The 72,089-nt window shown below is 38.5% G+C and overlaps 2 long non-coding RNA genes and 1 pseudogene across 2 annotated transcripts; 1 reads left to right on the top strand and 2 right to left on the bottom strand.

Annotated features, from left to right (window-relative positions):
* Nucleotides 1–5,699: 5,699 nt before the first annotated feature.
* LOC134485921 (uncharacterized) lies at nt 5,700–48,625 on the bottom strand. The gene is made up of 4 exons (XR_015674827.1): nt 48,468–48,625; nt 7,941–9,199; nt 6,813–7,034; nt 5,700–6,250 (listed from the first exon to the last, which is right to left on the bottom strand). It is a non-coding gene; the product is annotated as an uncharacterized LOC134485921 (long non-coding RNA).
* LOC120100832 (uncharacterized) lies at nt 45,004–57,336 on the top strand. The gene is made up of 4 exons (XR_015674828.1): nt 45,004–45,124; nt 48,167–48,667; nt 49,562–50,629; nt 57,016–57,336. It is a non-coding gene; the product is annotated as an uncharacterized LOC120100832 (long non-coding RNA).
* On the bottom strand, nt 48,792–48,914 carry LOC120101133 (U4 spliceosomal RNA; annotated as a pseudogene).
* Nucleotides 57,337–72,089: the final 14,753 nt, after the last annotated feature.

Genomic DNA, 72,089 nt, shown 5'->3' on the forward strand with positions numbered 1-72,089 from the left:
GTTGTGACCTTGACAACTCTCATAATAAGAAAACATCTAATTGGGACTGATTTATATTTCAGAAGTTTAGTCCATTATTACCATCAAAGGAACCATGGTGGCATTAAGGTAGACACAGTGCTGGAGAGGTAGCTGAGAGTTCCATATCTAAATTGGCAGGCACCATGAAGAGTGTGAGACACTGTGCTTGGCTTGAGCATTCGAGACTTCAAAGCTCACCCCCAGTGACATACTTCCTCCAACAAAGTCACCACTCCAACAAGGCCACATCTCCTAATAGTGATGCTCCCTGTGGGTCTATGGGGGCCATTTTTATCTAAACCACAACAGATACAAAGTTGGGTAAGTATAGAAGGGAGGTGAATCTGGACTATGTTTGGAAAGAGGAAGGTAAATATAATCAAAACACATCATATGGAATTTAAAAAACCTAATACAATACATCAATATATTAAAATTAATTGATATAATTGTGTCTAGTCTAGAGAATAACATTTTGTAGCCCTCCACCAGACATTCTACAATTCTTATACATTTATGGACACTGCTTCAACAAGCTTCAGCAGCAATCAATGTACTGTTTAGGACTAGGTCCAAAACCACTGCTTGTTCTCTTCCCGTGGACAGCCTCTTCCCATGTCTCTGCATTCACTGTAGTTCTTGGTAGGGAAAGGCTTCTCTGATTGAGACTGGGAGGATCCTTTACATAGTGCATATACTGTAACTCAGGAAAATGTGAGTCTCAAAATGGAATGGAATTTTAAATAATAATTTAGAGCTACTAATGACCATGTTCGCAGATCCCACAGAATCCCCCTCTTCGGTAGCATGATGAACAATATGAAACGTTCCAGAGCCCAAGTGTTATAATGAGTTCCAGGTTTCTGCAGCTCTGCGTAAACAATACCAGGGAATCTTTCATTGTCCTCTATTCTCGTGGTAAGGCATACCAAAAGAAAAGAATTTTATCTAGAAGTAAGCCAAGAGGCATGCTTTCTAAGACCTCTCCACTTCCCCAAATGATTTTTTTGGGATAATAAAAGTAGAGAAGAACAATTTTAAAAGAAAGTTTTGAAAGAAAAATTTAACTAACCATATTCCTGTGGGATGGGGCACAAGGAGTGTTTCTTAGATTATAGTCCCAGTGTTAGAAAAACATTCAGAAAGCAGAAATTTTAAAGGAATGTGGACAGGCATGTTTACCCTTCTCCCATTAGACAACAGAACCTATTGCTATCTGTTCCTACCTAATTTCTCTAGGTGTGGAGTCTGAGAAGAGGATCTGGAAGCACTTATTTCTGTTTTGACCTAAGATTTGAACGTCTGGTGATGTCTATGTCCACATTATGTTTAAATTATGACAGCTCGCCTTCTGAAACTCTACTCGACTTTGCTGCTACAGAGAATCACTTTTCAAATGTCTAAGGATCTAGAAACATGCTCTAATTTCTCTGTTTCCATCTGATGCCTGATGCTTCACTGGCATCTCTTCTCCAACCTTATGTGCAGTAACCTGTGTGATGATATTTCTTTTGCACTGCTAAGACAGGGGTAACTTAGGCAGAATGGACTTACTGTGATCACTATACTCTAAGGAACCAGAAGTCCTGTCAGATTTCCAAAACTCTGGAAGGGTGTTTTATCTCTTATGACTCAGCTTCTGCTATTCACAGTTGTAGCAAAACCCACATCTTGGAATCTGTGATATTTAATGTTACATTCTCACTGCCATCTGAAATCAGTTTGAAGAGCTAATAAAGGAACTCAATTCTGACTAATTTCTTGTAAGACTTGTCACTCCAGAAAAAATAGTATTTTAGAAGTTCTTACTAATCTGTAGAATATTTTCAAAAACTAACTGGGATATTAATGGTTACTTGTGTCCAACAGCATTTTACCTGATGGAAGTAAATTATTATAACTTTAAGTAGCCTATTACTAATTTCTAGGGTTTTGTTCCCTAAAGGTTATCATTATTAGTATTTACATTGAGAGTACACTTTAAGGCAGATTTCAAGGCACTAATGCATAGAAGGAAATGGTTCCTTTGATATCTACTAAGAATAGTTTGAATCATTTGATCTTCCAGCAAAGCCACCTTCAATACTCTGTAATGGATGGTTCATGGAATAATTTTTGCCACTAGCTCTGCAGATCACCTATGATGAAGTCTTCCTCACACACAAAATCTATTCATCTAACTTAGTTATATCTTCTGTATCCAACTCATATGGTATAAATATGCCATGTTACACATCACCTCATAAAGTTTATTGCAGCTTTGGACCAATGGGACCATAGTCTGTGAGACTATGAATAGACCAGTCTGTTTTGATAATTTGCTTTGTCATTAACAAGTAATATAGGAGGTTCTCCATTATTACCATCAGAAAAAGCATCTGGTATATCTGAACTTGTCTGAAAGCTGGGAGAGCACATCACTTGCTTGCCTGGTAAATGAAGCCCAAGTGTTTCAGCAGCACCATGTTGACGTGGACAGTCGGTTTGCATTGGCTACTTCTGTCATAGTGATATCTATTAAGTTTGAAAAAAATTAGAATGACAAGAAGTCATTTCTGTACCTTATAATATCATAATAGCAAAATGTTTCAACTATGGAGAAGGTCACTTATCAAATTTCTTGATTCTCTTCGTTGGTAAATCCAATGGAAACAAATGACCCATGAAAATGATGTTCAAGTGTTGTTCTGAAATCTGAAGAGAACTAAGTTGGATGTCTTAAAATGCATCCAATGCAGGGCTGTGTGTGTCCCCTCTGGATCTCATTGGATTTGGCTTTTCCCCAGAAGTATCCACCAGAGACAACTTTTAAAATTGTCAGTTGGGATTGAAGAGAGGTGAGTTTAATGGGAGAATGAGAGTACCATTGCTAGGAACTTTTTATTCTAAAGCACGGGATTATAAGAATGCTAGTGGGTTTGGATTCTTAAGACCAAATTTGTTCATTCCTTGAGGAAAAGAGAAGTAAGTATGGTCAAGTTTTACATAATCCTAAATATTGCTCGATTTAGTATCTAGCCTCTTAGAAAACTCTTTCCTTGATGATGTTTTTGTTATTTTTGTTTGTCTGACTGTTTTGTTTAAACCAAGATAACCACAGTGCTATATCAAGAGCAGTACAATTTGGCTGCTGCCGAGCACATTTGCCTGCCTTCTGAAATGTTATGCAGATACTAAGGTTTAGTCCAACTCTGTTTTACAAACAGAAGTCTTGACCCTGATTCCTAAGGTCATGTCATATTCAAATCAGACACAAAACAATATCACCAGTTTTCAGAGAGAATAACAATAGTTGTGCATCCCCATAGTTTCAACATTGTTAAAGAGATAAATTTTAGTGATAAATTATCTAATGAGAGGTATGGAATTAATGAAATAAGAATGCCACTAAAACTGGCCATTAGAACTACTAACCCTTCCCATGTTTACAACCCAAATATTTAATTTTTGATTCTGTGTTGTCACTTAAAAAATCAACTACTTTTCTTTTTAAGCTCTTTCCAATAGATAGATAAGAGAGCTGTGGAGAACACATTATTTCAGGTCTTCATAAAATCCTCAGGTGAGCATTCACTCTGTGTGATGAGATTATTCCAACTCTGTGATCCTTGAAGTTCACTCTACCTCTCCTAGTTAGTCATTTGTTCCTATTTCCTTTCTCTTGACTTTCTTTTTTTTTCCTTTGGTTCTTTTTTTTTTTTTTTTCGGAGCTGGGGACCGAACCCAGGGCCTTGCGCTTCCTAGGCAAGCGCTCTACCACTGAGCTAAATCCCCAACCCCTCTCTTGACTTTCTAATTGCTCACCAACATTGCGGAATATTTAGGTTGAGGGAATGTGTATCCAGAAACTACTGCTCAGCAACCGTTAGTGTTCTGCCAGCAGTTCTGAATCATTCTAAGGAAGGGTTGGGATTAATATTGCTTGCTAAATTTTCTGTATTCAAGTCAAATTAAAGATTGTATGATTCTTATTTTCTTCTTCCACAAACCAGTCTTCTAAATTGAATCTTATGGTTCTATATCTAAATCCAATATAATTCTCTGTATATCTTAATTCGAGATATTTAAAAAGAAAACCTACAGAAAAGCATAGAGTATTCTCCTATTTTTGTTTTGTTTTACTTTTGTATTGATTGTTAACACTTAAGTTTCAGCTCTGTGAGCATATGTATACATTAGTATTTTGTGTCACAATTCAAAACTACTATCAAAGAATATCATTGCATTAATGTTTAAAACTTTAGCAAAATAATGTTTTTCATTCATTCAGGCATACGTATTAATTTATATTAGTTTCTTTTCCTATATATAAGAAAATATTCTAAAATAATAAAGCAACTCAAGGGAGAAAGGGTTTGTTTTGGCTCACAGTTCAGTCCATCATAGCTGTGAATTCAGTGTGGCAGGAGCCAGAAGCAGCTGGTCACATTGCACACTCAATGAGAAGCAGAGCAATACACATCCTCTATTTTGAAGCTGATCACTCTACATTGAGAGAGTGAGTCTCTCTCCAGCCAAAATGTATTCTCCCATATCAGTTAAGGTAATGATAATCCCCCCAGAGGCATGGCAGAGGGTCATCTCCAAGGTGATTCTGAGTTCTGTCAACTTCATAATTAACAATCACCACGTTTAACATGTTAGGAATGTAAATAGTGTGAATGATATTTGTTTTGGAAGAGTTTCCATTCACCTAAGTGAATGTGCTATATACACCAGGAAGTATATGCCTTGCCTGAATTCTGGAGAGCAGAGTGCAGAAAACTCCCAAGGAAGTCAAAAATAACCATGACTCCACATTCCTGGGATTCTTGTTACACACTTCAGTTTTCTGGTATGAAGTCAGCATGCTGAACTTTAATAACAAAATTTTCACGTATTATTCTCATGGGTGTTGTCTTCTCTTTTCTAAATTAATGTGATTATTGACAAACAATTGATAAACAAATTTCCATTTGGTTAAATGGAAAAATAAAAGTTGCGGTATTTTTATAAAGAAATTCTTAGGCTTATACTGAGAAGAACTGAAGCAATTTAGAGAAAGAATTTCCCTAAATACAAACTTCTCCCTTTGCCCCAGATTTAAATTTGGTCATTGTGAACCACTCCACTTCATATATATATGAAATTTTATACTGATATACATTGATGCTCAAATTATAAATGAGTCAAAAATATTAGAACAATATAGCAGATATTAGACTATTAGTCTTTTGGTCTTTTGTTTTCTTCCTGCCCAAAATGCAGGGTACATATGATATAATGTGTACCTTAAAGCATAATAGGGAAGAATTTTAAATGTGAGTATTAAAATACTTGCACACTTGTTACACATAGCAAAATTTGAATCCCAGTTATTCTGAAAAAGTAAAGAACAGATCATCATTCTGCAAGCAGACCTGAAGCCACTGCTTTTACGGGAGTCTTTTCTTTCTTTTTTTCTTAATTGGATAGTTCATGTATTTACATTTCAAATGTTATCCATTTTTCCGATTTCCCCTCTGAAAATCCCCTCTCCCATCCTCTCTCCTCTGGCCTCTTTAAGGATGTTCCCCCTCCCACACACACCTTCCCACCTCAAAATCCTGGCATTCCCCTACACTAGGGTATCCAGCTTTGGCAGGACCAAGGGCTTCCAAGGGCCTCCTATTGCTGCCAGACAATGCCATCCTCTGCTACATATGCAGCTGGCCCCATGGGTCCCTCCGTGTGTACTCTTTGGTTGGTGGTTTAGTTCTTGGGAGTTCTGGGGGGTCTGGTTGGTTGATATTGTTGTTTGTGTCTTCCTATGGGGTTGTAAACCCCTTCAGCTCCTTTCTTGAAAAGTCCATACATATCTCTCAAATGTGTGTATGCTGTGCTCTGTCTTCTTAGCAAACACTTGTGGAGCAAGTGGCTCATTCCTTCCACAGATCTGTTTAATGGTTGACATTATTCTTCATTTTAGAGTCTGTAGGATTTGCTATAGATTCTGGTGTCACTGAAGTATTTCAAAGAGTGAGAGCTCCAGTAAACAGTTAGATACGTTCCCGACCTGAGTGCTCACACTTTTCTGTTGACTGGAGCTTCTTTTCTGTGTTCTGCTCCAGGGAAGCTGTTTGAGCAACATAGTGCCTGTGACCAAATCGGTCCATAGGCCCTGGGAAGCTGCTTGTTTCATTTCTGAGGAATCATAGGACAGCCCAAGCTTCTGAAGTTTGTGCCCTTATTAGGACTTTGACTGAATGACCTGAAGGGAAAAAAACACTCCATTTTATTTTATTTAAGTTTCTGAAAGGACTTGAAATTGCATTTCAGTGTTAAGCTAGCTGGAAATATGAAGTAGCAATAATAGGAGGGGGATAATGACTAATGACTGGATGGTAAAAAAACAGATTAATGATAATAATAGGAAGAAGAACTATAACCGTTTCCCCGTTAAAAAATAAAGTAAAACTCCAGCTGACTGTTGCTTCTTATTTTCTAAGAAGGTTCTCCTTAATGAATATTTCGTTGCGATAAAAAACTATAAAACTTTATATGATCTACACAAGCTAGTTGAAAATATCCATACATCATCTTGAGAATATTTTTCATGAAAATTATGTATCACTTTCAAACCTAACATTCTATCTTAATTCTTACATCTTCTCTGGCATATGACATATTACTAAACTATTCAGGCCAAGAGATAGCAATGGTTAGTAAGTATCGAACAAGTCACTTTCAGACTTATTTCAAACATTAATTAACACATATGACTCCTTAAATAACAATATAGAGCACACAGTGTGTGAAATATTTTTTGTTACCATCTTAGAGAATAAAAATCAAAACACAAATCCAATAGATGAAGATGTTTGTTAAAAAGTAGTTAGCAGGCAGTTGGAGATAGAGCTCAGGGGTTTAAAAGAACTAGTTCCTCTTGCAGACGCAGATTCAGTTCCCAGCAACCACACAGTAGTCAGCAACCGTCTGCAATTCCACTTTCAGGAGATGCAACAGAAATTTTTTTTTTAAAAGTGAACAGGTTCCTAAGGAATAATAATAAAATAAGATAATCAAAATTAATAGAACTAGATAGCAGTAGCTAGAGACAGAGGCATAGTTCTGTTTTTGTCTGCCAGGTTTTATGTTTTGCACACACACAGTGGAGATCATAGTTGCAAATGTTCAAGATTCTTAGAGTTGTCAAAAGTTCCTGCCCATACATATACAGCCATCCAATTAGACAAGATGGATGAAGCAAAGAAGTGCAGGCCGACAGGAGCTGGATGTAGATCTCTACTGAAAGACACAGCCAGAATACAGCAAATACAGAGGCGAATGCCAGCAGCAAACCACTGAACTGAGAATAGGACCCCCGTTGAAGGAATCAGAGAAAGAACTGGAAGAGCTTGAAGGGGCTCGAGACCCCATATGAACAACAATGCCAAGCAACCAGAGCTTCCAGGGACTAAGCCACTACCTAAAGACTATACATGGACTGACCCTGGACTCTGACCTCATAGGTAGCAATGAATATCCTAGTAAGAGCACCAGTGGAAGGGGAAGCCCTGGGTCCTGCTAAGACTGAACCCCCAGTGAACTAGACTGTTGGGGGGAGGGTGGTAATGGGGGGAGGATGGGGAGGGGAACACTCATAAAGAAGGGGAGGGGGAGGGATTAGGGGGATGTTTGCCCGGAAACCGGGAAAGGGAATAACACTCGAAATGTATATAAGAAATACTCAAGTTAAAAAAAAAAGTTCCTGCCAATTTGTGAAAGTTCCTGTTTCGAACATTTCTCAAACTCTATCTCTTTCCGGTTAGCCAGCCCTTCTCCACCCACGTGGCTACAGACCAATTCCCAGTGTGCTTTGTCCTAAACCTGTTTTCGGTAAAGTTTGAGAATTCACAGTAGGGAACAACTTCGTGATATCGTTCAGCATTCCCAAATACCTGATGAAAATCCAGCGAGAGAACGGATCGTCTCGACTTGAGAGACCTCTACTTGCTTAGTGCTGGGCTTGGCACATCTGCGACTTCTCTCAGTCCATGTAACAGTGTATAGCATGGATTCTCAGCTCCATATTAGAGTAAGCAAACAAATATGGAAATGTGAAATTATTTGAAAAGAATGAAATACAAAAAAGGACTCTGGCATTGAACCCAAATCCGAGAAACAGAGTAACACTTTTCACTTCACTCTGTGTATCACATAGTTTTCTGTTGGACACTTTCAGCTATAAAATAGAGTATGTGAATCAAGTAGGTGGACTGGTATAAATCCAGGAGTGTTCAAAAGATAAATCAGTACTCTCGAGTTTAGAGAAAAACATACAAGTAAATCTTTCCTGGAAAAAAAATAAAATGCTTCATCACCCTGTTTCCAAATAGGCAAACCGCTCTATTTCTCTAGGGGGATTCTATCGGCAATCTCTAACAAGCTAAAATAGATTTCAGATTCTGCCATCAGAGTCCCCAGTTCCCTTCAATGTAATTTGAAGAACATGCCTATTTGAGTGATAGTTGACTGCATTTTGTAATTGTTTTAAAATAGTCTAATAGTTTTAAAATTATCTCGCCAAAAGTCATTCTTCTTGAATTTCTAAGAAAAATCGAATGATATCTTTGAATTAAGCTATAGACTACTCTTTTGAACATAAAGAAGCCTACATAATATCTTTTACTACAGAACAACTGAGTCAATAAATAGTCGATAGTGTTGGCAGCATATAGAATGCCTGCTACTTTGGGGAAAATGGCAGAATTTCCATAGGGCCAGGCTGATCCTCCAACACATTCATTCACCAAAGAATTATGAATTCTACTTTGCTAAGTATGGAAATTAGTAACTATCTCAATAGTATGTTCATGAAACAGTTATTAAAGCTATTCTATCTCTTCGTGTTTGCTTACTTTCACTTTTTTAAAATAGTTAAATGACCTGAAAAAATGTTGCAAATAAAGCACCTAGCATCAAATATAGTATCTGTTGGCAGATGGACACTAACACTATTACCACATAAGTTTCCGCTGAAAAGACAGCCACTGACATCTTCACAACAGTGATATAAATCCCATTCATAATACTATTACAATGTTAAAAACACTGGCAAATAAAATACCATTTGGTAAGTAACTAAGATCATTTCATGTAAGGGCTGGGTACTTAGCTCAGTGAAAGAAGCATGAGGTCCTGGGTTCAGTCGTTAACTCTGGGGAAAAAAAGAAAGAGGAAGGAAGTAAACAAAAGAGTAAGAAGAAAGTATATGAAAGCTCTTCAGCCTCTTTTATGAAAGTATAGATAAAATATGAATTATGTCATATTATCCTGACCCATTATTAGATAGCAAAATATTTTTGAGGTTGTATTAGAGACACTGAAGAGAAAATGAAAACTCAAGCCATATTGGAGAATCACTTGCTAATGCGTTTTCAGGCAGCTAGAACATTAAGTTGAAGATCTAAAACTCTGCATTTTTTTAATGAAAGTCGTTAAGACACATCTGCCTCTATGAATTCATCATTAATTGGTTATTAAATATAGCATTGATTTGACAACAAATTCTTTAAATGATACAAAGATCAAATTAGTCAAAAAGAATCTAACTAGGCACACATTTCAATCTATTTATTAAATATCATAACTAAAAGGCAACAAACATAAACAGAAAATATTTGTCAATTATATAGTATATTAGGTTAATATCCAGAAGTTTAGAAGAACTTCTATAACTCAACAACAACAAAACCCCCACAAATCTTGTAGAACAAAGGTGCAAATATATATTTAAAAAGAATTATGCATATGTACAGTAAGTATTTAAGTAGATGTCCAAGGTCTTTAGGAAAGCGTCAATCCAAAACACAGTGTGCTAATATACCCACTATGAACAAAACATAACAGTTACTACTTTTTGCAAGAATTTCCAGAAATTGCTAACTTAATTCATTGCTGGTGGGTAGGGAAGAGTATATAAGGCATGAGGGTTCACTGAAGAAACCATTTGGCAACTCCTGATAAAACTAAACACAGGACTGCCATATGTCCTGGCAATTGTAAGAAAACTGAAAACTAGAACTGATCTAAGACATATATAGTGCTCAGAACAATGTCACTTACAGGCTAACACAGGGGAACATCCCATGTCTCTCAACAGGAGAGTGAACAAATAGTTTTACCAATGCATAGGAATATATAGTGTATGTGTGTATATATGTGTGTATATGTGGGTATGTTATACATAATTTATGTATATTTGTATTTATTACATATATAATGGAACATTATTTATTCATAAAAGAGTTAAGTTTGATACATGCGTTGAAAGAATCTTGAAAACATATGCTAGCTGAAAGAGCATGAAAAGATATACACTCTGTGATTTGATTTATATGAAATGTATATAGTAAGCTAATTGACATAAACATAACATAAATTACAGCCCGCATGAGGTAGCAGAGAGCAGACTGAAGACATCATTCAATTAACATAAACTTTGTATTTGAAGTAATCAAAACTTTTTGAAACCTGGGCGTGCTGACCCTTACATGACAGTGAGAATGTAATACCAATAAATGCAGTCTTTAAAAAATGCTCAAGTGGGGTTGAGGGTGTATCTTAGAGGTAGAGGCTGCAAGGAATGCCAAAGCCTGGGGCTTTGCCACTCGTATTGTACAAACTACGAAACTAGAATAGAAAAATTATCTTACAAAGAAAACATATTATAATGAAATTGTCATAAAAATCTCTTAAAAATCTCTACAGGTAATATTTTTGAAAGTTCAAACAACTTAGAATTATAAAGTAAGAGAATATTTGGAAAAGATATATCTAGTTAGAGAGATAAAATTTTTAAATCAAGGAAAAAGGGGTCATCAATATGAGAGTGGACAGAGGCTTAGAAAGATTGGAGAGAAGAGACGAGGGGGACTAGAGTTAGAAATGGGAACAGGAAGAATGGTGTGGTTTACTATTATTTTAAAATATATATAGATACATTTTTTTAAAAAAATCTTTTAAAGTAACTGAAAAGATTAAGTACCTATTAAGTAATAACCACTGATATGAAAAAATTCAGGACACAGCACTAGATATAACACTTACAAAAAGTAAGTATATAAAAAGTATGTGCAGCATTATTTATCATTAGGAAAGCAAAATTTTAAATGACAATGAAGTATCATTGCACACTTATTAGAATAATAAAATCTATTCTCACTGAAAATATCAGAAGCTTGAAAGCACCAGGAACAATAGGTCATTGCTGATGGCTGGGTATGTACACATGTTTTGCTTGCTTTGAACCACACTTCTATATTTAAATGCAGAACTAAACGCAAGTTTACCACAAGACCCAGAATTTCTACCTTAAGATATTTATCCAAATGAGATAATAACTCCCCCTGTATTCATTATTTTCTTGTCAGTGTGATGAAATGTGTGACATAAATTGCAAAATAACTCATTTTGATCGTAGTTTCAGGAGAATTCCAGGGCATCATAATGATGCCAAAGCTAGCATGGTAGTTTCCTTGGTATAAATAAGAGCTAATACCTCCCATACTGTAGCAGTAACCAGAGAGCTGATGAAGCTTAGTCTTTTGCCTTCTAAGGCCCAACCTGTCAATCTACTTCTACTGGATGAAACTATATACTAAAGTTTCCAAAATCCTCGAAACAGCACAATAAGTCTATTTGAACATCTCATATTTAGACATTATCATTCCATGTCCAGACCCCAAAAGCTCATAGCCATCTCTTAGTGAAAATTTCATTAGTCTAACTGAATAGTAGAATAGTATTATAGTCTTAGGTATCTCGTCATTGTTCAAAAGTCCAGAGTTTTATGAGACTCGAGTTAAGTTCTTAACTGTGATCTACTATCAGTTCTTAATGACCAGGTACTATCACCACCTCTGGTGGTAGAGGTGAAGAAGGAGAGAGGATTAAGAGGAAGAGATATTTTCAATACATAACATCACGGACTAAATATTCCAAATAAAGCAGTAAGACAGTGCCCTTGTTCCTTTTTGAGGCCATGGGCAGAGGATTGGCCCTTGTCTGCACTTCTAACATCATTCTGCTTCAGTCCCCTATATGTAAATGCCCTATAAAACTCTTCTTACAGGATTTTATAGCACTTCTATGTGACAACTCAAAAAAAAATCCAAAATTCTCTCACAAATTAACTCTAAAGGCCTAAGAAATATTAAAAGTACTATGTTTTGTATTAGTTATTTTTGTCATTGCTATGATAAAATTCCTTAAAAAACTTTTAAGAGATGATTTATTTTAGCTCATGAATTCAGAGGGATTTCAGCCTGTCATAGAGGAGGAGGCATCGTGGTACAGCATGAAACAGCTGCTTCTCATATCACTGGTGGATGAAGAAGCTGAGTGAGGATAGACAGTAACATGCCAAGACCAAAACTAACAGTCCTACCTGTATCATCCAGGCCCTACTTCTTAACAATTCCATAGACACCCCAAATAATATCAGCAGGGATCCAAATACATGAACTTATTTTGCACATTTCATATTCAAATCATAATGTGTAACCTCACATTCGCTGGCATATGAAAGTTTAGTGCAGACGTCACTCAATAACAACTCAGTCCGGTCAGGTGGTGACTGCATAAACAAAATTGCCATATCATACAGTAAATAATATTCAAGAGCAGTAAAAATTGAGCTATCGACCCAAGAAAAGATATACATGAAATTTAAAACACATATTAGTAATAGAAAAATCTAAAGAGACTATGTATTATTCTCAATCACAAGAAAGTGTGAAAATGGACAAAACCATAAGACAGATTAATGCTTATCAGGAGTTCAGTCAATGTTAGGGGTAGAATGGTAGAATTAGGTAATATATGAGAGATATTTTAGGGTTTCTGAAACTATTCTTGAATTATACAGCAGTGGTATATGTAAGATGTAATCATTTGTCAAAGTTCATAAGATTTTATAGCAAAAAGAATAAACTGAATTACATCCAAAGTTAAAAAACATAATTTGTAGGGTTCCAATAATGTAAAATCTGACAAAACAGGAAAATTTGACATTCAATTGTGAAACAATCCCACTGAAGTTAATAGGCAAAAATGTGCTAATCTATGTAATTTTGGAGATCAGTAAAATCTGTAGGGTTAAGGGAGAAGTAAACTGTATATAGTCACTATGCTGTAGTGGGTAAGGTCATTTTCACACAGATTAACCTTGACAGGCCACTGAACACTCCATGTAATTACTGAAGACACATTTATGGCAAATGGAATCAGGCATCCTCTGGTAGGTGAAACACTCAAATAACCAAGGGAGGAGGTTAGAACAAACCATATGGTAGTGGATTTGAGTTGGAGTCATCAAATTGAACTCATATTTGATTGTAGATTTTTACAATATATATGTACATACATATGTACATGTATTTCAATATACATATAGTATACAATGCACATATATTTCAGTATCTATAACAAGATATATATATATATATATATCTTTGTGAATGTTTTAGTATTCACACATGTATCAAATGTCATCTCATAAAGTCAAGTAGAAAGACAACCAGAGTACAGTTCTTAATATCTAAGACTTTTAAAATGGTACAAAATGTGCCAACTTTCCTTGGAGAATTTGTTGAGTCTAAGAATGGAGCACAAACAAATAATACTATAGTTATATAAATAAATGTTTTTATAAAGAAGTGGGGAAGATCTTAGAAATTTCTAAGGGGAAGAACTTCAAATGATCTTTGTAGATAATTTATCTTAAGGAAGAAGAATGTATTCTCTCTGCTTTAATACATACTCTACCTTGAGTCTGTTCCAAAAGAATATCATAAGGGAGGAAACATGAAGAAGAAGGGCTGATATCATGGAATGGAAACAGGTCAGCCCTAAAGTCCATTGTCAAAGCCTAGTATCAAGAACAAGTCATACTGGTACTAACAGTGTATGTGCCTTAAATGTGTATGAGAATGGCTTTCGACTCAGTAATGTTCCTCCTGAAAATCACCATCACATGTACCATGGCTAGCAGTGTGCAGGACTGTCAATATCATCTAGTACACAGAAAATCTGTGTTCCTGAAAATCATGGGCACCTGTGGAATCACAACACATGCAATATGTATTCCAAATGGGTCCCAGATCAAAGAAAAATTATTAAGAGTATAGCTGTAAGAAGTAAACATGAGTTATTTTTTCCTAAAAAAATGTTAGAAACCATGTATTTGGTAAAATATCTGTGCCTAAAATACACAAAGAATCTTTGAATTCAACAGCAGCACAGAGAGTTGCTGAATTTGGAAATAGAGTGCAGAGAACTTTACTACCTCTACAGTAATTTGGTGAGTATAAAATTCTACTAGAATAGATGGTTTTAATTATTCCTATAATTTTTTTAAATTTATTTAGTCATTTTTAATTGTTTTCTTCTCAAGATTATAATACTGCATAATTTCAAACTTTCCTTTTCTCCTTTCAAACTTTTATATACATCCCTTTCTTTTTCTGTGTCAAATTCATGTCTTGTTTTCATTAATTGTTGCAAGTGTTGGTTTATTGAACATTTCTGCATGTACGTTTATAAAAAAAAATTGGTCTGTAATTCTGTTTGTTGAGTCTTTATGTATTTAGCTATAAACCAATCAAATGCAAAAAGAAAAACTTGAGATCAATGGATAATATGTTGATTGACGTAATACTTATCTCAACAAATGAAACAAAAGGCTAGTTACACTTAATAAGAACTTAATTGACAGTCCTTACTGTGGTAAATACACCATACATTTGGGTCTTATAATTTCACAACTGAATAGGACATCAGTATTGGTAATTAACAGATCTATTTATTATGATTCCCCTTAGAATGGCAGTTGCTAACATTTGATTACATTATTAAGCATCAATTGAAATATCTGTCCAGGAGGAGGGAAGAAATGGCCATACAGAAGCCAAATGAAATATGGAGGAAACAGTCTCATAGCAAGCTTCCTGTTCCTCTGACCCTTAAACCCTTCCCACCACCTCTTCCACAATGATCCCCGAGCCCCTAGTGCACGGAGTGCTTTATATGTGTGTTACTTGATACTGGGGATCACATAATCTCTTGTTCTCTGCACTGTAATTAGTTATGAATTTAACGACCTGTTTTTTATCCTGAGATGATACACACAGGTAATATTGTACAGGATGAGCAAATTGTACTTATGAGTGTGGGGGAGGGGCGTGGGTGTTTGTAACAACAATTAGAGAAAAGTAGGACATGCATTTGAGAGAGAGCAAGGGAAATGCAAGGGACGTGAGGAAGGGAAAAATGAAATGGGGGAGGGTGATGTAATTATAAGATAAATTCAAACATGTACACACACACACACACACACACACACACACAACTTTAAAATTGCCAGATGTCTTCTGTGTTGTATTCAATTTGAACTTTTATAGAACGCTTACAAATTGAAGCTTTTCTAAAAGAGATCAACAAGGGTGGTGAAGAACTTGAACTTAAGAGGAAAAACGGGAATTGTTTTAAATTTCTCTCCACTTAATCTGATATTGGTTGTAGAGTTGCTTTACATTTCCTTTATTGTGTTTCGGTATGTCTGCTGTATCCATGATCTCTCCAGGACTTTCATCATGAAGGGGTGTTGTCAAAGGCCTTTTCTGCATCTACTGACATAATCATGTGATTTTGTTTTCTTTCAGTTTGTTTATGTGGTGGGTAACATTTATTGATGGACATATAATGAACCATCTCTGGATCTCGGGGACAAAAGCTACTTGATCATGGTAAAAATGTGTGCTTTCTGATGTGTTCTTGGATTCAGGTCATAAGTATTATTCTATTAAGTATTTTTGCAAGTATGTTTATAAGGAAAATTAGTCTGTAATTCTTTTTCTTTTTGAGTCTTTATGTGGTTTGAGTATAGGCAAAGTTGGTCTCATAAAATGAACTGCACAAAGTTTCTTCTGTTGTTGTTTTGTGAAATAATTTAAGGAGTGCTGGAATTAACTCTTCATCTCTTGTCATTAGGCAAGTCTTCCAATGAAGTGACTGGATTTCATTTTACTGAATTATTGGCCAAGTGGGTCCCATGGAAATTCCAAAACAATACAGGCCGTTGCTAAAACAAAGGGTTGCTCCCCACAAACTGACAGCATGGCCCTTTGTCAATGAAAACACCCACAAAACTCATTGAAGATGGGTAATTGAGCTGGTGCCTGCATGTGAATTCCTCACTCCTATGTTTTACTCTTTTTGGTGTAGGAAGGTACTCTCTAGGCTGCTAATACCAACCCTGTCACCAAACCTCTGATTTGTTCTACCTGCAAAATATGACTGGGCAATGGTAGCACAGAACGTTTTGCAATAGCTCACCAATGTTTGGTATAACTTGAGGTCCACTCCACAAAAGAAACCCATATCTAAAACTGCTAAGTTAAGCAATAACCATAGACTATATAGACCATAGACCAAGGGTAAAAACAAAGACAACTGGTCAAAACAAAACAAGGAAAGCATTCCTAAAGATGCTCTTCTATACTCATATATTAGCACCTTATTCAGTCATCATCAGAGAGGCTTTCTTCTGTAACATATGGAAAAAGATATGTCTACCACAGTCAGACATTATTTAGAGTCTAAATCAGAGGTCTCCATCACATCCATCCACTCAGAGCTCAGAGAATCCTGCCTAAGAGGAGGTGGAAAGTTTTTGAGAGTCAGAGGGGATAGAGGACGCCAGGAGAACAAAGCCCTCTGAATCAACTAAGCAAATCATATATGAACTCACAGACAAGCATCAAGGACAGAACCTATATGGGTTTATACCAGGTACACTGTCCATATATTATAGCTTTTAACTTAGTATTTTTATGGCACTCCTGACTGTGAGAACAGAATGAGTGGGCCTCTAACTCTTGTGCCTGCTTTTGGAACTCCTGCAACTCCCTCCTGTTGGGTTGCCTGTCAAACTTTCACATGACAGTTTTTACTTCGCTGTATGTAATATTTTGTCATATCTGGTTCTTGTCTCTTAGAAGCTTGATATTTTCTAATGAGAGAAATAAATGGAGTGGATCCAAAGGGGGAAAGGATGGTATGGAAGAGCTAGAGAGACTAGAGGAAAGGGAAACGATAATGAAGATTATATTGCATGAGAAAAATCTATTTTCAATAAAAGTTAAAAATATGAAACACAGGTCAGAAATAAGAGGTACAAGAATAAGACTACTTTTCAGCTTGTTTGTAGCAATATCCTTGGGTCTACATTGAATAAAATAATAAAATTGGGCAAAAGAGAATCAGCAAAGATACAAACACTAGGAAGATCTCACTTATGTTTGAAATCCATGACAGGTTCCCATAGAACTGACAAGCGTTGAGTCAAGGCAGGGTGAGTTGGTGGTGAACAAACTAGAGGAGCGGTTGAAGAATGAAGATGAATTCACTAACTCCTAGCTCTCTTCGCTAAGTCACGTGACAGCAAGTGTATTGTGTAGCCACATCACTGACTTGTGTGATGATCAACAGTGGCAGTAAACATGTTAAGTGCTTCACCTATACCCACATGATAAGGATTAAGGAAAAGGATAATGAAAGCTACATGGCATCAGAAAAACACACAATACCAGATAATTAACTGCAATTTTGCATTTTTAGTACTAGTCAAGTTATTTTTAAAATTTCAGTGCAATAAAAGAAGGAGCTGTGTTTAGTTAGGTATGTATTCATTATCAGCAAGCCCATAAAATCAAAAAATAAAAGTTCACTTACTGGTCAGACTTTCAATATTTTCCTCTGAGGTCTCAGAAAACTCTGAGATTCAGAATCCTATTATTTTGGTTTTTTGATCTCTCCAATGTATCAACCTTGCTTTTTCTTAAATTCACAGTTTCTTTTCTTTTCATTGTTGTAACAAATACACACATGCACATATATATTATTGAGAAAATTTTTCATACAATATATTCTGATTATGGTTTCCTTTCCCATAAGTCCTCACACATTCTTCCTGCCTCCTCCATAACCACACAACTCCACAACTCTTTCTCTTTCCTTCCTTCCTTCTATTATCTTTCTTTCTTCCTTCCTTCCTTCCTTTCTTGCTTTCTTTCTTCCTTTTCCCCTCTCTCTCTCTCACTCTCTCACTCTTTCTTTCTTTCTTTCTCTTTCTTTCTTTCTGTTCTTTCTTTCTTTCCTTTCTCTTTGCTTGCCTGTCTGCCTGCCTGCCTGCCTGCCTGCTTTCTTCCTTCCTTCCTTTCTTTCTTTCTTTCTTTCTTTCTTTCTTTCTTTCTTTCTTTCTTCCTTTCTGTCTGTCTGTCTGTCTGTCTGTCTTTCTCCTTCCTTCCTTCCTTCCTTCTTTCCTACCTGTCTTTCTTTCAAAAGCAATCATGCAAGCAAACAAAAGAATAAAGAACAACCTCCTAGTGGAGTGATAATGACACCAACCCACCCACAAAACTTCGACTGAAAATTTGTCTTGTCTAAAAGAAATGCATGGACAAAGATAGAGTAGACCTAAAAGAATGGGCCACCAATACCTGGCCCAACTTGAAACCCATCCCACGGTCAAGCACCAATCCCTGACATTATCAATTATTCCCTGCTATGCTTGCTGACAGGAGTCTAGCATAACCGTTCTTTGAGAGGCTCAATCCAACAGCTGACTGAAACAGATTGAAATACCCACAGCCAAACACTGGACAGAGGTTGGAGACTCTTATGAAAGAGTTGTGAAAAGTATTAAAGGTCCGGAAAGGGATGGGAATGTACAGAAGGTTGAATGGAATCAGCTAAACTGAACTGCTGGGAGCTCTCAGAGCCTGAGCTACCAAATAACCAACAACATAACTCACATAAGCTGGAACGAAGACCCCAGCATACATAGTAGCTGTCAATGTACAGCTCAATGTCCATGTAGGCCACCAACAACTAGAGTGGAGGCTAGCCCTAAAGCTGTAGCCTGACTGTGATATCTCTTCCCCAATAGGGCTCCCTGTCTAGCCTCACAGAAATCCTCCATCCATGCCCCTCCCCCTTCTCCTCTGAGAGGATTTCCCCTCAGGTTATCTTATCTCCCTGTGCCAGAATAGACAGATCTTCTCCCGTTGAGGCCCAGAAGGAGGGGCAGCATTTGGGATAAATGAACATAAATGAATTAATGAATTAACGAATGAATAGAAAAGAAAAGGAAAAATCACTCTCACATACATACACACAGAGAGACAGAGACAGAGAAACAGAGAACCAAACAAAACCCGTAATCTGAAACCATAATATAACTGCAAAAGACCAGTAAGACCAGAAACGCCCAAACAAAGCGATATGAGTTAAAAGTCTACAAACATCCCACTGAGCTTCAGTGTCATAGTTTCAGAAAGTTTTGAAAAGAAAGGGAATTGAAGAAAATGCCTCAGCCCAAGTATCTTGTCATAATATTCCCGCCACCTTTATTAACAAGATCTATGCAAATATCCATTCTTTATGAAAATGATAATCCTTGATTCTGCCCTACAAATCTGACAGCATCGTATCATGAAATCTAGCACCTAAGATTTCTGAAAACTGAGGTGAAGCTTTCCAGTCCCCATCCATCTATGATATTGTTTCTCATTTGTGAGATCATGTCTAAATCTCATTATCTTTCTCCATCTCTGTTTATCTAGACTGTGTTTTAAGGTTCAATCTGTCTGCTCATCCAGAAAGCTTTATGCAATTATTCAAACAATCTGCCTGTGCATTTCTCATCCAGGACAAAGGACATTATTTGACTACGTGTTTCTGTTTCTAAAAAAAGATCTGTCTCATGTGATGTGCTAACCCAGCTTACACCTGGCTACAGTCTGCCTCTTAAACAGCAGGGACTCAACCTACAGCTACTAAAGCAAAGCTTGAAATTTTAGGAGAATCTAACCACTCTGCCTCTGAAATTACGTGACCCTAGATGAAAGGATAATGAGATTTCTCACTGATTCTCTGTCCCATGGTTCACTGCAGGCTGATTATTATGCAATTTTCACTTTGTAGTTAGCAGCGATAAAAATTGAACATTTGTAGGTACATGCACATGAAGTAGGATTCTGGCAGAGTGATTGTCAGGTTGCCTGTGCAGACTTATGTATTAAGTCCTCTGACAGGCAGATCTAATACACCCTTCTTCATAATGAGAAAAGTCTTCAATTTCTACATTCACTTCCATTTTATTCTTTCTCTCTTTGAAATTTGTATTGCAGAATCATTTTAATATATTTGTCTCTTTTTCTGGCTTGTGAAATTACTCATCCCTGGAATGTGTAAGTGAGTAGTGTCCTATTACACCAGGGGATTAGAGGCTTTATGAATCATTCCAGATGATAAAAACGTGTTTATGTAAGAAGCTGGATGTTTGTATAAAAGGGGTACAAAGAATTTTTAACAACCCTGGTTCTTGGTTTAAGAAGTCTTATCAAATTCCATACAAAAGAGGCTGCAGATGCATAGGGTAGGCAACATTTAAATGTAAAAAAAATGACCTGGGAATTCAGCATAAATTTATATTGGTTTCTCTTCTTCTGAGAAACCTAATACTTAAATTCATTTGAAGGGAAAGTCTTTAAATCTCATATGACATTTCTTTAAAATTGGATGTTAACTATTTTAATCATAGGAGCATATATGGTCAGAGTTATGTATAAATTGAGAGAAAAGCTCTTAGGATGACTTTTCTTTCCAATGAATAGTGGAGGGAAATCTTAAAGTCTGGTGGGTGTCTGCATTCTCCTTCAAATCATATGCACTTTCATTAACATGTTCTGAAGCTTAAAGTTTATAAGGAGTAAACTACCATATTTGTATTTGTGTATGTGTGTGATCTTCATGATTTCCTTAAAAACCAGCCTATTCTATTACGACTCCTTTGGAATACCAGTGTCTCTTTGTCATACCAGAAAACATTGTTCTTTTAGAAGAAATTCCTAGGGTCTGAGAGAGAAGAGGTAGTACTGCGGAGCTGGGAGGCTGGTAGGATTGTTCAGTGAGTAAAGCATGAAGACTTGAGTCTGTATCTCTAGCACCTATGTAGAAATATGACCTCACGGTTTGTACCTGCAAGCACAGTCCAAGGGAGACACAAATAGGAAGACCTCTGAGATTTGTCTAGCCAGCCAGTCTAGCTGAATCAGTGAGTTCCAGGAGCAATTGCTGAAGACATTCTGTGTTGACCTCTATCTTCTATATTTATGTGGTCCATATGAACAGAGGCAGAGGAGGATAGAGAGGAAGAGGAAAAGGGAAAGGAAGGAGGAGGAGGAAGAGGAGTAAGAGGAGGAGTGAGGGAGGGGGAGAGAGAGTGACCATGAGAGTGAGAGTGTGGAGGAATATTTCTGATGCTTTGATTTAATCAAGAATCTTCAAGTACTGAGCCAGGAGGTTCTTGTCCCAACTGGTTTTTAATCAATCAATAAAGATGCCAGTGGCTAATGGCTGGGCAGAAAGAGGTGGGACTTCCAGGTTCCTTCAGGCTAGGAGAGAGGAAAGAAGTGAGATACTTCAGGGAGAGAGATGAAACAGACTCAGAGCTACAGGGGAGATCTTCCAAAATGTAGGCAGAAAGGGAAAGTAGAACATGAAAGCATAGCCCAAAAGCGTCTTGGGCAGCAAGACCAATGGCTTCACAGAAGTTAATTGGGCAACTAAGCTGAGGTAAAACTTTTTGAGCTAGGAGTAAGGTAACTGGGCAACTAAACCGAGGGCAGTTTTGGAGGGGTTGAGCAAGGAGTAAAGGTAAGGCCATGCTAGCCATGGGAGGCTTAGAAGAACATAGCTATTGACCAAGTAATGCAGATTAAAAGTGTGTGTGTGTGTGTGTGTGTGTGTGTGTGTGTGTGTGTGTGTGTGTGTGTTTCATCCACAGATCCAAGATAGCTCCTGGGTGGGCATGAATGTGCAACCAGCCAGGAGCACAAAGCAGGACAGTCAAAAGCCTCTCAGGAAAGGACAGGGAGAGATACACACACATACATTTACATACAAAAAGAAATAGTTAACAGTGGGATGAGTGCTGGGCTGATGAATTGTGTGCTTGGGGTGAGAAATTGTCTTTTTGATAATCTTGCATTTTCTAGCATGATTATTTTCAGAAACCTGTGCTCATAAAAAGATATGAGATAAAGATACACATAGATAGAAATGGAAATTAAACACAACTTGTTACAATTTGATATAGCACATTTCTATGTATACATGTTTTGCTAATTTGACATCCATTTTCTCCTTACCCTGCAACAGCTATCTGGTTTCCTTCTAATCAACCATTTTACCCATAGTACAGGTTCTGAAATTGAGGCAAGTTTCCACAGTGCATAGTTAAAATTTTGAGTAGGAAGACCACACTATCCAAACATCAAATTTCAGTCCCTAACCACAATAGATAGGTGATAATATGTACCAGCTAGAACAACTAATTTTCCTTAGATGTACTAATGAACTTTTAGAGAATAAATAGAATTTTTTCTGGTGTCATGAATTGGTTAAATCTAATTTGTAGCCATTTCTCCATCAGATGGTTGGTCCTACTTCATTATACTTATAGTTACAGTGGTGGTAATGCTATAATAATACAGAATCTTCCTTGATTGGTGAAAGCATCTCCCAAGCTTTCCGAAATGCTTCTGCTAACTGAATCCAGAAGCGATCTTAAGGGGATGGGGAAGACTCCTTTAATTGTGTCCTCTTCTGCTGTAATAATACAGAATCTTCCTTGATTGGTGAAAACATCTCCCAAGCTTTCCGAAATGCTTCTGCTAACTGAATCCAGAAGCGATCTTAAGGGGATGGGGAAGACTCCTTTAATTGTGTCCTCTTCTGGTTCTAAGTTATCCAGCTACCCAATTCACAAGAGGACTTTGACTCAAGACAACACCTTCTTATCTCTCACTATGGTTCTACAGAGTCATAAGGGCAGAGAGCAGACCTCCCTGAGAAGGATAATTTCTGGGCATTTGATCCCTCTTCTTCTTAGCCCAAGGAAAAGAAAAGAACGAATAAATTCCCCATGAAACTAATACCATTCTGTGGTAATTTGGGTCATAAATTACTCCAAATAAATTAATATTATCCAGAATGACACAACCACACAGGACTTAAACTTCTCCTGATAGTACCCAAAGAAATATAGCCCATGAACAGCTTTAAAATTTGCTCAATGCATCTGTTGAACAGTATCTCAGTGTTATCAAGTGACCTGTCTTTGCGGGTCAGATCTTACATTCCAGCATCAGGGGCCCACTAGTCAATATGGTAATAATTCACTTTTCTCAAACATGTTTTATGACACATAGGTCTAACTTCAGAGTGCCCTCTAGGCATATTTGCATTAAAATAAAATTGTCCATTTATCTTGGATTTTTCTATGAAGAAGAAATAGGTTAATTTAAGAAATAAACTTTTGGGGGCTGGGGATTTAGCTCAGTGGTAGAGCGCTTACCTAGGAAGCGCAAGGCCCTGGGTTCGGTCCCCAGCTCCAAAAAAAAAAAAAAAAAAAGAAATAAACTTTTGCTTTGAATATGAAAAATATACTTAGCATCATGGGAATATTAAACTAACCTGCTAAAAGAGAAACTGAACTTATAGATATATACATTTAGTGTAGATTTTGTTGTTTAAGCTTTGGATATTCAAATTTAAAAAAAATAATTTTTATTTATTGGCTTTGTTTTGGTAATGGACAAGTATCCTGGATTTTCAGTCATGTACAATTGCTCTGACAATTTCCTGAAATTTTCTAATGTGTTTCTTCACATCTCTGGAAAAATAGGTTTTAAAAAAACACATAGCAGGTACCTAGAGAGATTCTATTTACATGTATGGTTTACATTCCTAATAGTATATTTTTGTTCCACAATCTTCAAATTGAAATGATTGTTTAATGGGCCAGCTATTTGGTGTAGCAGATAAAGAATCTGACTGCAAAGGCCTTGGTGAGCATAGTTTAGTTCTTAGAACCCATGGTGGAAGAAAAGAAGCAACCCCAATAGTTGTTCTCTGGCACATCCATGCATCCACTGTCACCACCACCACCAAGGAAGGAAAGAAGAATGTATAGCATTTGGGGTTGATGCATCTGATAAACAGAATGTGATATGAAGGTAAGTAACTGTGTTCTTAGTTTATTGTTATGTTTTGATTTTTGTTATTTTTCTTTGGCTTTTGTTTGTTTATTTATTCATTTATTTATTGACCAACTTAGTATAAGCTGGAGTCATCTGAGAAGAGGGAACCTGAACTGAGAGACAAAATGCCCACATCAGCTTGGCATGCAGAAAAGTGTATTTGGCAGTTTCTTTATTGATGATTGATGGGGGAAAGACCCAGCTCACGGTCTTCGGAGCCATTTTTGGATGGCGATTCTTTGGTGGATAAAAAACCAGGCAGGGCTGACACTGGAGTGAAGACCACTATGCAGCATTCTTCCATGATCTGTTTCAGTGCCTACCTCCATGTTCCTGCCTTGGGTTCCTGCATTGAGTTCTTGCCTTGGTTTCCCTCAGTAGCCATTGATCCAGGTTATGTAAGCTATTTCCTCCCTAAATTGTTCCTAGTGGTAGTGTTTAACACAATAGAAAGCAAACTAAGACAATAGCTATTCTCTTAAATTCACAAGTGGTGTGGTCAATTATCAAACAGTTATTTCAGTTAATTCTCAGCAATCTCTGGAGAGAAAATACTCTTTAAGGAATAAGTATAAGCATGCTTAAACAAATCAACAACTTTTGCAGAGAAATGAAGTTACGTGGCTTTGTGGTATGAAACTGCTGACATCTACGAGTCTCTCACGATCAGTTTCTTAGCAGTTAATAGTTGTAGAGCTCATGGTTTATTTCCTTTGGCTACATTGAAACATGCTATATTTTCAACCTAATTTAGTTTTCTTATGAGCTTACCTGAGAAGAGACTCATTCTTCAATTTCCACACACTAGAAATAATCTCTTGAACATTACTAGTCAAAGATGGACTAATCATCTCAGCTTTCTAATCAGTTGCTATCCAATATGGAAAATGAAAAAGATTATGCAGTGAGTACAGAAACTCTTTGGGTTTGGACAAGCCACTCTTCCCCACTGATGCCCTAACTGAATACCTGTGGGGCATTGTAATACTCTATACCTTAGGTTAATTCTTAGGCACAAGAAGGGAAGCCAGACAAGAATCAGAAATCTCCATGCATCATCATTTAGCACCCAGGCTGCTGTCTCAGCAATAAGGCTAGAAGAAGGGAATGTGGGAGGAGCACTGGCCTCCTGGAATCATTAGCTTATTTTCCATTTTATTTTTTTGCCTTTCTAAATACATGACCTCATAAGCTTAGCTATAATAGACCTAAAGTAACCATCTGCTGAAGGAAGATTGGAATTTATGACAGAAGGAAACCATTTATTACAGTTGGAATGAAGAAAGGAAGGATATATTCCATTTGTGATATGCAAATAGGATAAAGCACCAAGAAAACTGCCTTATAATCCAGGATATGGTCTTGAAAAATGGTCTGCTAATCTTCCCTCATCTGACTTCCTCAGCCCTTTGCATTTTAATAAAGAAGCCTAAATTATCAGAACTAGCATTTTCTTCCAGTGTATAGAGAAAATATCCTCAATCTATTAAGGTTTGCAAAGAGGTCAGAGTTATAAAAGAGGGTGGGACAAAGGAGATGGTGGAAGAGCAGTGTCTTGATAAGTTTTTGTAACCTTGATACAGGGTAATGTTATCTAGGGGAGAAAAAAAAACCTTAATTAAAAAATATGCCTCCGTTGGACTGCCTACAAGAAAGCCTATAGAACATATATTTTCCCCCTTTTCTTTATTGTCAGCTATGTAATATCAATATGTGAATTTCATATATTTTTATATTTCTTAAATTACAATTTTTCCAAAATTTTTATACAGTTTTGTTTAAAACAGAATTCTATCACTTACCATTTTCCCTTTTCTCCTGCTAACCCTGTTTGCCTGTCCATCCCCTTACATGTTCTATTCTCAAATTTATAGCATCTATTTCTTTGATTATTATTTTTAGATATATATGTGTGTGTATGTAAATGATCATACAAATATAATTTAGTCTGTTCTTCTTGTTTGTGTGTACATGCTTACAAGGCTGACCACATTGTATTAAATAATGAGTAAGGGACTTGTCCTTGAGAAAGGCATTTTCTTTAAGAATGACTGATGTGGGAAGTCCCAGCACACTTTGGCCATTGCCACCGCTGTGCAGGTGGTCTATAAGATAGCATGCTGAGCAAGCCTCAAGGAGCAAACCAGGAAGCACTGCTCCTCTGTGATCTTTACTGTTTCCTGCCTCCAGATTCCTGCTTGAGTTCTTGCCTTAGCTTCATTCAATAATGGCCTGAGGATTAAAATAGGGAACAAGTTCTGCCCTTGTGGGTCTATAAATGCAAGAAATCACCAAATAAAAATATCTCAAAGACTTAATTATGCTTGAAGACTTGAAGGAAATTCATTATATTCACATGAATACTTCAAAAGTACATGTAATACTTCAAAATTATTACAAGGAAATTACATACTAAAAGCACAGAACTTCAGATTGTAGTCCTGAGTCATCCCATAATTTCTTGAGCCATACTGCGACTACATGCAGGGCCTAACTTCCTCTTCCTTATAGAGATGCTGACAGTTAGATTTGCATAGGCATCTTTGAATCCCAAGATAGATCATGTGTAAAGGGAAAGTTGATCTAGAGTAGTATCTACAGCTTCCAATGAGTGAGTTCAGAATGTGTTCAAGATGACATGACATGTAGGTTTTTGGCAGTAAATTTAGGAGGCAAGCAGAGTTCTTGAATGCTCAGATGTGAATTACTATTAAATAAGCTAAGATGTATCGATTAAGTTTGGGAATAAGTGAGATCAGAAAATTATAGTAACAAAAATATAAATGATGCTGTTGTTTGGGGGCTAATATATATGGTGTGTGTGTGTGTGTGTGTGTGTGTGTGTGTGTGTGTGTGTGTGTGTGCTCTAATGTATGTTTCAGTCATAACATTAAGACCTTCATTGTAATCTCATAATGGTTAGCTTAAGCAATGTCTAAATACTTCTTGAGGCCACAATATCCTATTTTCAGCAACAGACTTGATATGTTTATGATTATACTTCACTCTATCTGCCTCTCTGGGTTAGAAATTAAGGAACTGCCATGGGCTGCTTAAGACTTATAGACTACATTGACTTGGAAGTGAAGCTGAGGAAGGAAGGGTGTTTGTAGCTGCTGCTGCAGTGGGCTAATTCAGAACAATTCTCTCTCTCTATGCCACATATGACCGAGTTCGGTATGGGTACTCTTTCTCATTTAGCAAAATCACCTTGTGATTGCTACAAGGCCAAGAGCTGCCTTTGAAATTACCATGATTTGCAATTGATGAGGAACTATCTCAATTATCAGCACCCAACTGATTATAGTTAATGGTGGAAAGAATTCTCTGAGACATTCAAGACATCTGCTCTGGATGTTTCTTCTTGTCCACAGTGATGTGTTAGATGCTCACGGTGGGAAGAACACATCATACATTTTAGTGACATCTGTTTCATGTTAGGGTTAATTGCATTCCATTCATGTTCTTCTCCTCTCCAAAATAAATATCTATTAGGAGATTAGGAGGTAAAAAAATCTGATGTGAATGCTTTATAAAGAGAGTAATATTCAGTCAATGTGAAGCTTTATGAAATATTTCATTATACTATGATCCAACCTTGTCAACTATCCCTCATAGCACTATTAAGAGGATTGGCAGTTAGAACTTCCAAGACACTGTGTTTAGAAATCTCCAGTCATTATCTTTATTAAGCACAGTAATTATATGGTGTCACCTCTGTAATTGATCAGATTTGAATGAAGAAAGGAATACCAAGAAGTAAGACCTAGAGAGAGTTCCTGCTCAGACTAGCCTACATAGCTAGACAGCAGAGTCCACGTTGTACAGAGTTGGAGTGGGTTTTAAAATGTCATAGTGACCAAAGCATCACATAGCTGCTGACAGTGTCATGTGGTGAGCCCCACCAGAGATATTTTCATTACTAGAAACCAACAAGAAACGTCACTAAACTGGCTAGTCTGCTTGTCAATACTTCATAGGGCTTATGGCTGAGTTTTGCTGTAGTAGCCCCAGGGGCTTGGACTCGCTAATGCCTTTGATATTCCCTAGGGAAGTTGTTTCTATCTGCCTGATGTTTCTAGTTGCTATGAGGATTCAGGGACCTTACCTATATTGCAAATATCTGGAAAATAATTTCCTGATGTATGGAGTCAAACATTTCTCCAGAAATGGAAAACAAATGTCCTAGTAGAAAAGAGGCGGCAGCATTCGTTTAAGAATTCATTTAAGTGTAGTGCTGCAGTAAATGCTAAGAGGTCAGCAGACACTTCTTGTCCTGCTGTAGTCTTGGCTGTCCTTGCCTGATTGTTGAAGTTTGACTCCTCCCTTCACTCCAAATGCAGCCTGGGAAGCTGCTGTTTGTCTTGGAGGAACCCTGGGTTCCCTGCAATAATTTGGGCTACCGCAAGTACAGCGGCCATGCAGGCTCTACCGTTATAAGTTGGAGCAACTCCTGCCAGGCACTGCCATAATAAAGTGAGACAACAATGGAGATGGCTTTAAATCACTGGTCTGATTAATTCAGTCTTTCTCGAAATCCACTGTAAGAAATACTAGAAAACATTAGCATATTTCAATGAAATACTGTTTGTGAAGTCAGATGACAAAGTAGACATTTCCTCTTTTATTAAACTCATAGTTATTAAAGAGCCCCCAAGATGGCGCATGATCAGAAATATTTAGAGAATGGCTTGAAATGAGACCCACATGGTTAGTTGTTTTGGTATCTTGAAGAACATACGCCCATATTTGTCTTGAACAGGAATTCAAATGTTATGATATTCTATGGCAATAGAAAGTGACTTAAAGCTCAAGGACATATTCAATGCAGTTCCTTCCTCAGATGAATTAAATCAATCTACTACATCTGAAGGTCCAGTGACCAGAACTTCTCCCTTTGTGGATAGGGCCTTAGTTTGGCCCAGGTAGGTAGACTTGTCTTCTGATGATATGGTTGGCATTGCCTTTTGCACTCTAGCCAGAGATTTGTTATCTTTCTGGTGATTTCCACCGTCTCCTCACCCTCCACCCTCCACCTTGTGCAAATTCAGTGGATCTATCCACAATGACACGCATACCCCTTCCCAATTTTCTTCTGGAAAAAATAAAACCAGCAAGCTAATGCATCCGATTGCTTATTTCCTTCTGTAGTAAAACCAGGAAAGTTAGAGCGTACAAAAATATGAGTCCGTTTTTAGAAATAATTCTACAACATAAGCAAAATCTGAAATAATATTTAAAGGTCTGTGAAGTAACTTTAATAGATGAATTAAAGCAGCCTCTTCCACCTATTGGGATGAGGAAAAAGAAGTATTAATAAATTCATGAATATCTAGACCACGAACCCCTGCTACATCATTACATGAGCCATTAATAAAAATAAGTATTTGTCTGTGGAGTTGAAGAAGGTTGGGAATTTTTTTGTGATCACAAATTTAGTTTGTATTAAAAAAAACCCACAGCTGGATAAAGATTTCCTATTCCAATATAATAATCAGCAAATTAAAATTTTAAATCCATGGAATTCTGTAACACTCCTAAAATTAAATGTTAGTTAAGGATAATATAATACAGCAAGAATCATTCATATAATTGCTACTTCATGTCCTCCCCTGACTTACTAATTGAACAAGAAAAGTTAGGTACACAAATAGTATTTTATATCGTGTATTGTATAAATAGATCCATTCCAAAGGTTTATCCTTATGTGCTATGTAATACCTATAGGAAACAATTTTGTGAAGAAAATAATAGGTTATTAGGAAAAGATGCACTTGATATACAAATGTCTCTTTTAGTCTGGATTCAAAGTGCTGTAGTTCTATTCTTGCCTTTGATGATAATATTCAAGGACTGTCTGATGTCACCTTTCCTTATAGAGTTTTAAGCAGATTGACTAGTGCATAATTGGTATAAATGAATTTCTTTCCAGGTTATGGAGTAGATTGCCTAGGTTATAAAGTTAGCTTTTCATAGGCCCTCCTATGTCTTCATCAGAAAATGGAGAGGATTCAGTATTAGAGTGATTGTCAGAATCCATGACCTTTGCTTCAGAGTCATTCTCAGGAGATAGAAGATGCGTATCTAAAGGAGGCTCCAGTAAGAAAGCTGAGGCAACCATTGCTAGCTAGCATAGTTCTCAGTGGTACTGTTTTTACTGTTGATTTCACCTAAACAGAGAAAACCCCTTTCTTCACCTCTTTTATCGGTTTCAAGGTTTGATCATACAGTTAATATTCTTTCAAAAAATTAGCCATCTCTTTATCATGATTAATGACCTCCTTATCTCCCTTAAGTGTTTTGAAAATAGTCCAAATAAATGCCCCACTGACCCAAAATGGAACAGGAGTCTTGGAATCCTTACACCTAGGTATATGTCTTTTCAATCAGGATCTTTCCCCTTATTATTTTTGCCTTTTCAATGTTCTTTTTGACTCAACCCAATACTTCATCTACTCTTCTGCAAACCAGAGATTAAACATTCTTTTAGAAATAATACTCAAGCTGAACACAATGCAAAGGTTTCCCTCGTTTCTGCTCCATTATTACCACTCACCTTGTTCTCTGAGGGTTCCAACTCTTTTATCTCGTAGGGGACTTCAAGTCCCTGTTTAGGAATCACTTGTTTACCACACTAGTTGTGAACCTGAGAGAGCAGAGCCTAAAAACAAGGTGGACTAAAGTTGCAATAGCCAACTTTATTCAGAGCATCAGACAATTTATACTCTGAGAGTTGAGAATTACTGGAGTAAAGTATACAATCAGAAGTACAAGCCACATAGGACAAAAATATATGTTTTTCCACAGAACCACAGATAACAACAGCTGAGCTAAACTCACTCTTATCCACTCCTCCTGGGAGCAGCATGGCAACCCACTCCAAGAGGAGTTCTGTGTTCTGGAGGAGCTAGGCCACAAGACTCTTATTTTCTCATAAGCATTCAGAATGACTTGCCTGATGGCATTTTTGGACTGTGCTTTGACTCTTGACTGCATTTGTTTAAATTTTATCATCTCCTAGAGTAGTATTTTTAGCCACTGATTTTATATTCTGTAGCACCTCAGAAATCCAATGAAGTAGTAAACCATTATTGTAACATTTGTTTAACATGGAGGAATGTCCAGAAGCTAAACATAGCACATGGTTGCCATGGTCCATACAACAGGCTTGGAATTGGAATCATTACACTGGATCCCAGACAGTGAAGGCTTATTGATTAATGTCCTCCCTTTGAGGTAACTTTTACTCTCAGAACTACACGGAACTCTACAACTCCTCTAAACTGAAGCTTTTTCAGCTAGCTGCCAACTGTATTAAGGAGTATATAATCCACAGATAATGGAACAGACAGATAGGGACAACCCAGCCTGTCATTATTCCTTAAGTGTAGGAATGTAGATCTGTTGCTCGTAGCAGGGTAGACTAGGAAATTAATTAAAACTCCTTCTGAGTTGTCAAGGAGGGATCCCAACACTAATAAAAACAGCGGAGTCAGTAGCTCAGTATTTATCCTAGATCCTCACAAATGACCCACAGCACTGTTACTGTCTGGACTAAGAACTAAACTAGTCCTTGCAGCTCTCCCATCCTATAATAGATCAGATATAGTTTACTAGTAAATATAACACACATATTAACTAATATCAGAAGGTATATAGTATATAGTTAGTATATATGTATATATACTATATAATATATGTGGTTATGATTTTTATATTTAATATATTATTTTTATAATCATAGTTCTATATATTATAGTTTTTAATGAATAGTAATATATTATAGTTTTATAGTTTAAGCATTCTGCTTATCACACATGTAGCATGGTTAATCCATCCTATTGAAGGTTTTGCTGCTCCTCTGCTTCCTTCTCAGTTGTAACAGCCATTATTGTAACATTGTTTTAGCATGAAGAAACATCCAGAGGCCAAGCCTAGCACATATTAGCCCATACAACTGGTTGGAATCATTACAATGTATCCCAGTGGGGACCTGAATAAGATGTTCTCTCCATCTTGATAACTCCCACTCACTTTTATTGTATATAGCAGGCGACAAAATTTCATAGAAAGAAAAGGCATGAATGGCCTAATAAAGAGTCCCAGAGCTTTCCTCTTCTTTTCTGGGCAGTATTGGGAGTCTGGATTTAAATAACAATGTCCATGAAGTCATACAATTGAGTTGAGATTTTTTTTTCCAAAAGTATCACCAATAGCAAAGTCAATGTAGAATTCAACTAATTATTTAATAGAGTACTTTATTTATAAAGCATACCCTGCAGGTTGATGTTATTATGCAGATGAAGGCAGGTACAGGATAGAACGAGACCTGTCATTGGACAAGAAAGATGGATGTGCAGGATAAAAGTTTTAGAGGAAAGAAGACCAGAGGAGGAGGGCGCAGCTGAGAGAACACGGCAGCAGATGTTAAGATTTCTCTCTGCACATCTCGCTGATATTCCTATTCTTAAGGGATAGATGTTCACAGGGCTTTGTATGTCTAGGTGGGCAATTATATCTTATCAATTGGATCAGAGGGTATTGTGTGTTCATTCATGTAGTGATTTAACTGAGTTCAATACTCAAGAGAGTATGTAGTGTCAGGTCACATTGGGTCTGTTATGAAATTAAGATGTGTATGTCTTGCATGGTGGCAACCTGCCTTGGGAACTAGATGGGTAGAGAGATCATTGCTGGCTTCTGAGAGTAGCCATCAGCAGTGCAATATGGGATGGAGCCTAGCGGCACTAGTATGGGATAAAAGAAACATTTTTTTAAAAATATACTACAACAATACCAAAGGTGAGACACCAAAAGAAAAAAAGTTTTCTGAAAAACATCTATTTGACCTATATTTGGAAAAGCCATTCAAATGCCAACATAATTCGTGAGCTCAGTACAAAATGAAAAATATGGCTCTTTATTAAAAGTATTAGGAAATTCAAGAAAGTATAGCACCAAGTATGAGAGCACTCTGTTAAGTTCAACAGATTTGTAGTCCTGTGTCTAAGCCCTGAAATCAAGAACACAGCTCTGATTTTCCTGCTCATCACAGAGAGCTATCATTTCTCTGAAGCTTGTCATTGATCAGAAACTACTTTTTCTTCAGACAGAGTTCATGTCCACCTGGACTTTGATTCACACTGACTATAATTCAGCTCATACTTTGTCTAATCAAAACACTTCTAAATTTAATTAGGATCTACTCGCATTGCTCCCACGGTGATCCTGCCTTCCAGATGTTTGAGATAAATACTGGCTTGTGTACATTATTTGATGATTTCGTGTTTCTTTGTTGACCACTTTGTATATGTGGGGCTCTTTCTCCACTGCTGCTATTTTGCATCTATCTGCAAACCAGATAGATGCTTCCGGTGAGAGGCAGATAACTATTTAACAGACAGTTATGTAATAAATACCTATTAAATAATATTTTTTAAGATAGTGGAAACAAGAAGCTTAAAGGGAATAAAGTGGAAGTAAAAGGTTGACTGAAAATCAGAACTGGGATGCTGCTGGATAGCGAGATTTGGCTCACCCAAATGGAGGAAAATAAAATACTTTAGAAAGGGCAAGGAACCCACCAAAGTTGGGAAAGCTCAAGTACCTAGCTGTACTAAGCAGGAAACTGAGAAGGTTAATTCAGATTATCTTTTCTTTTCTTTTTTTTGAATTTAATTTTCTTTTTTTATTTGATATTTTGTTTATTTACATTTCAAATGTTAGCGCCTTTCCCAGTTTCCCCTCTGGAAAGCCCCTATTCCATCCTCCCTCCCCCTTCTTCTATGAGGGTGCTCCCCCCACCCACCCACACACTCCTGCTCCCTGCCCTGGCATTTCCCTACACTGGGGTAATGAGCCTTCACAGGACCAAGGGCCTCTCCTCCCATTGATGTCTGATAAGGCCATCCCCTGCTACATATGCGGCTGGAGCCATGGGTACTCTTTGGTTGGTGGGTTAGTCCCTGAGAGCTCTGGTTTGTTGGTATTGTTCTTCCTATGAGTTGCAAACCCCTAAGGTCCTACAGTCCTTTCTCTAACTCCTCCTTTAGGGAATTACATCCAGTTCACTGCCCTTCTCCAGGTCACCCACTCCCACAACCCTTTCCCCATCACCCATCCCCTTCTCCTCTGAGTGGGTGGGGGCAACACTGGCACTTCAAGTCTCTGTGAGGCTAGGTGTTTCCTCTCCCACTGAGGCCAGAAAAGGGAGCCCAGATAAAAGAAATTCCACATAATATCAATGCCTTTTGGGATAGCCCCTGCTCTGGTGTGTACATGCTCTATGTGGTGGGAAGGATGAAGGCAGCCCCCAAGCAGGGAGTTGTAAACATCAACTGTGTCTGCCAAAAGAAGGTGCATCTGTCAACTGTTCAAGTCTTGGGCATTTTAATAATTTCACTTGGAGATTTTCCTGCTTGTTTTAATTTAGGTTTTACTTTAATATTAGGATCTATAAAATGAGTCATGGTTTTCTAACACCAAGAAGATATTAAATTGTCAATATTTTACAGGAGCTTAAGGTGAAACACTTTTCTATCCACCCTGGAATTCTTAAGGATGTGGGACACAGGATATGGTTTAAGGCTAAACAGAACCAGGCAGTTGTGTGGCATACCTGTAACCCCATCACTCAGAAAGCAGAGGCACGTGATCAAGTTGTCCAAGTCTAGTTTGGTCTACATAGCAAGTTCCAGGCCAAGCAGGGCTGCATAAAGAAACCTTGTCTCAGAAGGGAGTGGGGAGGGGGAAGGAGACGGAGAGGGTTCAAGCCATACAAACCTGCTTCATAAGTCACTAAACCACTGCTGCATAAAGGAACTAAACTGACACTTGTACAGTATAGCTAATTTGACTAGGAGAGAGCGGCTATAATGACAAACTTACATGGAACAAAAGAACAGATGATCGGATTCAATGAGTTGTTACACTGCTAAGAATGCCCCAAACTTGCTAGCATTAGCTAGGTGTAACTGTTTAACTGTATAGAGTCACCTGCTTTGGCAAACATTCTAGAAAACACATTTGCTGCATCCCTGAGCTAGGTCTGTGATTCAGGAGATGGCACCAAGGCCCAGGAATTTCTAATGAGCGTATAAATAATGCAGTACTTCTGATGATGCAATGGAGAGAGAACGCAGGTAAGCGCAGGCAATGTGAGACAAGGTATACCAGAAAGTAAAAGAATCTGACAGGGATGGAGAATGCCCTATGTGAAGAATAAAAACGTTAAGAAGAAAAGTAGAATGATAAATGAAGTTCTAGACAATAGTAACCAGTACGAGATTCATGTGCCTTTCTGCTTTTCTAGCTTCCAAACGGAATCCTTTCATATAAAACTGAGATTCTCTATGCTCTAAGTGTAAATTCGATATAGTGGAAGATTGAGCATCGTGGATTGTGCAATGGGGGTGTGGGGGTTTCTCTGAAAGAAACAAACAAAAGGTGGAGCAAAGAAGCAGGGTTATCTGCCCTTAAGAGTCTAAGTCTTAGCTGCCATCTACTATGGGATGCTCGTGCCATGGATAAAAGTCCTGGGGGAAGGCAGCTGAGTGCATCAGGTCCCCAAGGCTGCAATTACAGAAAAGGAAAGCAGTATTTATTGCCAGCACGCTGTGGGCCTTGTTCTAGTCTGGCTGTGCTTTATATGCATTTCTCATTTGTCCTCACTATTGCCTATAAAACAGCATTGTGGCAGCCATTCAGGACGAGGGTCTGGGATAGCCTTTGTGACATATCTGGCAAGTGTGACAGGATTTGAAGAGGACACTCTTATTTCAATGACCATTTTTGCTTCCTGTTATATTTATGTGGGCTTTCTTCTGCTGAAAAACTGAGAAAAGTTAAAAACTGTTTAAACTAATCCTGTACCTAATCCTATTTTTCAGTCTAAAACACAAAAACAAAAACAAAAACACACTTACATTCCCTTGTCTTAAGAGTCTATAATATAAGCATTACGATGGCAAAATCTAAACATCAGATTGTATCTTAAGTTATTGCCTTAGATTTCTCTGGAGAAGGTTGAGACACATGGAAAGTGTTACTTGCTAATCTCTCCTCTTTGTTTCTCAGCTTCCCCTTATCTTAACTCCTGTACTTTCCTTTCCTGTTCCTCTTGTCTCTGTTTTGCAATTCTTCTAATCTTTTGCTGAAAAAAAAATCTTTTGTCTCATTATCGCCTTGTATCATATTTGCTAGGACATATCCTAGAGCAAGCAAGCTTTTGGCCTGAAGACACATAGCTTCCTCACAGTCTACAAACCCAATCGTCATTTTTTAATATATATAAAATTAGTTTTAATATTTATAATGACTTACTTAGATGGCAGATTATAAAAAATGTAGACACCCGGTGAGAGAGAGACCCAACCGCCTGGTCAGGTGGGCACTCCTGAAGCTGCAGAGCGGAAGAGACCACCAACACTGCTCACCCCTGCCCACATCCCTGGCCCAAGAGGAAACTGTATAAGGCCTCTGGGCTCCTGTGGGGGAGGGCCCAGGAGCGGCAGGACCCCTGCCTGAGACACCGCCAGAACCTGAAAGAAACAGACCAGATAAACAGTTCTCTACACCCAAATCCCGTGGGAGGGAGAGCTAAACCTTCAGAGAGGCAGACAAGCCTGGGAAACCAGAAGAGACTGCTCCCTGCACACACATCTCGGACGCCAGAGGAAAAAGCCAAAGACCATCTGGAACCCTGGTGCACTGAAGCTTCCGGAAGGGGCGGCACAGGTCTTCCTGGTTGCTGCCTCTGCAGAGAGCCTGTGGGCAGCAACCCACGAGCGAACCTGAGCCTCGGGACCACAGGTAAGACCAAATTTTCTGCTGCAAGAAAGCTGCCTGGTGAACTCAAGACACAGGCCCACAGGAACAGCTGAAGACCTGTAGAGAGGAAAAACTACACGCCCGAAAGCAGAACACTCTGTCCCCATAACTGACTGAAAGAGAGGAAAACAGGTCTACAGCACTCCTGACACACAGGCTTATAGGACAGTCTAGCCACTGTCAGAAATAGCAGAACAAAGTAACACTAGAGATAATCTGATGGCGAGAGGCAAGCGCAGGAACCCAAGCAACAGAAACCAAGACTACATGGCACCATCGGAGCCCAATTCTCCCATCAAAACAAACATGGAATATCCAAACACACCAGAAAAGCAAGATCTAGATCCAAAATCATTTTTGATCATGATGCTGGAGGACTTCAAGAAAGACATGAAGAACTCCCTTAGAGAACAAGTAGAAGCCTACAGAGAGGAATGGCAAAAATGACTGAAAGAATCGCAAAAATCCCTGAAAGAATTCCAGGAAAACATAAATAAACAAGTAGAAGCCCATAGAGAGGAGACACAAAAATCCCTGAAAGAATTCCAGGAAAACATAAATAAACAAGTAGAAGCCCATAGAGAGGAGACACAAAAATCCCTGAAAGAATTCCAGGAAAACACAATCAAACAGTTGAAGGGATTAAAAATGGAAATAGAAGCAATCAAGAAAGAACACATGGAAACAACCCTGGATATAGAAAACAGAAGAAGAGACAAGGAGCTGTAGATACAAGCTTCACCAACAGAATACAAGAGATGGAAGAGAGAATCTCAGGAGCAGAAGATTCCATAGAAATCATTGACTCAACTGTCAAAGATAATGTAAAGCGGAAAAAGCTACTGGTCCAAAACATACAGGAAATCCAGGACTCAATGAGAAGATCAAACCTAAGGATAATAGGTATAGAAGAGAGTGAAGACTCCCAGCTCAAAGGACCAGTAAATATCTTCAACAAAATCATAGAAGAAAACTTCCCTAACCTAAAAAAAGAGATACCCATAGACATACAAGAAGCCTACAGAACTCCAAATAGATTGGACCAGAAAAGAAACACCTCCCGTCACATAATTGTCAAAACACCAAACGCACAAAATAAAGAAAGAATATTAAAAGCAGTAAGGGAAAAAGGTCAAGTAACATATAAAGGCAGACCTATCAGAATCACACCAGACTTTTCGCCAGAAACTATGAAGGCCAGAAGATCCTGGACTGATGTCATACAGACCCTAAGAGAACACAAATGCCAGCCCAGGTTACTGTATCCAGCAAAACTCTCAATTAACATTGATGGAGAAACCAAGATATTCCATGACAAAACCAAATTTACACAATATCTTTCTACAAATCCAGCACTACAAAGGATAATAAATGGTAAAGCCCAACATAAGTAGGCAAGCTATACCCTAGAGGAAGCAAGAAACTAATCGTCTTGGCAACAAAACAAAGAGAATGAAAGCACACAAATATAACCTCACATCCAAATATGAATATAAAGGGAAACAATAATCACTATTCCTTAATATCTCTCAATATCAATGGCCTCAACTCCCCAATAAAAAGACATAGATTAACAAACTGGATATGCAACGAGGACCCTACATTCTGCTGCCTACAGGAAACACACCTCAGAGACAAAGACAGACACTACCTCAGAGTGAAAGGCTGGAAAACAACTTTCCAAGCAAATGGTCAGAAGAAGCAAGCTGGAGTAGCCATTCTAATATCAAATAAAATCAATTTCCAACTAAAAGTCATCAAAAAAGATAAGGAAGGACACTTCATATTCATCAAAGGAAAAATCCACCAAGATGAACTCTCAATCCTAAATATCTATGCCCCAAATACAAGGGCACCTACATACGTAAAAGAAACCTTACTAAAGCTCAAAACACACATTGCACCTCACACAATAATAGTGGGAGATTTCAACACCCCACTCTCATCAATGGACAGATCATGGAAACAGAAATTAAACAGTGATGTGGACAGACTAAGAGAAGTCATGAGCCAAATGGACTTAACGGATATTTATAGAACATTCTATCCTAAAGCAAAAGGATATACCTTCTTCTCAGCTCCTCATGGTACTTTCTCCAAAATTGACCATATAATTGGTCAAAAAATGGGCCTCAACAGGTACAGAAAGATAGAAATAATCCCATGCGTGCTATCGGACCACCACGGCCTAAAACTGGTCTTCAATAACAGTAAGGGAAGAATGCCCACATATACGTGGAAATTGAACAATGCTCTACTCAATGATAACCTGGTCAAGGAAGAAATAAAGAAAGAAATTAAAAACTTTTTAGAATTTAATGAAAATGAAGATACAACATACCCAAACTTATGGGACACAATGAAAGCTGTGCTAAGAGGAAAACTCATAGCGCTGAGTGCCTGCAGAATATAGCACACCTAAAAGCTCTAGAACAAAAAGAAGCAAATACACCCAGGAGGAGTAGAAGGCAGGAAATAATCAAACTCAGAGCTGAAATCAACCAAGTAGAAACAAAAAGGACCATAGAAAGAATCAAAAGAACCAAAAGTTGGTTCTTTGAGAAAATCAACAAGATAGATAAACCCTTAGCCAGACTAACGAGAGGACACAGAGAGTGCGTCCAAATTAACAAAATCAGAAATGAAAAGGGAGACATAACTACAGATTCAGAGGAAATTCAAAAAATCATCAGATCTTACTATAAAAACCTATATTCAACAAAATTTGAAAATCTTCAGGAAATGGACAATTTCCTAGACAGATACCAGGTATCGAAGTTAAATCAGGAACAGATAAACCAGTTAAACAACCCCATAACTCCTAAGGAAATAGAAGCAGTCATTAAAGGTCTCCCAACCAAAAAGAGCCCAGGTCCAGACGGGTTTAGTGCAGAATTCTATCAAACCTTCATAGAAGACCTCATACCAATATTATCCAAACTATTCCACAAAATTGAAATAGATGGAGCCCTACCGAATTCCTTCTACGAAGCCACAATTACTCTTATACCTAAACCACACAAAGACACAACAAAGAAAGAGAATTTCAGACCAATTTCCCTTATGAATATCGACGCAAAAATACTCAATAAAATTCTGGCAAACCGAATTCAAGAGCACATCAAAACAATCATCCACCATGATCAAGTAGGCTTCATCCCAGGCATGCAGGGATGGTTTAATATACGGAAAACCATCAACGTGATCCATTATATAAACAAACTGAAAGAACAGAACCACATGATCATTTCATTAGATGCTGAGAAAGCATTTGACAAAATTCAACACCCCTTCATGATAAAAGTCCTGGAAAGAATAGGAATTCAAGGCCCATACCTAAACATAGTAAAAGCCATATACAGCAAACCAGTTGCTAACATTAAACTAAATGGAGAGAAACTTGAAGCAATCCCACTAAAATCAGGGACTAGACAAGGCTGCCCACTCTCTCCCTACTTATTCAACATAGTTCTTGAAGTTCTAGCCAGAGCAATCAGACAACAAAAGGAGATCAAGGGGATACAGATTGGAAAAGAAGAGGTCAAAATATCACTATTTGCAGATGACATGATAGTATATTTAAGTGATCCCAAAAGTTCCACCAGAGAACTACTAAAGCTGATAAACAACTTCAGCAAAGTGGCTGGGTATAAAATTAACTCAAATAAATCAGTTGCCTTCCTCTATACAAAAGAGAAACAAGCCGAGAAAGAAATTAGGGAAACGACACCCTTCATAATAGACCCAAATAATATAAAGTACCTCGGTGTGACTTTAACCAAGCAAGTAAAAGATCTGTACAATAAGAACTTCAAGACACTGAGGAAAGAAATTGAAGAAGACCTCAGAAGATGGAAAGATCTCCCATGCTCATGGATTGGCAGGATTAATATAGTAAAAATGGCCATTTTACCAAAAGCAATCTACAGATTCAATGCAATCCCCATCAAAATACCAATCCAATTCTTCAAAGAGTTAGACAGAACAATTTGCAAATTCATCTGGAATAACAAAAAACCCAGGATAGCTAAAGCTATCCTCAACAATAAAAGGACTTCAGGGCGAATCACTATCCCTGAACTCAAGCAGTATTACAGAGCAATAGTAATAAAAACTGCATGGTATTGGTACAGAGACAGACAGATAGACCAATGGAATAGAATTGAAGACCCAGAAATGAACCCACACACCTATGGTCACTTGATTTTTGACAAAGGAGCCAAAACCATCCAATGGAAAAAAGATAGCATTTTCAGCAAATGGTGCTGGTTCAACTGGAGGGCAACATGTAGAAGAATGCAGATCGATCCATGCTTATCACCCTGTACAAAGCTTAAGTCCAAGTGGATCAAGGACCTCCACATCAAACCAGACACACTCAAACTAATAGAAGAAAAACTAGGGAAGCATCTGGAACACATAGGCACTGGAAAAAATTTCCTGAACAAAACACCAATGGCTTATGCTCTAAGATCAAGAATCGACAAATGGGATCTCATAAAACTGCAAAGCTTCTGTAAGGCAAAGGACACTGTGGTTAGGACAAAACGGCAACCAACAGATTGGGAAAAGATCTTTACCAATCCTACAACAGATAGAGGCCTTATATCCAAAATATACAAAGAACTCAAGAAGTTAGACCGCAGGGAAACAAATAACCCTATTAAAAATGGGGTTCAGAGCTAAACAAAGAATTCACAGCTGAGGAATGCCGAATGGCTGAGAAACACCTAAAGAAATGTTCAACATCCTTAGTCATAAGGGAAATGCAAATCAAAACAACCCTGAGATTTCACCTCACACCAGTGAGAATGGCTAAGATCAAAAACTCAGGTGACAGCAGATGCTGGCAAGGATGTGGAGAAAGAGGAACACTCCTCCATTGTTGGTGGGATTGCAGACTGGTAAAACCATTCTGGAAATCAGTCTGGAGGTTCCTCAGAAAATTGGACATTGAACTGCCTGAGGATCCAGCTATACCTCTCTTGGGCATATACCCAAAAGATGCCTCAACATATAAAAGAGACACGTGCTCCACTATGTTCATCGCAGCCTTATTTATAATAGCCAGAAAATGGAAAGAACCCAGATGCCCTTCAACAGAGGAATGGATACAGAAAATGTGGTACATCTACACAATGGAATATTACTCAGCTATCAAAAACGAGTTTATGAAATTTGTAGGCAAATGGTTGGAACTGGAAAATATCATCCTGAGTGAGCTAACCCAATCACAGAAATACATACATGGTATGCACTCATTGATAAGTGGCTATTAACCCAAATGCTTGAATTACCCTAGATCCCTAGAGCAAACGAAACTCAAGACGGATGATCAAAATGTGAATGCTTCACTCCTTCTTTAAATGAGGAAAAAGAATACCCTTGGCAGGGAAGGGAGAGGCAAAGATTAATACAGAGACTGAAGGAACACCCATTCAGAGCCTGCCCCACATGTGGCCCATACATATACAGCCACCCAATTAGACAAGATGGATGAAGAAAAGAAGTGCAGACCGACAGGAGCCGGATGTAGATCGCTCCTGAGAGACACAGCCAGAATACAGCAAATACAGGGGCGAAAGCCAGCAGCAAACCACTGAACTGAGAATAGGTCCCCTGTTGAAGGAATCAGAGAAAGAACTGGAAGAGCTTGAAGGGGCTCGAGACCCCAAAAGTACAACAATATCAAGCAACCAGAGCTTCCAGGGACTAAGCCACTACCTAAAGACTATACATGGACTGACCCTGGACTCTGACCCCATATGTAGCAATGAATATCCTAGTAAGAGCACCAGTGGAAGGGCAAGCCCTGGGTCCTGCTAAGACTGAACCCCCAGTGAACTAGTCTATGGGGGGAGGGCGGCAATGGGGGGAGGGTTGGGAGGGGAACACCCATAAGGAAGGGGAGGGGGGAGGGGTATGTTTGCCCGGAAACCGGGAAAGGGAATAACATTCGAAATGTATATAAGAAATACTCAAGTTAATAAAAAAAAATGTAGACAATTATTTGGGAAAGAAAACAAATCTCCAAATCCTATAAGCCAAATATATGTATATGTGTAAAAACATGTACATGTGGGCTTTCTTCTGTTGAAAAAGAAAATTTGTACATATATGTATGTATGTATATATAATATATATGTGTGTGCGTGTATGTGTGTGTGTGACTTGTGTGCTTAGAATTGTTTTACAAATGTTTGCTTCACTTTGTCATATAATGTACTTTTTTCTTTGATATTAGAAATTGGCCACATATCACTCAATTGTTACACAATATTTCGTCATACAGCTATGCCTCCTTCTTTTATGTGTTTATAATTCCCCCTAGGGAAAGAACCACATGAATCTATTTCAGTTGCCATTGCTAGAAAAACAGGACTAATGAGAAAAGATCTGATTGCAAAAGATACTTCTCAACCGAGAACCTGGAGAAATGCATAGCCAGTGAACAGCTGAGGCTGTTTGGTAGGAGAATTGTTTAAAGTGGCAAAAAAAAAAAAGTGATCTCCTGTTCTGACATAGGGACTGGTTTTCAATTATGTGCTACTGATAGCTACTATAAAAATATTCAATGATATGCCATTTTGTTTTTATAAAAATAGCACTCATTCTCTTCCTTTCTCTCTTTTTTTAGACACTTTTATATGTATGAGTGTTTTGATTGAGTATGTGCACCATATGCATACAGTGCCCATGGATGTCAGAAGAGGACAACACATGGCCTGACACTGGAGTCACAGAGCCATTTGTGAACTGGCCCTGGATATAGCAATCAATCTCAGGTCCTAGGCAAGAGCAAAAAGTGTTCTTAACCAATGAGCCATCTCTTCAACACAGAAATCATTTTCTATAAATATTTTAAGGCAATTAAAGAATGAAAGAAACTTTTATATCTTTATATTTCTATGGTAAAGGAAGTACTTTTCAGGATGAAAATATTGTTTCTGGCCTAAAGTGAAATAAACATAGGTACATTGACAATTTTCTTTACCATTAAAAGATAAAAGTAAACATATTTAACTGTATTTTATTGCTTCATGATCTAATTGCTCTCTGAGTTCTCTACTCACAGGCAGCTTGTGACTTCGGTCATATTTGCTCACCTCATCTGCAAACAAAAGCGCTCAGCATCCCTAAAGCCATCTATTTCCGTGTTATAAAACATTACTTGTATAGCTTCTGGAGAAAGGTATCCAGAACCTGATAATCCTGTAAATGAACACAGCCTTGGTTGGTTGTCCTTGTCCCCTTCAGTGGGTCTTCAGATGTATGATCAGAGCAGGAACAGAGAGGTTCCCACTGACCCCTTCTGATCCAGTCATAAGTGGCCTGACTCCGTGCTCTCCATGCTTGTCTCAGATCACTTAGCCGTCTTCATGAAAAGTCTACAAACGTGTCTGAGACCATACTGTTCTGCTTTGTTGATAGAATGTCTGGCACTGGCCACAGACGGCTTGGAACAGCAACTGTTTTTAATGGCAAGCTACCATGACGCTAGGGGGAAGGAAAAAAAAAAAAAACCTTTGTATTTTTCCAAGCATGCCTTCCAAGCCACTGTTCATGTCTGCCTTTAGAAGAAGCTCAAAGTGCCTACTCCGTGACAAAAGAAATAACTCCTCTTTTATGCCTCGAAATTATTTAATAAAAATAAGATGCGTCGATTGCCTATACTTTCGTTTTCACTTGACTCCGCTCAGAGCTTCCTGTCTCTTCAAAACCAAGAAAGGTCGTCTCATTTCAGAAGAAAAACAAAAGAAATTGGGAGAAAGCATGCTTTTCTCCCCTTTCCTATTTTCAAGTAATTCTGTGACAAAGAATCAAGATATGTGTAGACCTGACTGGAAATTCTCTGTGGTTAAAATATAAACTGTTTAACACTGTCGTGTTGCCTGCCTCACAAATGCCTTCTCGGCAGGCCAGGACCTTGAAGAAAGCCATAAAAGGGAAGGAATATAATTTTGTTTGTTGGCACTTACTGAAAAGCTAAAAGAGAATAGTAACAGCAATCCCTTTTGCCAGCTCCAACCAAAGAAGTTGTGAGATCACAAGTTACAGGGGAAACGAACCTCCCATGTTCTCGGCTATGTTACAGAGGAGCGGAAGGGGTCAGTTTATCAATACTGATCTAAAGCAGCACAGAGCAGGTGAGGAGATCTAAAGTGATTTTACAGAATGCACAGCTGTGTACATGGATGTAGAGCGTTTTAAAATGTAGTTTTAATTGGAAACACAATAGTCATTTTTCACTTCTTGGTAAGAAATGGGATTTTTATATGTTGATTATCAAATACAGAAATGCTAGATTTATAATCATGCATTTTGCTTTCTGGGTAATGAACCTCAAAGATGATAAATAATTTATGATTTATTTTAAAAATTCCAAAATCTTTAAGACAAGTTGAGATGCAAAGTCAGGACTATAATAAATGACTGGTATTCTGCAGTGTTTTTGCTCTTCTTAAATTGAACTCATTGAGTGTCTGAAGAGCAATTTAACCCTTTGAAGCCCAGGAATTTATGTACTGAGATCGCACATATATTTTAAATTTCTTAAATTTTAAGTTGGGCAAATGTATTTGGAATTTTGACCCAAGTAAGAAAAGTTGAAAGAGAACACCACAGTGTCCAAACTATAAAAATTAGTGATGACTCTGGGAAGTTTTAGCTTCTGTAATGCTACATACTTCGGCTCACCTGAAAAAAAAAAGGCATGTGAGCACTGCATACATCCTTACATAAATGTAAAGCATAACATGAAAACTTTGAGGGAGCATCTCAATTTCTTTTTAAATTATAATGTTCAATCTACATTGTAGACAAGAGAGCACAACTGGAAAAAGAATCAAATTATATCTCTGTTTTAGTTAATAAAAAGGAAATTAAGCCGTTCTAAAATTACTTTCCAAATCTGTCGGGAGAGGAATTTTTTAATTTAAAATCAAATATAAAAGATATTGTCAAAATATGCATGTAGCATTTTCTTCCTTCGAAGATACCTGTTTCCTTTGGAAACAATAACTATGGTCAAGGTTCTCGTGCCAAATTATCTTTAATGTAGAAAGGTTGTTTTGGGGGAACCTGGAACCTCATTTTGTAACTTAGCTACTATGTCGTTTTGGCTTTCCCCAGTGCCCTGCCATGTTCAAGTCGATCTTGTCTAATATATATTCTATTTCCTGGTTAATTGGGTCCTTTTTAGACTGACTAGGGGTGTTACCAAGGGCCAGAGTAATGCAAATGTTATGAAAATGAACTCCATATTACACTGGCTACATGTTAATTAAAGGTACACTACACAACGTTGGGAACTGATGGATCACCTCTGGTGTCTTCTAATACTGAGCTGTTATATGTTTGCAGAATAGATTTGAGCCAGTGCTTCTCAACCTATGGTTGCAACCACATTGGGGGTTGCATATCAGATATCCTTCATATCAGATGTTTACTTTCATGACAGTAGCAACATTAAAGTTATGAAGGAGCAACAGAATAGTTTAATAGTTCCACAGCATGAGGAATGGTATTAAAGGGTCACGGCATTAGGATTGTTGAGAACTACTGGTTTAGACACCATTGCCTAAATTTATATGCATTACTATAGGCAAATGTGATTCCTTTAGAATAAGCAGGGTCAGATATGGTTCTTTTAAATTCAGAAAGCAGACTCTTTAGCCTGCTGCCTTCCCTATGATACTCGATTGGGTTCCTAAGCGTGAACACCAGTAAACTGTAATAGGAAGTACACGGCTGCTTAATAGGTTTGCTGGTCTCTTACTCAGCTCCAGGCAGGGATATTTACCGATGTCTTCAAATACTTAAAAAGGTAGAAACTCTTGTTTACATTACTTATTAGCCTTTTATCTCATTAGGAATTCTTGCTCTATCTTACTTATCAAAAAAGTGTTTTTCTCTACATTTCTCTCTCAATCCCTATATTTCTCTTTCATCCCCAACTCAACTTCTTTAGATTTTTATAATGATGACTATCTATTTGTTGATTCTCTGTGCTCTCCGAAGAGCCTAAGAGTGATTGAGTATTGGAGGAGGAAATAAGAGATTTTAGGTAGGGTTTATTTTCCATCCAAAGAAATTGACATTATACCAGCTCCTCCTCACCCATACACAGAAGTATTCAAGAAATATTCTTTTGTTATCATGAGCAAAACTATGAACTCTCTGAAAATCCTTCCTTATTGGGATGAAAGACGACTCGATCCCACGTATCTTCCTGTACTGTCTCTCATCCTCTGTCTCATTGGCTCCAGAGTTGTATTAGGAGATAGATGTTGACTGGGATGCAGAAGGAGAAACACTGGTACCTTTTAAAGAATCTGCCCTTCTCTTACCTGCGACCTAAGTTACTGATACTCCGTGGACAAACCTTCTGCATTTTCAACAGAAGCCACAACTCTTAATTTTGTATGAAATGTTTTAAGTAGCAAATTTTAAGTTAAATGATCCAGTTTAAATAAAATGTGGCCCAATGGTCATTTTACGGCCTCAACCTTAAACTAAGTAAATGCCATAAGGACTTTTATCCCTTGGGGCTGTCTCTGCTCTCTGTTCTAAATAAAGGGGAGGAACCAGCTGTCATGTGTGAAGCACTCATGATGAAGAGTTCAGTGAGGGTCTTAGGCAGCTCTTCCTTTCTGTGCTGATCATTATATTGTAAAGCAGTCTGCGCTTCACGGGACCACTGTGGTACCTGAGTTTGTGCATACACATACAGTATATTAGCCAACTTCAATCAGACAACAGGTCCTCCTTAAGTCAAGTTGGACAATGCGTTCAATGTATTTGGTTTGTTCTCTGATGTTATTTGAAACAACATCACTACAAGGAATGTAGTAGTAAAAGGGACGGAGCTAGAGGCCAAGTTTTCCATATCTGTTTCCAAAGCTTAGCTGAGAACCATTAAGAAGGGTTCATCTAAAGACATGAGTAAAAGAGATTAGACGAAATTAAAAAGAGATGATGAACAAAATGGGAGGGTTTGGCACTGAGTGTCCACAGAGCTGTTGGTGAGATGACAGGATACAGAAAGCAGAAAAAAATTGAAATGTAAGGATAGTTTCAAAGGGCTTATATTATGGTCTGGATGGGAATAAATCATATCATCACATTTTGTATTCTTTTCTCATTTACTACATCCTGAGTGCAGTTTTCTCTCCTTCCACTTCTCACAGCCCTCATGTCCTCTCTCCACCAGATGCATCCTTCCTGTTTCCCTTCAGAGAAAAGCAGGCCTAGGCCTCCCAGCGGTATCAACGAAATAGAGCATATCACGTTATAGCAAGGCCTGGCACATACCCTCATATCAAGGCTGGACAAGGCAATCCAGTAGAAGAAAAAGTGTCCCAAAAGCAGCAGAAAAGTCAGAGGCAACACCCACCCATTCCCACAATTAGGAGTTTAGGGGTATAGGTGGCTTATTCAGACTCCTAAAACAGACCTAAAATTATCAGTTCTACTTGGTCTAAAACGTACTTTAAGACATGGCTTCAGATTGCCTCTTCAGGCCTTGTTCAGCTCTGCAAATGATCCGCATTCTGCATCTGCCTCTTTGTTGTTGCTCAAACATGCTCGTAAATGCCACATGTCTGTCGGTGCTGTGCCCACATCCTCATCCTGTGAGCTCTGGCACTGAAGCTGCTGCCCTCAGAAGTTGTTCCCAAGTCCTTGGCAAGGTAAACACTATCTTTTCTCTACTAGAGTAGGTTGTGTTTCTTTTTGTTTTTTTCTAGAGAGGGTTTCTCAGTGTAGCCCTGAACCAGCCTGGCCTCAAATTCAGAGACTCACCTGCCTATGCCTCCAGAGTGCTGGGATAAAAGGCATGGAGGTCACCACCACATAGCTTACATTTAATTTTTCAATTAGCAATAATTATGCCTCATATAAACCTCATTGGTTACGATACTGTCACTGCGCAAAGCTTTAATTTTTAAAAATAATGTTTTGAGGTTACTTAAAATTTCCTAGGCCCCCTCCAACATTCAACATACAATTTTGAAAAGTTAGAAAAACAAGTACTTATCAGTGTGAAAAGATTACTGAGTTTTCCTGAGAATATAATGCATATAGGTGTTTCTGCTACTGAAATGAAGCAGAGGACCTTTCTAAGAGTGTTGAGCTTTCTAGCACTCAGGGAACCCCAAGAAAGAGGAGGCAGAAAAAATGTAAGAGCGAGAGGGAATGAATGGAGGACACCAAGCAAACAAGACCTGCTCAAGCAACATGATCAGTGCGCATGTGCAAGAACTCACAAACTGGGGCAGTGTTCAAGGGTCGGCAAGAGTCTGCAAGGGTCCACTGTAGATGGAGTCTTGGACACCGGCCCCCCTCCCTAACTAAGAGGCAACTGTCAATTGGTAGCCACTCGAATATGAAAATTTAGTTTCTTCCAAAGGAGTCTCACTAAGAAAACGAACTATTTTTAGGCAGTAGACAGGCAACAGAAGACTCAGTTGCAGCTCAGAGTTTCCTTGCTTCATAATATCGTGTCAGGGTTCTTCCTCTTTCTTTGTTTTAATTTTATCTTATTATATTTTTATTTTATTTATATTTTCCTTTTTGCCTTACAGGTCCTTTGCATCTATATTATTACTTTCAGTTTAGTGGTTTTTGGCCTTCTGGAATGTGAAAATAAAGCGGGTCTCTGTGTCTGTATTTGTTTCTTATTCCTTCTCTTAGGATCCTCCCTGTTTGCTTGTTCAATCCAATTCCCATGTGTTATATTTGTTTTATCTTATTGTACGTTGTTGTATTAAATTTTATTTTATTTTGTTATTATACCATAGAACCCTGAGCTGTGTGGAGTAGAGGGAGGGAAAATTGTAATCAGGATAAATTATGTGAAAACAAATCTACTTTCAATAAAAGGGGGAGAAAGAAGCTTGGGGTTTGGGATTATGGTTAATATTGTGCAGGAATGCAAAAGATAATCAAATAAAATAATTTTATGACATTTTAAAAGTTAATTTTCCTTTAATCTAGTTTTATTTTAAGGATTAAATTGTTTAGATGGTTCTAACATAAAAACGATATCTAAAAGGTTACACTTTTTAAAACATTAAAATAAAGTTAAATTGCTTATTCTTATACATGAACTGCTTGAATCTAAAGATACTTGTTTCCAATGTGGCTGTAAGTATTCTGAGAAGATTTGGAGACAATAGTTTTTCTTATTAAAATGTTACTTATTATTGTTCTTTTGTAAATTAAGCAAATAATCTGACTTTAGTACCTTGGAATGGACCATGGGACATGCTGTGGCTTGTATGAAAGTTGTAAGTTGTCCAAATGTTTATCATATTTCCTGAAAGTTTAATATATTTTCAGTTCCTAAAATATTGTAAGTCACTGAACCATTAAATCAAAAACAGTTTTGAAATGTCATCCTTTGTTGTGGGGAATACAGAATTCAATCTTTTGCTTATCACTGTTTTCTCTTTGAATAAAAAGCAGAAACATGATTAAACAGTGACAAGACTGTTACTTAGTCTTTTCTTTATGTTGGAAAACAACAGATATGTCAGTTCCAATCTACAGAGCCATTGAGGTGTGACCCAGAACCCCAGAGGAGGGCAGTGAGGACTAAGTAGCGCTCTTGGCATTTCATGCATGCCAATGGGTCTGCTCATTGAGTAAAGGTAAGCTAAACCCATCACACATGTCTTGTTACACAATGAAATATTTTTCCACACAGGAAAAGACATGTCTCAGCTGGGATGCTAATGTCTCCTTCTGTGATGGTCCATTCCAAATCACCTCCAGTCCCAGGCACTCAGTGTATATTCAGCATCATGAGTCTTGCCAAGTCTGTTCTAAAACACCAATCCTCCTCAACATTTGACCACCATTCCCCTGCCTCAGTCTTTCCCAAAATTTACACAGCATGCAAGATTATAGTATACAATTGTTTTACATCTTTAAGCTGATAATTTAGTGTAGGAAAACTGAGAGAATTCTTCTATTTTGACTAAAATAATCACTTTGAACAAATGGCTAACCATAGTCCCCTCCCCCTGTTTCCAAGATTGAGATGTTTATTGTGAAAGTTAAATGTTTAGTGTTTATAAGGCAGATTTTCAACAAACACTAAACTCTAACTGGCCAGTGGGTTAACTACAGGAATTTTATATCATAGAAGTAATGTAATTGGGAAAAGTGGGTGAAGGGCAAAAGAAACGTGTAGAGACAATTGTATCACATCGACGATGGCTTTAAGAGGTACTTAAGGCTGGAGTTCCAGGAGCTCTTCCCAGAATGCTTCAATAAATACCTGTCATCATCCAAATGATGAGGTATATACTTAATAAAATACTTCATTTTGTCATGATAGAATTAGCAAGATAGGATAATCAGATATTATTCATATTGTCTGTTCTACCATAAGTCTTTAAAATCTATCTCTTTCCTTCTCAAAACCATATCCATTCCAATATGTTTTAAGTCAGCTTCTCACTCCTGACAGAAGACAAGGGACAATAAAAATTGCTGAGGAAATACCTTTTATGTGTTTCTATGCTTCCCAATAGACTCCTCAAAGGAAACTCCCAATGGGAATGTGTTTCTGTAACAATAAGCTGGGTTTTGTGAAAACCACTGAGAATACCCTTGATGGCAGAACACAAACTACACATCAAAAGTCCATGTTCTTCCAGCAGCCAAAGAATCCACACTTCAGGAAAACCTTGATCATGCCTGTCCCTTGGGGAGAGAAAGGTAGAAGTGAAAGGAAAGGGCAAAAGGAGAGAGGGGACAGTTAAGACAGAGAGATCTTCTATATGTCCCTTTCAGGATTTCAGTCACAATGAAGCCATGATTTTCTTACTGTCTTCTGATTCTCTGGCTAGTTATCCTGCTGACCAGATCACTTTGTAATAGGCACATCTTGGTCTCACATTCCTTTCTTTGAACTGAAATGAAACTTGCCTCTCTCTCTCTCTCTCTCTCTCTCTCTCTCTCTCTCTCTCTCTCTCTCTCTCTCTCTCTCCATTGAAAACAGTATGTGTTCACTTCCAGTGATTTGCACTCCAGATTATCCATCCCTCCCAGCTTCCCTAACTCAAGTCTGGCTGCAGAATTAGATGCACAAACCCTCCCAACTATACCTTCACTACTGCTGTGCCTCTCCCCATTCTGCCTGGAAGCTGATTACTCATATGTCATCTGGCAGACTATGGCTGGCTTTAGTTGAGCATGATGGCTATGCAGTCGTTAACGCCTATCATCAAAGGCCAGCTCACCACCTTTAACTGTCTCTAATACACCCCACTTAAATATCAATTATTGTTGTTGTTTTGTGGGGGAATGATATAATTTACCTTCACATTTATTGTTTTTGATTCTTTTCAAAGATTCTATACAAATATATGTTGTAAGTTAAACATTTAAACCAGTTCTGTTTTCTCTCCTTCCTCCCTCCTTTCAGCCCTCTGGGTTTCCTGGGTGGCTCCATTCCTACTCAACGTATACATGCATGATTTTATGGCTCCACAGGGAAAAAAATCTAATGTCCACTAATGACAGAAATCTTATATTCTTGTCTTTTTTGAGATTGCTTTAATTCACTTATATGACCTAAATAAAATAATAAAAAATTTCTGTCTAAAAGAGATTTATTGTTCAGCCTTTGTGGTCAGAGGTGAGAAGCTCATCAGTTAAGGTATACCAATGGCTTATAATGAGTGGGGCTTACACTTAGGAGCAAGGGAAGAAAGCTCTTTGGCTCTTCTGTGAGGACAACTATGCAGTGAAGATTCTGAAGCTCATTGCTTAAACCCACCCCATCCCATGCCTGACCTTTCTTGTTTGGCTCAGGAGAGTTCAGAGGAAGAAAAACAACACAGCTTGCATGTAATTAATCCCAGTATGTTCTTAAGGGCAAGCTAGGAAAACGTGCTTCTTCTAAATGTCTATATTCTCTCCCTCCAAAGTTATGTAGGCCTTTCCCTTTGGCTAATTTCATGGCTCTGCCTGTTCTATAGAATTCTTAAAGGTCCCTGATAAGGTGGGTGTTCATTATGTCTAGGTTATATAACCATTGCTTCTGCCTTAGGTACTCTGAAAGTTTACACCAGTGTTCATTCTTCAGTGTCTTCTTTATATTTATCTGTATCTTTGAGGGTGCCAATTAAAGCTCTAGATTGCTTAGATTAACAAGCCATAGGAATGGGAACTTTTTATACAATCAGGATAATCACATCATACACACACACCCACACACACACACACACACACACACACACACACACACACACACACCACGAGAAGGGGGGAGGAGAGAGAGAGAATATCTCATGTTTTTTCTCATTTGTCTGTCTTAAATTTTACATATATACATGAAATTATATATGTACAAGATGGCATGACAGTAAAAGTGGAACTGTCCAGGGGACACCAGGGACTGACAGGAGGATGGAGGGTCGGTCATGGGTTATGGAGGACCATACAGTGCTTACAACCCAACATAATAAAATTAAATTAAAAGCTAAAGTGAACTCTGACACTAGTCACTGGTGCAGACCATCAGTATAAATTACAAGGTGATCTTTGTTTCTGGCATCCATGACATTTGTTGATGACATCAGTAGATCTTATACTTTCTTGTACTTCTTCCGTGACCATGACCAAATACCAGACAAAGATGAGGGACAGTGAAATGGCCATCAAAAGTTATACCGGCTGACATTCCTTCAACAAGTTCTCCCTAACTTGTGGTCAATAACCTCTATCTACAGTTCCCTGCTGATCCAAGAGGAGCTAGAAGGTGGAATATTTTAGGTACATTCAGCAGTCTTTGTACAAAAAATATGCTTTCTTAGGAAGGGAAGGGAAGCAACAAGCACCCTACATCTTTTTATTAGATACTTAGCTCTCTATTCATAACAGAAGGATCACTGAATTTTTTTATTAAGATTAGATAAGAGGACTAATTTTAGTCAACTTAGCTAGGCCATGCTACTTAGGTGCTGGTCAAGTACCAGCATAAATGTCACAGTAAAGCTACTTTTTTTTAGATGTGATGAAAAGTTTAAATAAAGCAAATAAAAACCCATAGTGCAGATGGCCCTCATCTAACCTGCTGAAGGCCTTAAGAGAAAAATACTAAGGTTCCACACCTATAAGAAGGAATCTTACTTCTAGACATAAATGATATTGTCTCAAATTTTGGGATTCCAGTCTTCTGGACTGCATTATCCCCATAAGCAATTCTTTAGGGTAAATCTTTCTCTTTATGTGTAAAGATTAAAAAAAACATATTATATGTTTGCATACACGTTCACAAACTATAGGTTCTCTTTCTCTGGCAAACCTAATACATAACATTTAAGTTTGGGATACCAACTACAGTGGCTGAAATACTTTGGAAAGGTGTATAGGACTCAGAGTTGTTTGACTAAATCAACAGTTAGTACTTCTTTCTATCTAAGGGTGTACCTCAAAGGTGGAGCACCCAGCAAGCACTTGCAATATTCTGGGCTCACTCTCTAGTTCTGTCACCCACATACACACACAAAAATATGAGACCTCAAACATGTGTGTGGTAGATTGATTGGTGTGACGGGATGGGCAATGGCTGGTGGAAAAGGGGGAGAAAACTTGGATCTTCTCATTACCGTACTCTCATTTCAACTGTCTACCATTTCTACTTAATTAGCCTTTTGAAAAATTTGAGGGAAGTATATATTGTTCAGTGTGTGAAAGTTATTGCAGTACAAGTGTGAGGTGACAGTACAGCCCATGTGAAAAGGTGACCGACCATGCTTCACATAAGCCTATAACCCCACACTATAAGAGGTAGAGATGACATTTCTAGAACTTGCTAACAAGCCAGCCAAGCTCCAAATCACTGTCTTAAAAAATTAGGGAAATACCCGTATGGGGGCAGGTGAGGGGAGGGGATGGGAGCTTATGGACAGGAAACCAGGAAGGGGAATAATATTTGAAATGCAAGGTAAAGAAATATATCTAATAAAAAATAGAAATAGAAAAAATTAGGGAGAAAATAATATAGCAAGATACCCAACATCCTCCTTCTCTGACATCTATACATATGTGCATAGGCAGATATACCTGTACACACATGTGTACATATACCAAAACACATATACCATGATCACATAGATATATACACATATACAACAAATACATACATAACACACATATAAATAAGCACATGTGCCCATTACATAGCCACATGACGTATATTTAGGCATATATTTTACCTACCATACATATACCACACTCACATACAGATACACCAAACAACCATAGAAACCCACAAGAAATGAGCTTTACAATGACATTGTATTTTAAACTTTAATGTAATACCAATAAACACTGAGTTATCTTTGACACTCACTCCAGCCCTGATGATGAAGTAGACTCTGCTCATTACTTTCTAGAAATTTCAGGTGGAACATCCGCAATGGTGGGTGGCATGGTAGGAGAGAGTAGATTCCCTGTGAAATACTCAATTAACCCAAAGTCCCACTGTCCTAAGAGTTAACATGAGCAGACTCGTTACTGGAGAGAGATTCCATCCGGTGAGTACAGGGAACATCTGCAGTTCTCATGAAATGGGGACAGCTGAAGCCAAGCCAGCTGCAGTGTGTTGGGTTAATGCATTGATTAGTTCGGTCTAAGGCTTTAAAGCTACACAAGCAATGTTCCACCTTCCATCCGAGATGCGAGATGACCCGGGCCAACTAGCTCTTGGTCTGATTATCAAAGTGATAGGGTCTGATCTGATTGTGTGTTATTGTAGAGCTAGTAAGTCTCACACTGGGAGGGCGTGACCTTTTCATTGCTTGACACCCGTTACCCACAAGATAGACCTAATAAAAGCCTTTAAAGTAAATAAGCTATCTATAACCACACAACATAAAAATGGGCTTCGATGGTCAGGACAGTCTTAGATATAAGTACACTAGATATAAGTTAGATATAAGTGTATTATTCTTAAGGTGATATTCTCAGTAGACAAGGTTCATCAAAAATAAGAAAATTATGGCAGACAGTGATGGCCCATTCCTTTAATCAAAGCGTTTGGGAAGCAGAGGCAGACCGATCTCTGAGTTACAGGACAGCTTGCTCTACAAAGTAACAGGACTACCAAGGCTACACAGGGAAAACCTGTCTCAAAAAACAAACTGAAGAAGAAGAGGAGGAGAAAGAAGAGGAGGAGGATGAAGAGGAGGAAGATTATACTTGAGGAGCCTATCCTTATTTTTCATTTATTAGGACAGTTCTGAAGTAAACGCTAGGGCTAATATGCAAAGTAAACCATGGCATTTTGTATGTCTTACTATATAGTTTTCTTTTTCATTAAGCTACATAGAAAGAGCTCTGTGGAGGTTTGAGGGAATTTTTATTTTAATATGGTGAAATGTGATAGAAACTGTTCTTGGGGTTGATTCTATCATTGGCCCAAATTAGTTCTTTGTGGAGTCTGGCTGGGCTGTTTTCTGCATTTCCTTTAGCTTATCATGTAATAGCTTCAGCAAAGTTGATATAGACTAAGCACATATCAAGATACAGCTTTAAATTCATAATTTAAAGTCTATGCAAACATATGTGATGAAAGCTTTGTTTGTACTGTGTATTGCTTAATAGATTCTAGTTTCAAACCTTGAATTTGAAATATTTCCTGCCTTTGTACATTAAAATTTTCTTTAAATTTTAATGATTCTATCACCTATTAAGTAAAGATTATAACAATAATAGTAACAGTGTCATGTTCCGATAGGTTCTGACATTGAAGGTTGTATAGAAATGTTCATGTCAAATGCTTAGTACCCAATGCTCAATGAAATTTTCAGAATTTTATAGGCTTTGCAGTTTTCACAATTTAAAACAAAAATGATAGCTCGGATTAATAGGTATAAATTGCTGTTCACTTTAAAATATGAGTGAAATCTTTTTAAGTGGGTATAATTACAATCATCTCTAATAAGTAGAATTTCATGTTCCTACGTGAAAATTCTGACAGTATTGTACTTTAAAATGTTTCCTTTCATTGTGGCTTAAGGAAAATGTTCTCAGGAAATGAGAAAAAGTCATACTTCGGATCAGCAGCACTGAGTCAGAGAGGCTGGGAAGAATGGAGCTCAGTATGAAGAATGAGGAATGGGGAGAGAGCAAACTGTGCAATTAGCCAGGACAACAGACACCTGGAGCCGAGATCGCAGCACTGGTGCTCATTAATAGCTGTGGTTAGACATCCTCCACCCATCAAGTACAGCTATTACTGGACTCTTATCTTCATATTAGGACCCTTAGGCTTGTAACAAGGGAATGTCTGCCTAAGCTGCTTTCAAAGTACCTGGAGTTTAATAAATTGTCACCACCATTGTTGTAGTTTATAAATTTGAACTCTGAAGAATCACACATAACCAAAGATAGGTGCAGTCACAGTGGAAAGGGCTGTACTCAGGAGCAACTGAAGAGAACGCATAGCCCAGTTGCCTAAAGATACATTTTTAATCAGTAAATACCCCGTGATGAAGAAACTGGTTTCTAGCCAGAGTCACAGGACTGAGAGCTGGAACTTCAGGGAGGGAGACAACCAACCACACGAAGGTAAAATCAGGTCCAGCATTCAGAATCCAGGCTAGCTGGGTGAGCTAGCAGCAGAGAGACAATAGTTCTTTCCAGCAGACTGGAATTGCTGACATTCCTTCAGGCTAAGAAGCAAGCCAGGGCATGAGCTGGAGGCCCACACTTGTCAAGCTTTCAAAAGGAGCATTTGGATCAATATGTCTCAAACATTCTGCTGCGGGGAGGTCTGATTCCTGTCTTTCTCACTTACCTTCAGTCACTACTCAAGAAGAATGTAACTGTTCTTGAGTCTGTTCTTAACTCAGGTCCCTACTCCATGACATTATTATCCTATCAGGACTAATGCTAGTCTTCATTGTGTAAATAGGCAGACTCCATTTCAGCTTTGCACTTTAAACAATTTGCTGCAATCTGTCCCGATGACTTCTGTATCTCAGCCAGAGTTGTGTGTTTAGCAAGCACATGTTTACATGCAGAACCTTCAGGCAAGTTTTTCTTTTCTTTTTTAACTGACAAGAAAAGGTCTAAATATCAATATATTGAATATCGATAACATTGAAATCTTGAAATTGCATACACATCATTGTTTTTATGTCTATTCTGTCTGGCAATGTGGAGATAACATACAGCCAAACAGACCCATTGATGAGTTCTGAAATCCTACTTTTCCATTCCTTGTAACTTTGAGCAAATGATTTAACCTCATCCATCAGCTTAGCATTCTAAAACTGTGAGATGTTGTTGTTTTCAATTATGTCTTTTTCTTTCCACACACCCGCATGTGCCTGTGTGTGTGTGTGTGTATGTGCGCGCACGTGCACGCACATGCACACGTGGATGTGTGTGTGCGTATGCATGTGTAGATGAGTGCAGTTCCAGTTGAAGCTAGAAGAAGACATCAGATCCCTTGAAGGTGGCCTTACAGGTAGTTTTGAACTGCCCAGTGGGGATGTTCAGAAGTGATCTCAGTCCTCTCTAAGAACAATGCACCCCTCCTAGTCACTGAGCCATTTCCATAGCCCTAGATACTACTAATTTCGGAGAACTTTAAGAATGAAGTTTTAGAAAAAAGATGTAATATGATAAATATGCAATTGTTTTCATTATTCTTGTTATCGCTAATTGTATTTTCCCACATTATCAGTTCACTCTTAAGTGTTAAAGGACACAGTCCCCAAAGGAACAGAGTGTGTGGGATGCACATGATGGCGCTGGTATTACCATTGCTTCTAGGAGCCTCGGTGCTGAATTGCACTCTTTAAAACTTTTGTTTTCAGTGACTACAAAAAAAAAAGTTTCTTTTCCTCAAACCAGAAAAAAAACAAACAAACAAAAAAAAACAAACAAAGCCAAAAAAAAACATTTGGTATGAAAAATGGGGGAAAAGGAAGAAAGGATGTTGTAAACAGAACAAAAAAGAGGAGAAAAAGAGAAAGTTGAAGGAAAGCAAGGCTTTGATGGGTTTGGATATTCGACGTGATGACATGGCGGTGGGATGAGAAAAGGGGGCTTGGAGGAGGGGAGATTTTCATGAGAGTCAAAAACTCCGCTGTCTTAAGTGTTAGATCAAGGCTCGGATGAGGAAACTTTATTATTATTACATCAATAAAAATAACACAAAGGAGGCTGAAGTGGGGCCCAAAATTATGGCAGCATAAAGGTCTCTCCATTCTAGTTTAAGTTGAAGCATTATTTTCAGAGAAGCATCTATTTTAAATTCACAATTTTACTGGCTCTGTAACTATTACTATTTTTAATTCAATGAATAAAATTCTTCAATTTAATATCTCTGAAAACTGTAAGAAATGGAAACTTCTGTTGTTCTAGATATTTGATTTGGATATGGTTGGCAATATTTTTCTGAAAAGAATTTTATTTTCCTGAAAGGAATTTTATTTTCCTTTTCTACTTAATTTAGTGTTTTAGTTGTTTTTGAATGCTTGGGCCATATTATAAGCATTATTCACCCATATCCTTAGCTCAGTCTCTCCAGTAGATATATCAGATATGAATCACATACCACTTTTCATATGTATAAAACATTTAAAGCTAGATTTAAATCAGTCGAGAGCCACAGATTTCAATGTCTTGATGCATAATCTAATGGACAGGATTACTTTTTAGGGTAAGCTTTTCTCCTGAGCATAATTTAGAGACAAATGTTTACCATACTTTTATCTCAAGGTTTTAGAAATCAGAGGCAAATATTTTAAATAGTAGTGTCTAAAGTTTCTGCCACACTTCATTTATCAGTCATCACTGAGGAAATTGGTAAGTGAAAATTTCACAGAGTAGATCCTTATCCTGTTAGCTGCCTTTGTTTTGCGTTTCAGTCTCTTTGAAGGAACTCTCCCATAATGCATTCCACATTGACTTGCTGTGGGAACAATAACACTAACAGAATGTTTTAATGCTACTTCAAAATTCAGTATCCTTACTAGATCCTGGAGAGTCACCCTAAGTGTCTGAGAGCATTCCTTCTTTGTATCTCAGCACCATTCGGTCCTCACAGATGATCATCACAATCAAGAATTAAACACACACGAAAAAGTCATATAATTATATATAGTGTGGAAAATGAACATAAGCTATAGTCCTCACAACTCCATTGTGTGGAAGTCATGTGCAAACAGAGATACTTTATTGGCATCCTACCTGGTTTTAAAGGCTTGGGGTTGTTCAATAGTAAGTTCTGATTCAATAAGAGATTACTGCAAATTTTTAGAGCATTTGAAATGTGAGCACTTAAATTCCTTCTGCATGACTCACGTTAAAAGACAATTTAGCAAAGACCCAGGAAAATGCACTACATACACAAGGTAACTAGTTGGGAGTTTCATGCTGCCATGACAAATTCTTGAGACAGTTTAAGGAAGGAAAGATTTCATCCTGTTCACACTTTCAGATGCCCCTCTCCATGTTCTCTTAAGCCTATTGCTTTCTGATGCTGTGCACAAGAGGCAGAACATTCCCGGGGGAGCATGTGCTGGAGCAAGAAGCTTACCTCATGGGGGTCAGGAGGCAAAATGCCAGGAAGAAACTGAGGACACGATTTATCTTCCCAGGTTACTCTACTGCCTCCATCCTGGACCCACCACGTATTTTTCACTATCCCCCAGTAACCTCATCACATTGTGAATCATAAAAGCATTAATCTAAGGATTACATTACAACCTTCAGAATCTGGTTACCTTCCAAAGTCCATCATTTAGTAACTGAGTCCCCAATACATAGCACTATGGGCTCCATTTTCTTAACAGACCATTACACCATTGTTTTAAGAAGCATGGCTGTGTGGACAATATTCATCCAGTAGTGACACTTTACGACATGTCATGGGGGTGTTATTTTCTGACCTGTGACCTTTTAATCTTTACATCACTCATACTATATTTCTTGTTTTGCTTCTTTATGATTATTTTTCTTCTAATCCTTCTGTTCTTTGATACTCAAAAAACAAAGCCTAAGGGAAATGGTGAGACACAAACATAAAATTTATATGTATAAATATATATGTATATATATTTAAGTTGTTAGAGAACAAAAGATGAGGAATAATCCATAAAGCATTTGCTGTTGCCATCTTCAAGGGGATCAGATAGATTGCTTGACCCCCACTGTACCTTGCCCTCCAATACACATAAAATCCACTTCTGTCAAGCCTTGTATCCTGTCTCCACCTTCATCTTAACTTTCCAATATTCTATCTATCATTTCTGAACAATGGTCCACTGTTTTGCATAAAATGATTCTTGGTTTGTTTGTTCGTTTGTTTGTGTATTATTTTGTTCTTGTTTTATTTTATTTTCGTGCAGTGCTAGAGAAGAAACTCACATCTTCATGAATTCACCATGAGCATGTGAGCTATGCCCAAGCCTCTACAAGTCAATTCTTGGTAGTTCTCAAATATGAAATAGAAACTCTCTCAATGATTTGATGTTTCCTTTTTCTTTTCTTTTTTTATTTTTTAACTGATTCTTTGTGAGTTTCATATCATGCACCCATAACTACCATTTCCCATTCCTTCATATCTACCCTTTGCCCTTACTACCACCCATGAAAGAAAATAAAAACTAAAATTAAAATTAAAAAGAAACAAAACAAAAAAAGTCTCACCATGGAAGCTGTGGTGTGTCACAGTGTGTCCCACACCTTATTCTCTTATTCACACATCTTTATTTGCAAGTGTTCGTTGCAATGAATCATTGTTCTGATTTGAGGCCTCTGGCTTCTGCTATACTTTCAATAAGGATCCCTCCTGGGACTCCTCTCTGATAACCTGCCATTGCCCTGTGTCATAGATATCCGACAGATTTAGACCTAAAGGACTGGCCCTCTTACCCGCTTCAGAAGTTCATAGATAAGATGGATGTTGGGGTGAGCCAGCTTAAAGCTCTAGGTCATGGTAGATGATGCAGTGGGCCCAGTCAAAGTCCTGGATCAGAGCCATGTTGGTAGCTGAGTTGCTCAGCCTGCCAGCTCTCCTGCACCACACCACAGGGTGAGCTCTCCATCACTGCCCTGGGCTGTCTCAATGCTGCAGCCAGCAAGGATCAGGACCACCTCTCCCTCTCTCATACCTTCAGATTGGCTCCCCTGGACCAACACCACCAGAGCCAGCTCCACTGTGCTACCCAGTCAAAGTGCATGCTTGCTCTCCTGAGTGCTGCAGTAGGTAAGGGGCTGCTGGGACATCATTCACTCTTGTGGGTCTTACCTGTGCTTCACCATCAGAGCCAGCTCTACTCTGCTGCCTAGGAGAGGAGAGGTGCAGGGAGTGTTTGGGAAAAGCATCTCTCCTTCTCATTTGGTGTCAGAACCTGGCTCTGGCACTAGTCTTTCAGGTATTTTAAATTTTAATTTTATTTATATTCTTCTGTCATACGACACATCCCAACATCAGCCTCCCTTCCCTCCTCTTCTCCCAGTCACCCACCGCACCTCACCTGCACCCCAGATTCACTGTTTCTCCATTTCTCTTTAGAATAGGGAAGGCTTCCTGGTAATACCAAACAAACACTATATAACAAGATACAATAAAATTAGGCATATATCCTCATACTGAGGCTTGGATAGGTTATGGATCACAGATTTTGTGATTGGGTTGGTGTCCCAGTTCTACCACATCTTTCAAGTCTTTCAGTAGAAAGAAAGCAATATTCAATGCATTCGTTATTTTGATTTTTGAATACAAAGGTTAACAAACTTTCAATTGGCTGAGAAAGGCTTCAGGAAGACCCAAACACAGCTGCCTATCATCATTTTCAAGTGAGGTTCTTGGTGGAAGTTAGGCCTTCTGAATATCAGCATAGTGAGAAGTGACTGTCGGGTGCATTTTAGTAGCAGAAAACTAAAGTCAGAGGCCTTAGGTAGTTGCTCCAAAGTCAGAAAAGGAAACATTACAGACCTTGGATCCCAGCCAATGTGTCCAATCCCAGGAAGGAAACAGATCATTGTGTTGCTTCATCTTACTTTTTTATTGCCAGAGTTTCCATTTTTGCAAACCAACCTGGCATTTCATAAAAGCTCCCTCTGACAAACTTTGTCCTTCTTAATTGCCAAGGCCTTTGGATTCCAGGTTCTTTAGGCCTAAGGACATTTGCCCAATAAATTACAAACAGCTACAGAGGGAAACATCCCTGACACAAAATAGCTATTAACTTGGGAAAATAAGCTCAAAAAAAATTAAGGAACCTGCTGGAATTTCAAGCATTGGAATCTCATCCTTGGAAGACCTTTGGGGCCAATAATAGTTGTTGGAGACACATCACAGACAGAAAAGTACTGCTTAAAATGTGTATAATCCAGTATCTACTCACCAGTGAAACTACCTTCCACATGTGTTTGAGACTACTGTACTAAATGCTTATTTGGCGGGTTAGATGGGTGGCAAGGAAATGGTTGGTACCCCTCTGTTTTTGTATGTAGGTTGAGCAAGAAAGATCAACCAGGAAAAGGTAAAAGGCAGAAAAGGAAGACATGCGAGCTGAATGATATGAGAAGGAATAAAAACAATGGGCCTTCTTTTTTCTCAGAAACATTTTCTTCCCATGATGAGAGCTGGGAAGTATGATTTTTATGCCTGTATATGACAGGGCAATTGTCTTCAATTTGCCATATCTCTCAAGTGCAATACTATCATAATTGTCACTGTGATAATGATTTTTTGGTTGTTTAATAATGTATCCAATAGCTAAATATAATATGGCAGCTGACCTTGAAAAGTGGCAGATGATTATATGCAAATAATTTTAAATAGTTTAATTTAAATGTAAATACCTTCTCGTAGTCATTGGCTACTACCTGGGATAGTACTCTAATAAATGCTGAGCCTATTTCTCCACTTTCTAATCTTATCAAATTTAATAAGTTTTTGTTTATATTTTGCTTTTAATGATTATTATAATTTAGTGGATAATTGTGAGAAATCTAAAATGAATCTTGGAGATCAGACTTAAAACACTAAAAATAATTCCATGGGACTGGGAAGAGGTCCCATTGTCACACTTGCTGCCCAAGTGTGAGGACCAGAGTTTAGGTTGCTAGAAATCTATATAAATGCCTGATAGGCATGGTGACTAGCCTATATTTCCAGCCCTAGGAGACAGCAAGCTGGCTAGCAAGACTATCCATGTTGACAAGCTCTGAGTTCCACTGAGAAGTCTTTCCTCTATGAATACAATGGAAGATTAACCTAGGATGCTTCCCAACGTAAACCTCTGACCTTCACATGCAAGCGCACAAGCATGCACATGTACCATATCCATGTCAACACACACAGAGAGAGAGAGAGAGAGAGAGAGAGAGAGAGAGACAGAGACAGAGAGACAGAGAGAGACAGAGAGAGAGAGAGAGAGAGAGAGAGAGAGAGAGAGAGAGAGAGATTTTTTTTTTTACATCCGGCTCCTGTTGGCCTGCACTTCTTTGCTTCATCCATCTTGTCTAATTGGGTGGCTGTATATGTATGGGCCACAGGTGGGGCAGGCTCTGAATGGTTGTTCCTTCTGTGTCTGTTTTAATCTTTGCCTCTCTATTCCCTGCCAAGGGTATTCTTGTTCCCCTTTTAAAGAAGGAGTGAAGCATTCACATTTTGATCATCCGTCTTGAGTTTCGTTTGTTCTAGGGATCTAGGGTAATTCAAGCATTTGGGCTAATAGCCACTTATCAATGAGTGCATACCATGTATGTCTTTCTGTGATTGGGTTAGCTCACTCAGGACGATATTTTCCGGTTCCAACCATTTGCCTACGAATTTCATAAACTCGTTGTTTTTGATAGCTGAGTAATATTCCATTGTGTAGATGTACCACATTTTCTGTTTCCATTCCTCTGTTGAAGGGCATCTGGGTTCTTTCCAGCTTCTGGCTATTATAAATAAGGCTGCACTCAAACTAATAGAAGAAAAACTAGGGAAGCATCTGGAACACATGGGCACTGGAAAAAATTTCCTGAACAAAACACCAATGGCTTATGCTCTAAGATCCAGAATCGACAAATGGGTTCTCATAAAACTGCAAAGCTTCTGTAAGGCAAAGGACACTGTGGTTAGGACAAAACGGCAACCAATAGATTGGGAAAAGATCTTTACCAATCCTACAACAGATAGAGGCCTTATATCCAAAATATACAGAGAGAGAGATTTTTACAAGGGAAAGTCAAACGTCTTTGGTTGGAAGAGACCTCAGTACAGTCTCTCATTGGGGAAGGAAAGTTTTATGACTTGCACAGATAAACATACACATGTGTGTGCATATACACACCCACACAAATAATGAATGAATAAATATCAGGAATTCCATAAATATGCCTTAATCATGTCTGGTGTTTGTCTATTCAAAGACACAAAGATGAGATTCATTTGTATAAAGCAGCATAGGACATTGAGAATTAAAATTAGTGGTCTGGAAGAATGTGCCATCAGAAAAACCTCAAGCTTCTTAATGGTTACACATGTTTTGTGGGAATCAGAGAGAGTCACAGAGAAAGAGACAGAAAGACACATAGAAAAAGAGAGAACAGGTAAAAAGAAATTAAAAAAACTGAGGCTTTGCAAGCACAAATGTCTAAGGTATATACAAATGAAGTTTATATGTGACATGCCAATCACCATTAAATATGAGTCTGAGAAAACCCTTAAGCTCTCATCCACAATGTGATTCCACTGCTTTGGTCACATCAGGGGAACAACTGCTCCGCCCATCAGAGCTCCACCATCACTTCTTCACCCACCTGAGATAGTTTGTTGGTGTTTTCCATGTGCGTTGTGTGTTTGAAGATTATTGTACTAAATGATGTCTACATCTCTTGAATTCCGAGCACCTTTGATTCTCTGATAATAAAGCCACTACATCTCTTAAAAGATGAGAGGAGGCTTTGTTTCATCAAAATCCTAAATCTCGGCGGTTTGATATGCTTTATGACTGCTACAATACTTAACAGAAGATCTGAGATATTGTTGCATGTAAACACTTTTTCCCATGCAAACTGCCCATTGATTGTTTCGTAAATAAATGATGCAGAAGTTCCTAGCAGGGAATAATCAGTAGGTGACATTTCTAAGCTGAGAAATTTCTAAAGCCTTTGATTGTAAGTGTCTGACAGCATTGAATTCACTTCATTTTATGCTTTTGCTTATTTTTTCATCTCCCATAAAACTGTGACAGTAATTGAAGTCATGGTAACAGTTTATTCCTGCCCATTATAAATCCCCAGAGAGTGTCCGTTGTTCCAGCTTGCTTTCTGTGTGGCTTCTGACAAAACACTGACCAGAAAAGCAACTTGGACAGGAAAGTATTTATTTTAGTTTATATTTCCACCTAACAATCCATCACTGAGGGAAGTTAACAGGAACTCAAGTCAGAATTTGGAGGCAAGAACTGGAGAAGAGACCATGGAGGAATGCTGCTTACTGTGCTGCTCCCAGGCTGAGGTTTGGCACCATTTATATACAGCTTAGGCCAAAGTTCCCAGGAGTGGTACTACCCACGGTGGGTTCAGCCCCCCGACAATCAACACAATTTTGCACAGGCCAATCTGATGGAGGCTATTCCCTGACTGAGGGATCACTCTTCCCAGGGGACTCTAGTTTGGGTCAGGTCGACAACTGAACCTATGACTTCCACGAAATAAATGTCTGTAAAACTAGTTCTTGTCCGTCTCCTTCCTTGCATGTAGCAGGAGCGGTGGGAGCACCTCTATGTAAACACTGGGGGCATGGAGACCTAATTGAGGAATACCTGGGAAGCTGAGGACTGCTGATGCAGACGATGCCAGCCAATCGGGAACTGCTGTTCAGAAGAGATGTTTCCTTGGGACCAATGGGGTGTGGGTGGAGGGTATTAAAGGGGCTTGCAGCAGTGTTCAGATGAGCTCGCTGCGACATTTCTCACCTGCTCCCGGAGTCTGTGTCTTTGACTGTGCCATATCGCATCCAATCCCCAAGGACAGGTAGGGTCAGCGGCGAGTAGTCCAAGGCATGGGCAACACTTGTCTGTACACCAGCTTCTGTTCTCAGACCCAACAATCTCTTTCCACAATTAGTTTATACTATATGATAGGAAAGCTCACTTTTGGTTCACTTGGCTTTGGAACTATGAGCTTTCCTAATCAGTAACTTCATAATTTTTCAACAAATATGAGAATTTTTGTCCGTTACCTCTGCCCTGTTTTCTCTTTTGCTTTTCTGTGTCTCTAAGGACCACTTGGTAATTATCTCTAAGGCCATCAGAGATAGTTTTCAATAGTTAGTTTCCCTGTGCTTCTTTTTAAGTAACTTCTGCTGTCCCTGATTTGTGTGTATTCAGTTTCTCTTCTGAAACGAATTCCTACTGTTGATTCTATCCAGTGGAATTCCCTTTTAAGTTACTCAGTTTCACCACTTCACATCCCATGTGTTTGACTCTTGTTCATTTTCTGTAAGACCATGAAGGTCTTGGGGAATAGTTATACTTGCCATGTTTGCACTGATCCGTCACTGCTTCCTTTCTAGGACAGCGTCTGTCTGTCATGTGACTTCTGTCAGGGTGAGCAACCAACCTTATCCATCTTCGTACCCTGAGTAATTTGTATTGGTCGTGAAGCACTGTGAATGTTAAAATGCTAAGCCAGACTTTGTTGTATTATTTTAAAGGACATTATGGTTTGATCACATTTTAGAATGACAATCTTTTAAGGTTCTTTTTCAAGTTATTTCAGTGAAGTGGGAAGCCTGCTCTCCAAGAAATGTTACCTTTAATATTCTGCTGTGAACCTTTCTCTGAGCTTTATTGAATATTTTGTATCCAGGAAAACATATCTGCTCTACTTGATGGGAATTCAAAACCAAGCAATGCAGATCGTGTGCAGTGTTCATTACATAATTCCCACCCAGGTCTTCTAAACATAGAATATAATCCTAGCTTGGACTCATGGAGCTTCACAAAATGCATTCATATTTATAACCAAAGAATTACAGAGCCCCTAGTCACATTCAATTTTTGGAAATATTTCTTTACATGATAAATTCTAAGTGCAGCCACCTGCTTCAGCTGGGATTACTGTCTTCTCAGGCTGATGGGGCTGCTAGGCTTCTCACTTACCCATTACTTTGTTACAAAGCTCAGAAATTGCTTCCAAATTGAGGCTCCAAGGAGTGGGGAGGAGTGGAGAGGGTGGGGGGACATTCTCTTGGAGACGTGAGGGAAGAGGAATGGGATAAGGAACTGTGGAAGGGGGGACTAAGGAGGAGGACTGTAAAACAAAGTGAGTAGCGCTTTGGAGATCCTTAGGACCTGTATCTTGCTTCAACAGTGTTTGGACGGAACAAACCCAGGGACTCCCACTTTATTCACTTCCAGCCACCTTACAAGTCTCTAGTTGCAGCTTCTGGGACCATCTCCTTGCTGCCTTTGGCTCCTAGGATTAGCCAGCCCCGTCTTCGCAATTAGCTCCATACTCTGGATCAGCCATGACCTCTCAGATTCTTCAGAATTATTCCACCAAAGTGAAGCTGCCATGAACCGCCTGGTCAATTTGCACCTGAGGGTCTCCTACACCTACCTCTCTCTGGGCTTCTTTTTTTTTTTTTTTTTTTTTTTGGTTCTTTTTTTCGGAGCTGGGGACCGAACCCAGGGCCTTGCGCTTCCTAGGCAAGCGCTCTACCACTGAGCTAAATCCCCAGTCCCTCTGGGCTTCTTTTTTGATCTGGATGAAGAGGCTTTGGAGGTCATAGGCCACTTCTTCCGCGAATTGGCTGAGAAGTGAGAGGGCGCCGAGTGTCTCCTCAAGTTGCAGAACGAACTCTGGGCCGTGCATTCTTCCAGGATGTGCAGAAGCCATCTCAAGATGAGTGGGGTAAAACCCTGGAGGCCATGGAAGCTGCCTTGGCCCTGGAGAAGAACCTGAACCAGGCCCTCTTGGATCTGCACGCCCTGGGCTCTGCCCACACAGACCCTCACCTCTGTGACTTCTTAGAAAGCCACTTCCTGGATAAGGAGGTGAAGCTCATCAAGAAGATGGGCAACCACCTGACCAACCTCCTCCGTAGGGTGGCAGGGCCACAACCAGCGCAGACTGGCATGGCCCAGGCATCTCTGGGAGAGTATCTCTTCGAGTGCCTCACCCTGAAGCAGGACTAGGCCTCTGTGCCTTCCAAGGGGCCCCCTCCTCTGCTCTGCACCGACTGCCTCAGCACCTCCACCCGAGTGAACCTCTAAAGCCACTAGGCAGCTTTGTAGCTGCCATGGAGCCTCTCCTAAGTCTTGGACCAAGTAAAAATAAAGCTTTTTGAAACAGAAAAAATTAAAATAATAATAATAATAATAATAATAATAATAATAGAATCTTGACTCATTTGATTCATTTCTGAATCGTTCAGTTTCTAAAAATAGGTGATGTAAAAAAATATTTTCTCCTGTTTTATGGATGCTTGTTTTCTTTTTTTTATTGGACATTTTATTTATTTACATTTCAAATGTTATCAAATTCCAGGTTTCCCCTCTGCAAACCCCTATCCCATCCCCCCTCCTGCTTCTATGAGGGTGCTCCTCCTCCCACTTCACTGCCCTGGAATTCCCCTATACTGGGAACCTTCAAAGGACCAAGAGCCTCTCTTCCTGTTGATAAGGCCATCCTCTGCTACATATGCAGCTGGAGCCATGGTTTCTTCCATGTGTACTCTTTGATTGGTGGTTTAGTCCCTAGGAGTTCTGAGGGGTCTGGTTGGTTAATCTTGTTATTCGTCCTATTGGGTTACAAACCCCTTCAGCTACTTCAGTCCTTTCCCTGACTCCTCCTTTGGGGTCCTTTGCTCAGTCCAATGGTTGTCCACGGGCATCTGCATCTGTATTTGTCAGACACTGACAAAGCCTCTCAGGAGACAGCTATATCAGGCTCCCATCAGCATGTACTTCTTGGCATCACCCATCGTGTCTGGGTTTGGTGTCTGTATATGGGATGCATCCTCAGGTGGGGCAGTCTCTGGATGACCTTTCCTTCAGTCTCTGCTTCATACTTTGTCCCTGTATTTGCTTCAGACAGAAGCAATTCTCAGTTAAAGGTTTGGAGATGAATGGGTGGCCCCATCCCCCAAGTAGGGGCCTTGCCTAACCTCTGGGTGTGGACTTTACAGGTTCTCTCTTCCCTTTCTTGGGCATTTCAGCTAATCTCATCCTAGTTGGGTCTGGGGAGCCTCTTGCTTTCCTGGCATCTGGTATTTTCTGGTGGCTACCCTAAGCTCCCCATCCCCCATTGCTATACATCTCTGTTCAAATTCCTGACCCTCTGTATATCATCCCCATCTCCTCCTATATGTGATCCTGCCCCCTTTTTCCCCTCCTCGTTCTCTTCCTCCCAAGCCCCCACTACCTCCTGTGGCTATTTTGTCCCACCCTTCTAAGAAGGACTGAAGCATAAACATTTTGGTCTTCCTTCTTGAACTTTACATGGTCTGTGAGTTATATCATGAGTATTGTGAACTTTTGCCTAGTATTCACTTATCAGTGAGTGCATACCATGTATGTTCTTTGTGACTGGGTCACCTCACTCAGAATAGTATTTTCTAATTCAATTCATTTGCCTGATAATTTCATGAATTCATTGTTTTTAATAGCTGAGTAGTCCTCCATTGTGTAGATGTACCACATTTTCTGTATCCATTCCTCTGTTGAAGAGCATCTGGCTTCATTCTGGCTCTGGCTATTATAAATAAGGCTGCTATGAACATAGTGGAGCATGTGTCCTTGATATATCTTGCAGCATCTTTTGGGTATATGCCCAGGAGTGGTATAGCTGGGTCCTTAGGTAGTGCTATGTCCAATTTTCTGAGGAACCGCCAGACTGATTTCCAGAGTGGTTGTACCAGTTTGTAATCCCACCAGTGTAAACATATTGCTAGTCCCTTTGGCCAAAAGCAGAAATCCCCTAGATTTCAATCATGATTTCTTTGCTCATGATTTTACATTGGTGACACAAAATGTCCCTTCTGGCTGTACTTTTATGTTTATAAAGTAAATATTCCTAAATTATTGCTTCCTCTTTTGGTGTTGCCTTTCTATAGTTCCAAGAAAATCCAAAACATTATTTGATAGAGATATTTGCTAAAAATATAAAACCGCTTGGAGACAAGATTCTGTCCCTCACAACTTTATTTGTTAGGGATGATACCTTCAGTTTCTGTCTATGAGGAAAATAAACTTTAAGGACTGGGTATGGTATCACATGACTTTAATCTCAGAACTCAAGAGGCAGAAGAAAGTGGATCTCTGTGACTTCCAGGCTATCTTGGTCTACAGAGGGGGTTCCAGTGCACCAGAGCTGTTACACAGAGAATCCTTTTCTTAAAACTCAAACAAGCAAATAAAAGTGTGTGTGTGTGTGTGTGTGTGTGTGTGTGTGTGTGTGTGTGTACAGTATCACTTATCCTTACACACATATTATCTCTTGAATGAGTTAGTGAATTTTGATGGAACAAGTTCTATGGATAGTGCCTGAAACATGGTTTTCAAAACAACTGTGAAGTGGGGATGTTAGCACTCACACCAAATATAGGCGTGGATGGCTCTAGACCTAATCAGTAAGACTTTATCATGATGTTTACCCTGACAGGAAGAAATGTAAAAGTCTTGAAATTCACAGGAGCAGATTCAGCACCCCATAGTGTCAGTGAATAAGCAGTTTAAAATACTGTTTCAGTGGAGTCAGTAAATTCATCAGATGTAAGTGGTACATAGAATATTCTGTACCTCTGATTTAATAATAGTGTTTGGGTCTATAGAGTAAATTCAACTAAAAAAGTTTTGAGTATAAAATTAACACATCCTGAAATAGATAGGAAAGAATACCCAAGTAATTTTTGGCATTGAATCAAACCCTTTGTTCAGGTACACTCTTAGTCTAATTAATATCATTACATTTATAAATTGCATACACACAGTGAAGAATAATTTTTAAATACTCATATTTTTCTTAAATTCATTCTAAATAGAATGTGTTGAGATAAACAGAAATGTCTTACTACAGCATGAGGGATGATAGAACATTGTTTCAGCCTCATTTCTTGCCTCTTGT

Source organism: Rattus norvegicus, chromosome 2 (assembly GCF_021556685.1).
Source record: "Rattus norvegicus strain SHRSP/BbbUtx chromosome 2, alternate assembly SHRSP_T2T, whole genome shotgun sequence".
In the NCBI taxonomy this organism is placed as follows: Eukaryota; Metazoa; Chordata; class Mammalia; order Rodentia; family Muridae; genus Rattus; species Rattus norvegicus.